At 46.6% G+C, this 70946-nt stretch overlaps 2 protein-coding genes across 7 annotated transcripts; both read right to left on the bottom strand.

The window, feature by feature from the left end:
- Positions 1-10737: 10737 nt before the first annotated feature.
- LOC110305009 (proton-coupled amino acid transporter 3) lies at positions 10738-37127 on the bottom strand. Of its 6 annotated transcripts, none has more exons than XM_021176747.2 (11): positions 37006-37127; positions 36617-36896; positions 34154-34244; positions 31747-31835; positions 28418-28513; positions 23260-23344; positions 21171-21389; positions 17401-17496; positions 15448-15614; positions 11513-11682; positions 10738-11055 (listed from the first exon to the last, which is right to left on the bottom strand). In XM_021176747.2, the coding sequence occupies exons 2-11, from the start codon at positions 36775-36777 to the stop codon at positions 10787-10789; spliced, it is 1443 nt and encodes a 480-aa protein (XP_021032406.1). In that variant the 5' UTR covers positions 36778-36896; positions 37006-37127; the 3' UTR covers positions 10738-10786. The 6 variants fall into 6 exon arrangements, with proteins under 6 accessions (XP_021032406.1, XP_021032405.1, XP_021032407.1 ...); XM_021176746.3 differs by having other exon boundaries at positions 37028-37127; XM_021176748.2 differs by having other exon boundaries at positions 36617-37127.
- An 8443-nt stretch (positions 37128-45570) lies between these two features.
- Positions 45571-69197, bottom strand: Slc36a2 (solute carrier family 36 member 2). Its single transcript, XM_021177055.2, has 10 exons — positions 68973-69197; positions 65275-65365; positions 64393-64481; positions 63026-63121; positions 58379-58463; positions 55998-56216; positions 54998-55096; positions 50585-50751; positions 48983-49152; positions 45571-46056 (listed from the first exon to the last, which is right to left on the bottom strand). The coding sequence occupies exons 1-10, from the start codon at positions 69119-69121 to the stop codon at positions 45785-45787; spliced, it is 1437 nt and encodes a 478-aa protein (XP_021032714.1). The 5' UTR covers positions 69122-69197; the 3' UTR covers positions 45571-45784.
- Positions 69198-70946: the final 1749 nt, after the last annotated feature.

Below are 70946 nucleotides of genomic sequence, written 5' to 3'. Positions count from 1 at the left end.
TTAAGCAGAGGTCAGTTGGGGCGGTAAGCACTTTTACCTACTTAGCCATCCCCATACCCATATCACTGAAAAATTATTTTTATTTAGCACACACTATTCACTTTCTGTTTTTCTTCTTTTTCTCTTCAAGACAGGGTTTCTCTGTGTTGCCCTGGCTGTCCTGTAACTTACTTTGTAGACCAGGTTGGCCATGAACTCACAGAAATCCACCTGCCTCTGCCTCCACAGTGCTGGGGTTAAAGAGAAGGAGTTCCATCACCTTCCTGCAATTATTCCATTACATTGTTGTATCTTCAAACACAATTGGTTGATTCTTCCCCCTTCCCCGCCCCTTCCCTTTCTGTGCCTTTCCGTGTTCACGTCACATGTAACTTCCTGCCCTCCCCCACAGCACCCAGTTCTCCATTCTACAGTCCCCTTTTCTGTTTCATTCTCTGTACCCGCAGGACACACACAGAACCTTCTCAAGAGGAAGAAAGGTCACAGAGCTGAGCCTGCTCTTAAGTCACTTCAGCCTGGGAAGGAGATAGTACACAGATCTGTTTGCAACACACAGGCCCTGGGGGAAGGAGGCAGCTCTGTCACAAGATCTGAAGGGCGACTGGTCCGAATGGAATGCAGAACTGTACTCTCAGCACTGAGGTGTGGGGCATTGGGCTATACACAGTCTGTTTCCAGTCAAGTAGAGGTCTGAACCCTGGGACCTGGTGGTGATAATTCACCTACATGGGATGGAAGGAATTCTCTCATGCTCCTGGAACCCTGGCTTCTGTCGAAGTTACTGCCCCCTCAGCATGCCCACCCCCCCCAAGAGAAGCATGGCTAGAAGTCACATAGGCAATGTCCCAAGCTTCTGACCTTCAGGCTAGACTCCTCCCCAGTTACCTAGCAACAGTAAAGATACAGCATACCATAAGAGGGGCTGCTTGGTCCCTCCTCACTCTCTTACTCCTCACTCCCCTCCCCTCCTCCCCTCTCCTCCCCTCCCCTCCTCTCCCCTCTCCTCAATTCCTCTCTCTCCCTCTTACTCACTAGCCTTCTCTCTCTCTTCTTTACCCCCTCTTTCCTCTTGGCCATGGCTGGCCTCTCTCTTTTACCTTCTCCCTTTCTCCCTGATCCTCTTGCTTCAGTTTCCTGAGTGCTGGGATTACAGCCATGTGCCACCATGCCTTAGAATGGTAACTAATCAAAAAAGTCTTTGTAATCTTTGTGTTTGTGTGCTATGTGTGCTAAGTATGGACACGTGCTACGGTGGATGTCTGGAGGTCAGAGGGCAACCTCAGGTGTTGGATGTCCTTGTCTTCCAGCTTGTTTGAGACAGAGTCTCTGTTGTTCAGCTCTGCATGTGCCAGACTAGCTGCCCCTGGACTTCCAGAATTCTGTCTCTGCTTTCCATCTGTCTGTAGGAGAATGGAGATTACAGACTCATGCGGTCATGCTTGGCTTTAATTCATACTAGGGATTTAAACTCAGGTTATCAGGCTTGTGTGGTTTTTCCCACTGAAGCTTCTTCTCAGCCCTCTAAATATTAAAAAAGAAAAATTTTAATTTAGTGTGTGCATGTGTGTGTGTGTGTGCGCGCGCTTGCGCATGCACCATGCATGCACACACATTCTTGAGTGTGCATGCCTGTGCCATAGGGGTTGTATGGAGGTCAGAGGACAACATCTGGAAATGGGTTCTCTCCTTCCACCATGTGAGTACTAGAGATTGAACTTGAGTCTTGAGTTGTCAGGTTTCGCAGCAGACCCTTTACCCACTGAACCATCTCCCTGCTCCCTCTCCCCTAGAACTTTAAAATATTTATTTTGAGATAGGCTCTTGCTAAGTTACCCAGGATGGCCTCGAACTCACACTGTAGTACACACACACACACACACACACACACACACACACACACACTGAATTTTTTCTATTTGTTTTTTAACAAATAACACTGGGTCTCTGTAGCCCTGGTTGATCTGGGAAACTGTAAATCAGGCTGTCCTTGGACTGACAGAGATTCCCCTGCCTCTGCTTCCTGAGTGCTGGGGTTAAAGACATGTACCATCACACCCAGTGTAAATTTTTAAGCCTTAATCTCTCGAGTAGCTGGGACTTTGAGCCCTACACCAGGCCCAGCTAGACAGAATATATAAAAAATTTCAACCAGAGAACTGGGTGTCTGGTTTACAGTTGAATTACCACCATTGGTGAATTGTGCCTTTTCTCTTAGCTTTGATCAACTATCTAGCAAAAAACAACTCAAGGACCGAGGAGTTTATTCTGGCTCACAGTTCAGATGAACAGGGTCCCTCATAGCCAGGCATGGCTGGGTTCATAATGTCTGCATTCCAAAGGCCATAAAATATGTTTTATTATTTTGTATTCCTTGTGTAAAGTTATGGTTTAATAACGACCTGTCATTTGAGATCTCATGTACTAGAGTATTCAGTGATACCCACTTCTGCTGCCTCCTCCTCTCTCTGTTTCTGCTTCTTCTCCCAAATGCCCTTTCATTTCTCTCTCTCTCTCTCTCTCTCTCTCTCTCTCTCTCTCTCTCTCTCTCTCTCTCTCCCTCTCTCTCTCTCTCTCTCTGAGTGTGTGGTGTGTGTAAATTCTAGATTCCACATACAAGAGAAACCATTTGGTATTTGTCCTTCTGAGTCTGTCTCCGTTTGCTCAGCAGCCTGATCTCCAGTCCCTGACGCTGTCTATCCACTGGTTCCTGCTGTTCTCCAGAGCCATCTTCACGTGGCCCACTTCCCTAGCATCCCACTCACAGGCTCATGATAGTCAACTATCTGTTTCCTTTTAGTCTGGGTGGCCTTGGTTAGATCCAGACTCAGCCCAGATGGAACATCATTCTTGTGACTCAGAGTTCAGCTCCGAACCAATGACATCACATTTGCCAGTAGAAAAATGCAAAGGGAATAATTTTGAAAGTCTTGGGGTCATGACCATGTCTCATCTTCTGTATTCCCAATACCTTAGTTTCAGTATCAGGTTACAGTTTTTTCCTAGAGAAGTACATGGTAGCAAGGAACAGAACCTGAACTGCTGCTTCTAGAAGGACCCATTGGTTCCATGGTGACCTCTGAGGCTGTGTGTTCTGTAGCAGTTTCTAATGGCTCACTTCCCTTATCTGCTCCTGTGGTGATTCATCTTCCATGCAAACCTTAGTGTGTATGTGTATGTGTGTGTGTGTGTGTGTGTGTGTGTGTGTGTGTGTGTGTGTGTGTGTGTGGGCAGATTGGGGAGGACAGTGAGAGGCCACGTTGAACCTTAGTGTGTATGTGTATGTGTGTGTGTGTGTGTGTGGGCAGATTGGGGAGGACAGCGAGAGGCCACATTGAAGGCTCTAAGTCCAGAGGCTTAAAAGTCATCTGGGGCCGGGCAGTGGTGGTGCATGCCTTTAATCCCAGCACTCAGGAGGCAGAAGCAGAGGACTCTCTGTCAGTCCAAGGACTGCTTCATAGAGAGTTTCCAGACCAGCCAGGGCTACATAGACACTGTGTTTAGAAATGAAACTCAACCTGGAGAGATGGCTCAGCAGTTAAGAGCACTGACTGCTCTTCCAGAGGTCCTGAGTTCAAATCCCAGCAACCACATGGTGGCTCACAACCATCTGTAATGGGATCAGATGCCCTCTTCTGGAGTGTCTGAAGACAGCTACAGTGTACTTACATATAATAATAAATAAATCTTTGTGCCAGGGTGAGCAGAGGTCCTGAGTTCCATTCCCAGCAACCACATGATGGCTCGCAACCATCTGTACAGCTTCAGTGTACTCATATACTTAAAATAAATAAATAAATCTTTAAAAACAAAACAAAAACAAAAAACCCCCAAAACTCTTGGGTTTCTTTTGCTAGAGGTTTCTTTGCCACCAAGCACCTGTTCACTCTGCGGGGTTGTGATGGCTCCTGAGCCTGCTTGTGGAGTCCACTGTGCATGTGAATTTTATACAAGGGGATTACAGCTCTCAAAACCTCAGGGAGGCCTATCGATATTTCCTGTCAGGTCATAAAGCCCTATCTTACTGTTACAGGACAGAAAGTCAAACCACTGATAGCCTTTTCAGTCAGAGGCTGCTTGCTTGCAGAAGTCTAGGCCCGGATGCTGCTAATCATGTGTTCCCCCATGGGACCGGTTCAAACTCACCCACAATTATTTTGTCATTCCAGATGACCTTGGGCTCATTACACTCTCATGATAATCTTTTCGAACTCAGAAATTCACCTGCCTCTGCCTCCCAAGTGCTGGGATTAAAGGCGTGTGCCACCACCGCCCGGCATCTCATGATAATCTTAACAGAGCCACACTCTCAGTGAAATAAATACCAGATCCTCTGAACATGAGCGGAGAGAAGAGTGGCACCCTGGATTCCTGGAAGTCTCCCCTTCTGGTGACATGCTCTGAGGATAGCACGCATTCCACACTCATAGCCCAGGCCTGGAAAAGCCCCAGACTCCTGGGGAGAAGGTGTTTTACAGTAAGAGTGATATTTCTCTCCTCTTAACTAATTAATTAATTAATTGATTAGTTAATTGACACACTGATTGACTCTGTAGCTCCAGCTGTCCCAGAACTCATTATATAGACCAACATGACCTCAAACTAACAGAGCTCTACCTGCCTCTGACTCCCCAGTATTGGGATTAAAGGCGTGCACCACTATGCCCAGCTTGTTTGTACTTCTTATGTTTTATTTGAGACTCTCATTTAGCTCAGGCTGGCCTGAAACTATGTATCCAGGGTTGACCTTGAACACCTGATCCTTTTGCTTCCACTTTCAGAACACATACGACCACACCTGCTATGTTTTGTATTTTTAAATTTTCAAAGTCTCATTATATCCTCCGGACTGGCTCTGGAATTAAAATCCTCCTGCTGCAGCCTCTCGAGTGTTCCAGGGACAGATGGGCAGTATCACACCTACATTTCCCTTCAGTCTTGAGTTACTGGCTATCATTCCTGTCTGCTCCTGGAACTGTTGTTTGTGGAAAGTCCCAAGACAAAATCTAAAGACAATCACATGCCCTTTGGCCACGTTTCAGGCTCATGGCATGGCCCAGGAAAGCAAATATTTTATTATTGACATCTAGCTCTTGCCCCACTGCCTAGGGTAGATCTGAGATACAGCCTCAGATAACCCGGTTGGGCCACAACTCTCTACGTAGCCAGTGATGGCCTTGAACTCCTAATCTCTCTGCCCCCTGACCATTTGTCTTTTTCTTGTTTTAAAAATAAGGCTTGACATTTGTTACAGTTATGTCTGTCTTCTGTCTTTTTCTCTCTCTCGCAAATTGGTGATAGGGATTGCGCTCAGCACGGCAAGCTCTGCAGCTTTATCTGTCGAGCCTTCTTGCTGGTCCAATCATTCTTTTCATTGTTCTTGGACAGGGCCTCATATAGTACAGGCTGGCCTGGAACTTGCTATGTAGTGGGTGACCTTGAACCTCACCCTCCACCTCTCTAGTGCTAGGATGACAGGCCCAGGCCACTGAGGTCACTGTGCCTGCTGCCTGTGAGCCTCTGTTTCTGTTGTGATTGTTTTAATTGTCCTTGATACTCATTCATTAATGAGTATGTTTTTCATCACTCTCCCTCAGTTCTCTTTTCTTTAATATACAAAGGTGTTATAATCGTGAGGACGTGAGTTCGAATCCCCAGAGTCCACATAAAGTTTATGCTGTAGCATACCATTGGCCTTCACACACACACACACACACACACCACACACACACTTGCCTAAAAAAATTGCTAGCTTGTCTTAGTCATTGTTCTATTGTTGTAAACAAACACCATGACCAAGGCTAATTTTATAAAAGAAAACATTTAACTGGGGGCTGGCTTACAGTTTTAGAGGCTTAGACTATTATCATTATGGCAGGGAACATGGTGGCAGGCAGGAAGACAAGGTGCTGGAGAAGTAACTGAAAGCTCTATATCCTTATCTGCAGGCAGTAGCGGGAAGAAGAGAGAGAGAGAGAGAGAGAGAGAGAGAGAGAGAGAGAGAGAGAGAGAGAGAGAGAGAATTTCATATTTCAGTCTGCTATGAGCTTTTGAAACATCAAAGCCCACTTCCAGTGATACTCTCCTCTTACGAGGCCACACCTCCTAATCCTTCTCAGATAGTTCCATTCTCTAACAATCAAGCATTGAAGTTAATGAGCCTCAGGGGCCCATTCTTATTCAAACTAGTACACAGCAGCTAATAACCACACAAAGATGTCTAAGTGTTTAAGCAAAAGGAAAGACTCACAGTCTCTCCCTTCAAATCTAGTCAGAAGTGGTTGCAGTTAGTGAGGAAGCACATCACAAGCAGAGACAGGCCAGACAGTAGGCCTCTTGCAACAGACACTTAGGTTAGGAATGCTGATATTCTTCCTGTGGGAAGACTCAAAATCGGGCTGGAGAAATAGCTCAGCCGTTAAAGGCTAGGCTCACAACCAAAAAATATAAGAGAAGACTCAAAATCTATCCCCCCGCCGCCATGTGAAAATAATTTCTCATCCACTAATCACCCCATTACCGCTGGAGATGTAAAGAGAGTCTGGGATAAAAGTTCATGTCTTCAGAATTTTTTTTTTTAATTAGGTATTTTCCTCAATTACATTTCCAATGCTATCCCAAAAGTCCCCCACATGCTCCCCCACCCACCCACTCCCTCTTCTTGGCCCTGGCATTCCCTTGTACTGAGGCATATAAAGTTTGCACGACCAATGGGCCTCTCTTTCCACTGATGGCTGACTAGGCCATCTTCTGATACATATGCAGCTAGAGACACAAGTTCCGGGGGGTACTGGTTAGTTCATATTGTTGTTCCACCTATAGGGTTGCTAATCCCATTAGCTCCTTGGTTACTTTCTCTAGCTCCTCCATTGTGGGTCCTGTGATCTATCCAGTAGCTTACTGTGAGCATCCACTTCTGTGTTTGCTAGGCCCCGGCATTGTCTCACAAGAGACAGCTATATCTGGGTCCTTTCAGCAAAATCTTGCTAGTGTATGCGATGGTGTCAGCGTTTGGAAGCTGATTATGGGATGGATCCCTGGATATGGCAGTCTTTAGATGGTCCATCCTTTCTTCACAGCTCCAAACATCTTCAGAATTTCTCTTTCAGAGAAGGTACACTCTTATTAATACAGTAAGAGCCGCTTTCACATCGATAAGGCTTCCTTCCTCTTTTCCTTTCTCTCCCTTCTCTTCCCTGTCTTCCCTTTTCTCTCTTCTTACCCCCTTTCTTCTCCCCTTCACCCCCTTCCTTTCCCTTTGCGCCCCCCTCCCAGTTCCCCTCTCCTCTCCCTCCTTCTGTGGAGAAAGAGATTTCATCCTCTGTGAGGATTATTGACCTACTTTTAAAATAACATCTAGCTGGGGGAAGGGTTCTCAAAAGACAGTCCTCTCTGCAAACAGAAAGCACACTGATACTGTGTTTCTTGTTCAAGGACAAATTTTGTAACGTGGAACTTTGGTCTCCAGTATCCCTTTGTGTTTGCAAAGAAGAACACAAAATAGAGGAAAATTAGAAATACACATCCCACATCAGTAAGGTCAATCTGGAAGAACCAGCATGCCTCCAGACTTAAAAGCACGCTTCAGGAGACCTGGAACTCACCAGTGAGCAAAAGCTGCTTTAAAACATATGAACCAGCCAGGCGTGGAGGTGCAGGCCTGTAGTCACAGCTACACGGGAGGCTGAGGCACCAGAGTGGCAGGTCCAGAGTGTACCTGGGCTAGCCAGGGTCTTCAAGGTCAGCCTAAGCAACAACTTAGTGAGACCCTGTCTAACAAATAGGAAATGGAGGCAAAGGAGCTGGGGCGTGGCTCAGGAGGAAAAGCTGTTGCCTGGCGTGTGGAAGACCCAAGGTTAAACCTCCAGTACAGCAAAACAAGCAAACTAACGGAATGATGTGGGCTGCAGTTAGATGAAGATTATTATGGGAAAATAACACTACAGAGCAAGCTCCTTTGCGAACATAGCCAAGCACTGGGCCTCGGGCCCAGAGCCTTGTGCATGCTAAGCAAACATTGTGCTAGCGCCGCCTGCCCCCCCTTCCCTTTAGAGCTTCTCCCCTGCATTCCTAACCTAAGTGTCTGTTGCAAGAGGCCTACTGTCTGGCCTGTCTCTGCTTGTGATGTGCTTCCTCACTAATTGCAACCACTTCTGACTAGATTTGAAGGGAGAGACTGTGCGTCTTTCCTTTTGCTTAAACATTTAGACATCTTTGTGTGGTTATTAGCTGCTGTGTACTAGTTTGAATAAGAATGGGCCCCTGAGGCTCATCAAAATGAAAACGCAGATCACATTAATAACAGCTCCAACTCTTCATTTCACAAACAGGACACTAAGACTGGAGGTGGGGAAGGGAGAATTTCCCAAGATTTGGTGTAAGATTAGAAACTGAGCCAGTGCCTGGGCAAAGTTAAGGCGACCGTTCTTCCTGAGACTCTTAGCTGAATAGAAATCCATTTTCGGGGCTGGAGAGATGGCTCAGTGGTTAAGAGAACTGACTGTTCTTAGTTCTTATAGAACAGTCAGTTCAAATCCCAGCAACCACATGGTGGCTTACAACCACCTGTAATGGGATCTGATGCCCTCTTCTGGTGTGTCTGAAGATAGCAATGGCATAAAATAAACAAATAAATCTTAAAAAAAAAAAAAGAAATCCATTTTCCCTCTGTGCACATTTTCTAAACCTGTTGCTTCAAGGACACCTTCTGAACATAGTGGGGGAAACACTCTTGGATTTATGTGATTTTTCAGGGCATTGAGGGATGTACCATGCATTAAAAAATATTTATTTGCCGGGCATGGTGGCGCATGCCTTTAATCCCAGCACTTGGGAGGCAGAGGCAGGCAAATTTCTGAGTTCGAGGCCAGCCTGGTCTACAAAGTGAGTTCCAGGAGAGCCAGGGCTATACAGAGAAACCCTGTCTCGAAAAAACAACAACAACAACAAAAAACAAAACAACAAAAAAAAATTATTTGCTTTTAATTTGTGTGTGTGTGTGTGTGTGTGTAACAGATGTGGCAGTGGACATGCTAGCGATACCCTTGGAGGCCATAAGAGATCACATGGAACTGGAGTTTCAGGCCACTATGAGCTATCTTGACATGGGAGCTGAGAGCTGAACTTGGGTCCCATGCAAGAGCCAGTGTGGTGGTTTGAATAAAAATGGTCCCCACAGGCTCACAGGGAGTGGCATTACTATTAGGAGGCCTAGAGAGGGCATTGTGTGAAGCTGTGAAGTGAACCCTGGATTGCCTTTTAGACCCCAAAATGTTGGAGATGCCAGCCCAAGAGAGAGAGAGAGAAGAGTGTTGCAAACAAAGCTGAAAGGAGCTGGAGATCTGAAGAGCACTTTGACAACAGACGTGGAGATGCAGAGTGGAGTTTGCCCAGCTGGTTTCAGCCTTGCTTTGGTCCAGTCTCTCCTCCCTCTGCTCCCTCCTCCCTTTTGGAAAGGTAATGTAGATCCTGTGCTGTTATATGTTGGAAGCATGTGATCTGCGTTTTCATTTTGCTTTTATGGGGGATTACAGTTAAGAAATTGTATGAGTCTCAGATGAGGCTTTCAACTTTGGACTTTTAAACAAGTCTGAGACTCTTATAGACTGTGGGGGGACTTTTGAAGTTGGATTAAATGTATTTTTCAGTATGATATGGCTACAAGCATATGGGGTCAAGGAGTAGAATGTGGTGGTTTGAATGCAAATGGCCCCGTAGTCTCAGGGAGTGACACTATTAGGAGGTATGTTCTTGTAGGAGTAGGTGTGTCCCTGTTGGAGGAAGTGTGTCACCAGGGCCAGGTTTTGAGGTTTCAGATGCGTAAGCCAGGCCCAGTGGTTTGTTCTTTTTCCTGCTGTCTTCAGATCAAGATGTAGTTACTTCTTCAGCACCATAACTTCATGCACGCGACCATGCTTCCCATCATGATGATAATAGATTTAAACCTCTGAACTGTAAGGCCAGCCCCAATGAAATGTTTTCCTTATAAGAGTTACAATGATCATGGTGTCTCTTCCCAGCAATAGAAACCCTAACTAAGGAGCAACAGTTGCTGTTAATGATGGGTCACCTTAGGGACTCATCCACTTTCTGTACAAGTAGTTATCAGTGTAAGTGTGTATATATGTGTGTGCATGTACACACATGTGCTTGTGGAGGCTGAGGTTGACATCAGGTGTCTTTTCTTTTTCTGTTTCCTTTTCTTTTTTTTTTTCGAGACAAGGTTTCTCTGTATAGCCCTGGCTGTCCTGGAACTCACTTTGTAGACCAGGCTAGCCTCGAACTCAGAAATCTGCCTGCCTTTGCCTCCCGAGTGCTGGGATCAAAGGCGTGCGCCACCACGCCCGGCCCAGGTGTCTTTTCTTGATTGCATTCTACCTTGTTTTTGAGAGACAGGGTCTCTCAGTGAACCTGAACTCACTGATTTGGCTGGGCTGGCTGGCCAGTGAGTTTCGGGCATTCACTTACCTCCTTTTTCCTCTATCGCTGGAACTACAGGCATGCATGGCCTCGCCTGGCCTTTTGAGGCTGATAGTATCAAAGATTTGACCTGCTTGTAGGTCCAAGGCACAAAAAACAAAACAAAACAAAACAAGCAAAAAAAAAAAAAAAAAAAAAAAAACCCAGGACCAATAGACCAGAGCTTCTCAGGAATCAGCACGCACCCATGTTCTTCTTAGAAGACAAAGAAGCCGCTAATTAAGAGAGATGCTGAATTTTGATGAACACATATAATGGGAATCCAATAGAGGGTGGAGAAAGGAAGAGCTATTCAAATAAAAATAGGTAATTATATGTGGACCCTTGTAGAGTTGGCCGTGTAAAAGTGGGTCTGCTGGGTCATCTCGTAGAGGGCTTGGTATGTCCCAAGTACACACCCTAAGAGGCCCAGGATGCTGATCATGATGTCCTTGACAATGGTGGCACAGCTTATGTTCTCAGAGTAAAACGTGGCGATCTCCAGCAGCGGCGGGATGATGATGGCCAGGGCGCTGCTGCTCACAGAGCCCACCAGGGAGATGACCAGGTCCAGGCGGGGGATGAGGACGGCTGAGAAACCTGCAGGGAGAGAGGAACATAGACTCACTGAGTGTGCCTCAAAGAGGGGATCCCCCAACAGCACGGCTTTGTAGTTCAATGATCCGGCCAGGCACCACAGCTCTGGACCCTGGCTCTCCCCCAGTGATCTTTAAAGAGATTCATTTGTGTGTGTGTGTGTGTGTGTGTGTGTGTGTGTGTGTGTATGTGTGTGTGTGTATGCACCCGTGTGAATGTAGAAGCCAGAGGAGGGAATCAAGTGTCCTGTTCTGTCATCTATCACTCTCTACATTATTCCCTTGAGACAGGGTCTCTCTGTAATAGTTTTCTGAACCAGTTTCAGGTGGAAACGTGAGAAGCAAGGAGTCAAGCATCTCATAGATCCCACAGGCAAGCGGCAGAGCCAAGGCTGCTGGGGCAGGGACTATTCTGAGGTATGACGTGCACCATAGAAGCCTATGACCACCTTTGTACTCACAGGTCAGGCAGACCAAGGCTGTGCGGACAGTCAGGTCTACGAACAGAGCCCAGTTCTCAGACACTCTTGAGACGACATAGGGGACGATGATCTCAGCTGGGACGTGGAACTGGAGGGCATAGGTGAAGAAGATGCCCACAGAGTACATCAGCTTGACTGACTGGTACAGCCTGCAAGCAGAGCATTGAAAGGAAGTGAAATGCCACAGGCTTCGGAGAAGGTGGCTCAAGACTCATCAGAACCCTCACAGGTCAGACTGCCTCAGAGGGGACATGGAGGGCCTATGGAAGCACACATTCCTGGAGGTTCCAAAGCCATAGGAACCTCCATGTTTTATTTAAAAATTATAAATGTCAGATCTGTGTATAGGACAGTCACAGTATAACAGCCATACAGGCAAGACCATTGTCCCCACCTGATTCCCACTGAAGTTTCCTCAGAGCTTTCTAGAAATAATCCGTGTACAGAGAATCTTTTTAAATTTCTTACAAATGTGTGTGCACATGTGTGCACATGTACGCCCATGTGTGCATGCCATAAATCACACGTGGGGGCTGAATGACAACCTCAAGCGTCTGTCCTAGCCTTCTACCGTATTTGCGATGACATCTCTCTCTTCTGTCACTGCTGCATTTGTCAGGCTAGCTGTGCCACACACTTCCACGGATTCTTCTGTCTCTGCCTATGCCGCTTAGGAACTTGGGGGTCACTGATGTGTGTCACTGCGCCCAGCTTTTATATGGGTTTTGAGGGTTCTAAGTTGGGTCTTCATGTTTGGGTGGCAAGCACTTTACTGACTGAGCCATCTCTCCAGCCCTGAGCCTGCAATCTTAAACAGAAAGTGGGGGAGCCACACCAATGCCCTCAGATAGTGGTGGCACGGCTCCATGAGTTGCTGACCTTTGTTATTTCATCAAACAGAAAGCTTGGGTGTGGTGGCACGTGCCTCTGATCCCAGCACCCGGGAGGCTCAGGCAGGGGGGTTGCCACAAGTTTGATGCATCTTGATATGCATCGTGAGTTCCAGGTCAAGAAGGCTTATATAGCAAGATCCTGTCTCCAGACAATAGATAAACAAATCCTTCTTGTAAGTTCTTCCCCGTGAGTACGCATGCCTGGTGCTCTTGTTTAACAGCACAGAGATTTTTTCAGTTTTTCAACTAGTCAACAGTTAATGGGAAACTTAGATTATTCTGTCTTTTGCCAAGAAACAATGCAGCAAAGACTATCTCTACCTATGTCTGCATGTCTCAGCACCCCTGATACACACCATGTATCTTATGTCTGCACATCTCAGCATATATGGCACACACCCACATATCTGCTTATCCTAACAGACACCACACACATCTACACAGGAATATGTACATTATCTACACATTAACCCCAGAAGTAAAAAATGATTTTTAAATTACTTTTTCTTGACACTGGGTCTCATCCTGTGTCCCATCCTTCAAGATTGATATTCAGCCAAGAATGACCTTGATCTCCAGATTTCAATTTTCAAATGTTGGAATTAGTGGCAGGGTTTATAAGCGCTGGGAATTGAACCCAGGACCTTGTGTATGCTAGGTAAGCACTCAGCTACCTATGACCTATACATACCACTGAGCTATGTATGCATCAGGTCCCAGCTATGATTTTAATTTTGATGCCTACTGACATACTGCCCTCTTAATGTTCTAGTACAGTGTGTGAATCATTTCAGTCTCTGACATTGTACTATGTATGTGTGTTCCTGTATGCGCATGTACACGTGTGCAGGCATGTAGGGGTGTCAAGCTTGTATTTGACGAGGGGTCTCTTAGTGTGCCCTGGGACTCTCACGTTTGGCTTGGCTGGCTGGCTGGCCAGCACATTCTATGAATCTACCTGTCTCCACCTCTCCAGTGCTAGGAGAGCAAGCATATGCCTCTAAACCCAGATTTTTATGTGAGCACTGAAGGTCAAACTCAAACCTCGTGTTTCTGTGGCAAGCACTTAACTGAATTATCCATTCAGCCACCAAATTGTATTTTTTTTTCTTTTTTTCTTGTTTTGTTTTTTCAAGACAGGGTTTCTCTGTGTAGCCCTGGCTGTCCTGGAACTCACTTTGTAGACCAGGCTGGCCTCGAACTCAGAAATCCACCTGCCTCTGCCTCCCGAGTGCTGGGATTAAAGGTGTGCGACACCACGCCCGGCCCAAATTGTATTTAAAAAACAAAACAAAAAACTGGCCTTTATTTGTTATGTTTTGAAGATCTTTTTTTTTTGCATATAAAATTGTGATTTTTATATACCCGTCGACCCCGTCCATTCAAGACTTCCCTCAAGAGTGAATTCCTTTCCTCTGATCACTCATACTCACTTACTCATACTGACAGGAGTTCACTGCCCATGTATTTAGCTGCCACCCACGGAATGAAAAGGCTCTGCCCAGGATAGCTAGACGAAGTGCAATCAGCCAAGAAGAGCAGCGTATTAAGATATCTTGATTGCATAAATTAAGGCACAACTTCAAAGAATTCCACATTCGTGATCTCATCTGGTTATTGGCAGAGCCCAGCGAGGAGGGTGGGGCTGGTGACATTGTCCTCTTTCTATTGCTCTGGCTTTGGGAAACCTGGATGCCACCATCACCCACCCACTTGAAAAAGCCCAAGGCTGTGATGACCCATAACCATGATAACTGTTGATAATCCACAGAGCTTGCTGTGTGCCCAGCAGTTTTCTAAGTATTTTCTGTATATTAAAGCAAACAATTGCTGCCAGAGAGTGCAGTCATTATTCATGTTGTCCATCAAAGGTTTCTAGGCCTTTCCTTGCCTGGGGTGGGAAGTGAGAGCCTTTTTAGCTGAAGTTTGACATTTAAGCTGTAGCACAGGATGCCTGGGAAGCGCAGGTGGCATTCAATGGCTCTGTCATGACAACCAGCAACACCCTAGTTGTGGCTGGCCTATTAAAAAGAGAGCCTGAACCACGGTGGTGTGAACCAAGAGTTAAGAGTGGCAGCATCATGAAGCTGTCCTGACTGATAGGAAGAGGCACGTGTGTAAGCCTTACTGTACAGAAGGGTGGGAGGCTTGCCCATGGCCATAGAGGAACCAGAATGTGGATCCTATTAATTAGCTTTAGAACATGTACTTAGTCAGTAGGAGTCCTACACCTCCTCTAAAGATGCCACCTACAGCTGTTTCCTGGGTGGATGGATGGGTGGGTGAGGGAATCCATGACTGGAGGCACGGACTCCAGGTGGAGTTCTATCTGGACATACTCTGGCCTAAGTAGCAGTCCATCTGTGGTACATGCCTACATTTATTTATTTATTTATTTATTTATTTATTTATTTATTTATTACCAGGTACTGCGGTGCATGCCTATAATCCCAGTACTTGGGAAGCAGAGGCAGGTTGGCTGAAGCATTCAAGGCTAGCTTTGGCTACAAAGGAAGTTTGAGGTTATTCTGGGATGCATGAGAACCTATCTCACACAAAACATTTATATTTATCATCATCCATCATTGTCGTCGTCGTCACCACCACCACCACCATCATCATCATCATCCAACCTAGGGCCTCAGACGATCTGCACGAATGCTCTACTGTGGGGTTTTCACTTTCTGTTTGCTCAGCAGCTCTACATCACTCATCTTAGGACCTTTGTCAAACTTGTGTGAGCTGGAAAGTCACTGAGACAGTGTGAGCTGGAAAGGTCACTGAGAGCCTCTAATGTCAACATTCTCCTTTGTTCCATGAGATCCTCAATGATAAAGCTTAAGGCTGCTGTTACTGAGAGGGAGCCAGTACTGGTCCTCAAACACACCCATTATCACAGTTAACATGGCCGCCAACGGTTCATTGCTTCTGCTAAAGGTTAACTGTTTTCACATGTGCCATGCTGTCTCCAAGGGTCACCTCGTATGCCTCCCTGTCCCACCTGAGGCATCAGCTTCCTACCAGCAAATGGGCAAGTTGAGGGTGATGCTGGCCTGAGTGTCTGTCCCAAACTTCATGTAGCCCAGAGTCCCCAGGCAGATGTAGAGGAAGATGACAAAGGACATCCCCAGATACAGCACAGCGGGGAACTGCTGCGGGCTCTTCATCTGGCTTTTGAGAGGCAGAACCTAGAAGCAAAAGGTTGGGAAAGACAAGGTGGAGAGAAGTGGCCATAGTGTGGGGATGTACAGGTTCCTGCCGGGGGCGGGGCTTCCTGGCATCCAGTTCCCTGAGAAAGGCAGTTGAGGAGGTATTGCATGGCTAAAAGCTGCTTACTTCTGGGCAATTTAACTCTTTCTGAAACTGTTTGCTATTCTGAATATTTCATTCTTTCTTTAACTCTTGCTATTCCATGCCCCAAAGCCTCTGGCTGCTGGCAACTTAACTCCTGCTGATAGCATCAAGGGAGTGAGGGAAAAGGATAGTTGTTTGAACTCTTTTCTCTCTGGCTCAAGGGCCCCTCACTGGCCAGGTGAGAGGCTCAGAGTTCATTAAATCTTTGTGAGCCAGAGAGAAAAGAAAAGGAAGAAAATTAAAATGTCAGGTGTGCGCGTGTGCACACACACACACACACACACACACACACACACAGCTCCAAAAGCCACACTTTATTTCTTATTTCTTCTCTCAGACTCTTTTATACCCTCTTAGACAGAAGTTCTTTATAAAATTACCTCATGGATGAAATGTTACACAAAAGGGGAGTTACAGAAGGATGTTGATAGCAAGTTCAAAGCAGTGGTTTATTCCATAAGATCCTTGTAAGTTCAGAGCAACAGTGTCACATGGCCTTGTTTTATCATAGTGCACCCCTGTGGCCTCATCCTTGGAGCTGACCTAGAACGTATGTTTTTCCTTGATCACAAATCTGTCCCAAGTCTATTTCTCTCCTTACTGTAACTTAGGAAAGCTCATTGCATTCCTTATTACATAGATTTTACTTACTATTCTATGAGGAGGGGGCACATTCTATTTTTGATTCTGATTTTATTACATCTTTCTGGTAAAACAACTGAAACCATTTCCTTAAACTTTTTTCTTAAAATTATTTGAATTAAACCAGGAATTCTATAAAGTCATTAATTCCTCTAAATAGCATTAATTCATGAAAATTCATCTTCATGGTGATCTGCAGGAAATTTGCCCAATAGGGTGGACCGATGACCAAGAATCATTAGGGTATGTAATAATGGCAAGAAAGGCATATCAGCAACGAGAAGGAACCCTGGGACCAAGTCTCTAGGGCTGTGCCTCTATGCAGAGTGGTGGGCCATCGCCAGGAAAAACACTTGCTTGCCATAGCCTTTCATAGATAGCTTCTGCTAGGTTCCCTTATGGGCACAGGTTTGTTCTAGTAGATAGTAGGGACCCCCTCCACAAGGCCACGCCCCTCCACAAGGCCACGCCCCTCCACAAGGCCACACCCATCCACAAGGCCACATAACCACACCCTCCACAGAGCCACACTTTCCATATTGCCATCTCACTCCAAATGGCCACGCCCCTCCACATCACCACCCACAGGGCCACACCTCTCTACAAGGCTAGATCAACCACATCACCACTCCACATAGCTACACTCTTCACACAGCCACACCTCCTGAAAGCCACACCAGGTGGCCACGCCCTGCACATCACATCAGCCTTATGACCACATTCCCTCCATATGCTAACTTCCCCCTTCATCTTGTCTTAGGCTTGCCATTGCACCAACACCCTTTTCAGTGTGAGCTGATTAGTAAATTCTCCATCTTTGCCTCGGTAGCTTGAGGTGTGGTCAGGGCTGGGAGGCGCCCTTGGCAGTGCAGATTTTCCTTTCACCCAGAGAGAATTGGGCTGCACTGCCCACAACACTGGTCGGGTGACATGGGGAATCACAGCTGGACATCCTGCGAGGCACCTTGTCCTTCTTACCATCCCCACGCCTTCAAAGGTGAAGATAGCCGTGCCAAAGAACAGCAAGAAAGTCTTCCAGTTTGCAACCAGGGGCAGGTTGCTGTGGTGTGGGGTCTGAAAAAGAGGAAGGGCATTGGCTTTTCATGAGGAGGTCACCTCGGGTTGTGTCTGCTGACAGAGACAGTGTAAAGCACCTTCCTACTGTCTTATCTTTTAAAAACTGTTTTAATTCGTCAATTTATTTTGAGACAAAATAAATTTGTCTCATGCAGCCCAGGTTATTCCTGAGGATGATCTTGGATTCCTAATCCTCCTGCCTCACCTGCACCACCCCCGCCCCCAGGGTGCTGGGATTATAGGTGTGCACTATCTGGTATGGTTTTATGCAATGTTATGCAATGTTGAAGATGGAACCCCAGTTTTCCAGCATGCTAAGGTGAGCACTCTACCCACTTGGCCACATCCTTAGTCTAATTTACTTACTAAGTTTAATTTAATTACTTAGTCTAATTTATTGTGGTAAGGTAACATCACATTTTCCATTTAGTTATTTTACATACTGAGTATATTCACTCAGACATTCATATCTCTACTGTTCATCACCAGAAATTTCTTACCAACTCAAACTGAAACTCTCATTCTTTGTTCTTTACCTCTTAGCAACCCATGTGTGTGTTCTGTTTATATGAACATGGCTGTTCTGATGCCTGTCAGTAGGAGCTTGTACCATTTGTCTTCTTTGTGTTTGGCTTATTTCAATACTTAAAATACTTAGTGTATTTTAAGGTTCATGCACATTATAGCATTTATTAGAATCTCATTCCTGGCCTTGGAGAGATGGCCCAGGGGTTAAGAGTACTTCCTGATCTTCTCGAGGACTAGAATTCAGGCAGCTCACAATGATCTATAACTAGCTCCAGGCACTCTAACACACACACACACACACACACACACACACAGAGAGAGAGAGAGAGAGAGAGAGAGAGAGAGAGAGAGATGCATACACACAAAAAATAAATCCTAAAAAACCCTCTCATTTTCTTTAATGCTAAGTAATATTCTATCCTTTCTCCCACTTCTCTATGTGGTTTGTTTGTCTACTTCTACTTCTTCTACCTGGGGCTATAGGAAGTCTTCTCATCTTAAATATGGAGTAGACAGAACAGTGGAAGAAGGAAGTTTCCCCAAGTTAATCTGCAATTTACTCCTCAGGCCAGGTAAGAGTGTCTGTCCTGTTCCTGCCCTTTAACACCTCTTCCCCATCATTCCCTTCAGGGCCATGCAGTCGATACAGTAGCCATCAAAGACACAGAGTGATAATTTATTTGTGTTATTGTATCAAGTAGCCCAAGCTGGCCTCAAACTTGGTCTATAGCCAAGTAAGAAGTGATTAATACTAGATCTCTGTGGTGGGTAGGATAAAGGCTTCTCAAAGATGTCCTCAGCCTAATCCCTATTATGCTACTTAAATCAATTTATTTGTTGGGATGGCCCAGGCTGCCCTGATAATGATTGATTGGTTGGCAGACATGTCTCCGTATATAGCCCTGGCTGCCCTAGAATTCACTGTGTAGACCAGGCTGGCCTCAAACTCACAGAGATTGGCTTGACTCTACTTTCCAATAACCGAGGTTAAAGGTGTGTGGTCCCCAAGTTAGTCAGATTATATTTTGTTTTGCTTTTGAATTAGGTTTTTGCTATGTAGACCAAGCTATCTTCCTGTCATAACTTTCCAAGTCCTAGGTTTATGGGTGCATGTTACCATTCTTGACTAGAGTACTGAGCTTTCAGAAGGAATTTAGGATGCTAAACTGATGACCTTACACAAGAAGATTAACCTGAATTATCTGCATCAGATAAGGGTCCTTAAAAGAGGAAGAGAGGAATGGAAGAGGACACAAGACTATAGCATGGGAAGACTTAGTCTAGTGTTGCTGACTTTAACCATGGAAGGACCACAGACCAAGGCTTGCTGGAAAAGGCGAGAAAGCAGACTCTCTCTTAGAACCTCTGGAAAAGGATATAGCCCTGCTGATCCCTGATTATCCGGCTCAGTGAAATCTCCAGCATCATAGAAGAAATCTTTATCATTTTAAGGCTGGGGAATGTAGTTTAGTTGGTAGACTGCTTGCCTAGAATGCATGAAGAATTGAGTTAGTCCTCAGTTCTGCATAAATCAAAATATGGTGGCCCATGCCTGTAAACTCAGCTCTTGAGAGGTGGAAGCAGCAAGACCAGAAGTTCAAGATCACCCTCCAACACTTAAAGAGTTTGAAGCCAGCCGGGCTTCATGAAACCCCGTTTCAAGAAAAATACCTTGAAACCAAAGAAAATAAAGGCAAAACAAAAACAATTAAAAAAGAATACCTTGACTTATACTTCAGTTGGTAGAATAATCTGCCTAACAGGCACAAAGCCCTCCCTGTGTTCAAGCTCCAGCACAGCATAAGTTGGGTGTCATGATACATGTCTATAAGTCTAGCACTTGGGAAATAGAAACAGGAGGACCAGAAACTCAAGGTCATCCTTAGCTACAAAGTCAATCTGGGCTACACGAGACTGTGTACAAAAAACAACACCCCCCCCCCACACACACACACTTCCAGATCTCTGATTGTTATAGCAGCAACAGGATACTAATATAATTCCAAAGACTTTCATGATCAAAGAAATGAAGCAACAATGGTGGGATGTTAGTGCCAGTGATGGGAGGTAAACCAGTTGGCCCAATCAGAAAGCTCTGCTTGCCTACTGCTCCTGCTCTTCAGTGTCCTTTTCTGGGAACTGGGATAGAGTTGGTATTTTTCGTTTGTTTTACTTCAAAGATCCAGAAATCATGCAACGTCCTTTGTACCAAGTAGATCAAATTCCTTCATCATATATATTCTCTTTTAAAACTTTTTAGATACATTTATTTTATTGTGGAGGGGCAGGGTGGGCTTATGCGCCATGGTATGCATGTGGAGATCAAAAGATAACTTGTGGGAGTCAGTCCTCCCCTACCTCTCTGTGGGGGCTGGGTATGGAACTCAGGGCCTCAGGCTTAGAGGCAAGGATCTGAGTCATCTAGCCAGCTGCTATATAGTTTCTGTCCACTAACCAGTGCTGTGTCTCTGTGTGTGTGTGTGTGCGCGCGTGTACACACGTGTGTGGGTGTGTATCCATGTCAGTGTGCATGGAGGCCAGAGGTCAATATCTGATGTCTCCCCTGTAGTTCTCCACCTTATTATTTTGAGTCTCTCATTGAACCTGGTGTTTGCCATTTCAGCTGGCCAGTGAACCCCCACCCACCTTGCTCTCACAGTTCTAGGGTTACATTGTGTGCTCCATTGTGCTAGGTTGTCATGTGGATACTGGGGGTGGGAACTCAGATCCTCACGCTAGGGCAGCAAACACTTTACCCACTGAGCCCTCTCCCCATCTCCCCGCTGTGGTAGTTCTTGTTATTTGTTGACCCAATGGAGAATGTGACATCCTTCTTTATCTCTTATTATTGAACCACAAAATCCCCAGCTTCTTGCACAACACTGGACCACAGAAAGCATTCAGCAACTAAAAGCATTCAGCAACTAAAAGCATTCAGCAACTAAATTCCCAGTGACTCACTGTTATTGGATATGACCATGATGCTGAAGATGAGGGTGTAGATGATAGTGAAGCCTAGCTTGTGGGACAGAAGTGTTTTTAGAATTCACCTAGGCTCAGAGCTGGGGACTGGCCCCTTCCTCATCTTCATTTTCCCACCTCAGAAACCCTGGACCCTGCCCCTCTTCTGTGTGGTTTCAGACCTGGATGAGATACTCGAAGATCAGAGCCAGGCTGCTCAGGGTGGTGATGGTGGCCAAGGTAGAGAAGATGGACAACACCTGTGGGTTCTGGATGAGCACCAGCAGGATGAGGAAGGGCAGGATGGTGAGCATATAGAAACGAGTGTCCAGGATGGAGGTCATCACCAGGCTCTGCCTCGGCTGGCAGACGTTGGAGGTGAAGTGGGCTTCTTCCATGATCTGCCAGAAGGACACAGTGAAAGGCAGGACGTCAGTCGTGAGTCACTGAGAGTCATTTCAATTAGGATTTCAGCTCATCGACTGAAAACTTACTGCCACAGTAGAAAAGACATTATTCATGATTTGTGTGACATTTTAGTATAGCCAGATATCTTTTTTTTTTTTTTTTTTTTCTGTGCTAGAGGGATGGCTCAGTGGCTAAAAAACACTGGTTGCTCTTACAGAGGACATGAGATTCATTCCCAGTACCCACACTGTGGCTCACGGTTCCAGGAATGCCAATACCTTCTTCTGACTCTCATGAGTCTGTAGTGCACATATATTTATGCAGGCAAAACATTCATGCACATAAAATAAGTGAATCCTTAAGACATTTTTAGATTTATTTAATTTTATTTGTACGAAATGTTTTGCCTATACATCATGTACATGCCCAGTCCTGGAAGAGGCCAAAAAAGGAAGTCAGGTCCCCTGGAGCTGGAGTTTCAGATGGCTTTGAGCCACCACATGGGTGCTGAGAACCGAACCCAGGTCTATATCCTCCAAAAGAGCAACAAGTGCTTTTAACTGCTGATCCATTGCTACAGCTGCATTGATACGTGTCTTCTGTGTGTCTCTGCACTCATGCGTGTGGTGCTGGGGACTCCAGAGGACAAAATCAGTAATGTTTCTCAGGTGTGGCCCTCCTTGCTTTTGAGAGAGGGTCTCTCATTAGCCTGGTACTGGGCAAGTTAGGCTAGGCTGGCCCTCCAGTGAGCTGCAGGTATCCGTCTGCTTCTGCCTCCTCAGCACTGAATTACAGCTGCAGGCCAGAAAGCCTAGTTTTTGTTTTTGTTTGTTTGTTTGTTTTTTATTTATGTATTTATTTTATGTATGTGAGTACACTGTATTCAGACACACCAGAAGAGGGCATCGAATCCCACTACAGATAAATAGTTGTGAACCACCATGTAGTTGGTGGAAATTGAACTTGGGACCCTTGGAAGAGCACTTGGTTCTCTTAACAGCTGAGCCATCTCTCTAGTCCAAACCTGGCTTTTTTTTTTTTTTTTTTTTTTTTTAATATGGGGATCCTGGGAGATGGTACCCAGGCCCTTGGGCTGGCAAGACAAGCACCTTACTGAAGGAGTCATCCCTTCACCCATGCTTTTGGAGACAGGGTCTCACGTATCCTTCAGAGTTGGCCTCAGCCTTGCCGCATAGCTGAGAATGACCTTGAACTTTTGATCATTCTGCTTCTGTTTTCCAAATGTTGGTGTTATGGATGTGAACCTCTGTGTCTGGTTTTGGGTGTCCTGCATTTTACTGGGCAAACCTAACTGCCTTAACTGTAGTGTGTGTGATTCTGATGATGGGAAACATTGAGCATCGTGAAGCCCAAAGGCACAAGGCTCTTTCTGTCTGATAGACAATGTCTTCTTCCCTGTGAAGTGGTGGTTTCCCCGCTCATGTGACTACAAAGGAGTTTCTGTTACATTAGCACATCCTTTTTAGACTTTGTGGGTGAAGCGGGGCGGGGCTGAGCATTGAGCATCCTCTGCTCAAACAGTCCCTCTGTTACAAGGCACACTGTTCTTCCTGTCTGGCTGGGTGTGCTCCTCTGTCTCACAAAGCCGTAGTAAAAGAAGGCTCTGTCTGACTTGCCTTCATTAGGAACGAGATGAGGGGAACGTGATCGCTCGTTAGATATCTTGGATGTGACAACCTGAGATGCTTTCCAGCCTGAAGGTTAGGGGCTTTGGCTTTGCTCTGGTCTCAACTGTGGTCTAATATGGGCAGACAGGCTCGATTGCTGTGGCGCCCCTAACAGCTCCAGCATCGGGAGGTCTGCTCTCCTCCCACCCACTCTGCCCAGAAGACCCCTCTTTACCTGTTGTAAGTTGTCCGCCAGAAACATGAAGTACACGCTGCAGAAGCCCAGCTGAGTGACAATCAGCAGGAAGCTCACGACGTACCTGGGAAGGAAGAGGAGGACGAGGGAAATAAGTTACTGTTTAGGATGGATCTCATTTTCTTTTCTTCTTTCTTTTAAAGATTTATTTATTTATTATATGTGAGTACACTGTAGCTGTCTTCAGACATCCCAGAAGAGGATGTCAGATCTCATTATGGATGGTTGTGAGCCACCATATGGTTGCTGGGATTTGAACTCAGGACCTTTGGAAGAGCAGTCAGTGCTCTTAACTGCTGAGCCATCTCTCCAGCCTTTTTTTTTTTTTTTTTGGATTTCCTTTTCAAAACAATTATTTCTGATGGTTTTATTTTGAGAAATGTCTGACCCTCAGAAAAAGTTGGTAGTAAAAGAGAAATTAACAGCCATAAACTCTGGCTTTGGAGAGTTAGTTTGTTTTTTGAGATAGGGCCTTGTGGTGCCCAGGCTGGCCTCTGACTAACCAGATAGCCAGTGTGACCTTGAAAACCTGATTTTCTTGCCTCTACTCTGATAGTGCTGGTGTTACCACAATCACCCACATCCATTCACTCTAATGAAATTCATTTGTAGGTAGTTACCTTTGGCCTTGAACTGCATTCTGGGTATTATATTCACAACACACACACACACACACACACACACACACACACCACACTCCCCAAAAGCACTCAGTTCAACTCAGTTTATTTCAATGATAATTTCCGAAGTCATGAAATATCTACTTGAAATACCTTAGGCAGATTTCTCTTAATTCTTAATAGTCAAAAATAAACTAACATCAAATATGTAATTTATATATTTTAATTATTTTACAAATATCTCTTTCTTTGAGGGGGGAGGGCATAGTCTCACATAGCCAAGGCTAGCTTTAAACTTCATATATAGCCCAGACTGCCCCTGAATTTCTGATTCTGCTGCCTCTACCTCCCAAGTGCTGGGATTGCAGGTTTGCCACTGTATCTGACTTAACTTTTATTTTTTTGTTAAAAAATTTCCAAAGCTTTATGTTGTGTTTGGTTGTACCTCTTTTGTCCTTTTTTTCCCCATGTGGAATATTTTTGCACATTTTTTGCATTTGTACTGGTTTTTCATCAGGTCATTTGGAGAGTTCAGGCTGGTCTTCTTATAAACTGTCAGTATGGTGTGTCTGTGTGACTTCTTCCTCCAGAAGAGAGTCATTGGGCAGAGGACAAAGGCAGTGACACTTTGTTTCTCTTTCAATACACTGGAAACAATGGTCTGTTGTCCTGGGGTTCAGGATGGCAAGCCTATGCATTGCACTCAATTACAGCTCTTAAATTTGAAAAATTACATCATTCTTCCTGCTGTGGGTTTTTGTTTGTTGTTTGTTTTCTGGTACCGGGAATTGAACCCAGAACTTCATGCATGCTAGGCAGGGGCTCTACCTTTGAGCTACATCCCAGCTCCATTTCCCTTGCAGCTTTTTACTTTTTGGAGGTAATGAGTTGCCAGACCATCTGTCCAGTTGTCCTATCCTATGTTCTGGGCTGGGCTGACTTTCTCGTGCATCGTTTATGTTGGTCTCCCATCCCTGAGTGTTTCTTGTGAGCCAATCTCAGGCCAAAAGGTCTGATTAGATGAAGTTTCTTCGCTGATTTTTCTGGTAGGAGAATTTCAGAGTGGATCTTTATGTCCTCCAGTGTATCACAAGACACCTGTGACCTGGGCTGCTAGGTGCTCAGCCTGACGCCCTGGGCAGGGGCACCAGGGCTCTCTACTTTATAAAGTTCAACACCGGTTTTCTATCTAAAGCCTGAGCATCAGGGATTGTTATTTATGTGGGGAAGTGGTTCTTATTCAAGCCTCTGAGAGCCTCTCAGTGCACTGAAAAAGAAGAATCTCGGGTGCAAGTGAGACTCCCTTCCCTAAATTTCTAAATTTCCACAGTTACTGATCTCCAAAGAAATGGAAAAATAGAATCCTAGTTGGGGGAAAGTAGACATTTCGAGTTCTAGTCTTCGCTCTGACAATAAATTCCTGTGTGGCTTTGAATGACTTGGTTGCCTTCTTTGAGCTGTTTAATTCTCCATCTCAATAGGCATGGATACAGTGACATCACGGGCTACTACTGGCCTACATATCTACTGAAGACATCATCAGACACAGATCCTGACCTCATCTGGCTGATATTGAGAGATACATGCCTACAGAGGAGTGTGAGGAGCCTGTGGAGACGAGGAGGCAGTGTTGGAAGGCACCGCAGCTGCTGAGGTGTTGACTCACTGCCTGAAGGACTGTCCGAGAAGGTTGCATGGAAGGTCTTGGGATGTCTTTGTTCCACCATTATCAATGCCTTTTGTACCTTTTATGTGTTATTTTATTGTGAGAGCTCTGGCCATCCTATCTTTCTAGGGCAGTGAAATCTCACCCTGGAGTCCTATTCAAGATTGATAAGATGATAAGAGATGATTAAACAGAAAATAATTTTGAACACCATCAGCTTGTGTATGTGTGTGTGTGTGTGTGTTTGTTGAAGATCTAACCCAGGGGCTCTGCCTAACTCTTAAAATCTTGGCACAGGGGTCTCCTCCCTACATCACTGTGTCTTGAATTCAGGCAGGCTTTGAGCTCTGTGTATCTCTTACAGCCTTTTAGAAAGGTGGCTGTCCTAGCTTCTTCTCTTGCTGTGACAAAATACTCTGACCAGAAGCAACATAGGAGAGGAAGGGGTTAATTCAGACTTACAGCCCCAGCTCTCACAGTCTTTCACTGAGGAAAGTCAGGACTGGAGCACAGAGTAAGGACTGGAAGCAGAACTCATGGGAGAATGCTTCCTTGCAAGCTCATAATTAACTAGCTTTCTTATATAAACCCAGAGAGTGGTGGTGTGGGCTGGGCTCTACTACATCAATTAACAGTCAAAACAATTACTCACAAACCAATCTGATCTGGACAGCTCCTCAATTTAGGCTTTCCTCTCAAGCCTGTGTCAAATTGACAATTAAAGCCATCTAGGACAGTGGCAGGACAGTCCTGTGCTACCAGGACTGGCTCACCATTAACTCCTGTAGCTTTTACGTGTTATTGTGAGAGCTCTGGTTATCCCATTTTTCTAGGACAGTGAAATCTCTTCCTGAAGTCCCAAACAAGGTGTAATGGGGCAAAGGTTTTTCCATCTAGTATCAGCCAAAGCCATCTTTGGTTTCTATACACTGCCCTGAAGTGTCCCACAGGAAAGCACTCAGCCCTGTTCTAGAAACTCAGGGTTCAAATACCCCAGCTAACTGCTTGTTCTTGGCTCTTGTTAAATGATTGCTTGCAACTATGTCTCTAGAAACTTGGTGTAGTATACATCCGGGGCTGCTCTGTGAGAAGTGTCTCTCTCTGGGCAGTCGCCAGCAGGTTTAATACAGACTCTTGTGCTGAGTGGTTTCTAGGTTTTTGCCCCCACAACAAAGGGAGCAAGCTTAATGTCCATCACGAGGGGACTGGTTATCTAAAACAAGGTAAACATTCCCATCAGAGAACACTGAACCTTCAAGTGATGAGATGTGCTTGTGTGTCCCAAGATGGGAAAAATAAGAGGAATATTGTCCATGATGATTGATGTCTACTGTTAAATTGACAGGATAGAATCACAAGGAAAACAAATTTGGGCATGTCTGTGAGAGACATGCTAGAATAAGTTGACTGGCCAGGCATGGTGGCACATGTCTTTCATCCCAGCACTCAGAAGGCAGAGGCAGTTGTATCTCTTCAAGTTTGAGGCCAGCCTGGTCTATATAGTGAGTTCTAGAACAGTGAGGGCTGTGCTGGATAGAGAGATTCTGTCTCAAAAAATAAAACAAAGACCAAAAAGAAAAAAAAAATAGACTAGGTTGATTGAGGTGGGAATACCCACCCAGGAAGTGGGCAGTACCATTCTTTGAGCTGGAGCCGGGGCTGAATAAAAAGGAGAAAGTCAGTTGAGCAGCTGCGTGGTCTCTCTCTGCTTCCTGACTGTGGACACAGTGTAACCAGCTGCCTGTTGTCTTATTTGCCATGCCTTTCCTAATACTGTTATAGACGCCCCTAGAACAATGAGCTGAGATAAACCCTTTCTTCCTCAAGTTGCTTTCCTCAGATACTCTGTTGCAGCATCAGGACCGTGACTGATAAACTGTTAGATTAAAAAAAAAAAAAAAAGAAAGAAAATCTAATTTCAGGCTAGTTGTGGAGGTGCACGCCAGGCACTTGGGAAGAAGGAGGAGGCTACAGAACATGTTTGAAGCCAGCCTGGCAAGTAGAAAACACTATCTCAAACAAACAAATAAGCAAAATGAATTTCAAGATTACACATATAATTCTAAGTAACATACAAGAAACCATTAAATGAACTAGGGCTCAAGCTGGAGCCCAGCTGGTAGAGTTCTAGCCTGGTTTATGAAGCTTCAATTTGTGCATTAAACCAGTGTATTTGAGAAGTTCAACACCATCCTTGGCACCTTAGGTAGTTCAAGGTCATCCTTGCTACATGTGTTCTTGTCTTTCTTTTCTTTCAAAAAAAAAAAAAAGACAGACAGACAGAAAGAAAGAAAGAAAGAAAGAAAGAAAGAAAGAAAGAAAGAAAGAAAGAAAGAAAGAGAAAAAAAAGCAATTAACACAAGCCCTTTCCTGTTCACATATATCTTGGTGTACTAAGGTGAAGAAGGAGGTAGGGCTGGGGTAGTGAGGAGATACTCTATCTTGCTTTATAGTTGCCAAAATAGCCCTATTTACTTAAAAACAAAAACAAAAACAAACAAAACACTGTGAAAGCAGGGGCTGGAGAGATGGCTCAGTGGCTACGAACACATTATGCTCTTGCAGAGGACCTGGGTTCAGTTCCCAGCACCTACCTCAGGGGACTTACAGCCACCTGTTAACTCCTTCTCCAGTGGATCCGATGCTCTCTTCTGGCCTCCTAGGGGAACTTGCAGTCATATGTGCATACTCACATAGAGACACACCATAGATATCATTAAATATAAAATAAAAACGACGACGAAAAACCCTTGTGTGAGCAGACATACATAAAGGCAGGGCGGTCGGGGGATTCTCTGAGTTTCATCACTCGGGGTTTCATCACTGTGAGTATTACACGCGTGACCAGTACCTGCCCCACACTGAGTGCGTCCTCAGCCAAGGACTTGGACACGTTTCCAGGCTGTACATTGTGGTCTCTTCATAGTTCACAAAACTCCTCTGTAGTCTAGGGTGAAGGGACAAAGGATGCTTAAGTTAAAACACTTTTGCTGAAGGTACAGTATGTGCCTAAGCTGGGGACTGTTGTGTGTTTGTGTGTTAGTGAGGAGTGTTCTGTGCACTCTCTAATAAGGACACCACGTATGCAACTTTCATGAGTTTGCTTATTTGTTTGTACAATTTTTATGCATTTATGCTTTTTTTTTGGTTGGTGGTGGGTTTTTTGGGGTGGGTGGGGGGGGCACAGGGTCTCATGTAGCCCAGGATGGCCTGGAACTTGTACAGCTGGAAATGCTCTGACCTCCTTACAGGCAGCATGCTTTAAACACAATGTTTTCCTTGGTTTTGTCCTTTGGAATAAGCAGTACCTGTGCTTTGGGTTAAATAAGCAAAGCAGGAGAGGAGATGGAGGAAGAGGCAGAGTGGGCATGGCCAGCCAGGATGGGAGCCCTGGCAAAGGTGAAAGCGATCTCTTCTCTTCTAAGGGGAGCAGGTGGCTCTGTAGTAGGACCCTCCTGGTTCTGGGTGGGAACTGCGAGGAGCAGCTGCTGGCCAGATAACACATGCACAGAGCTAACTGCAGGACTGGGGGGCACTGAGAGGAGGGGTTTAGGACTTAGTGTGCCTGCCACCCCAGGACTCTGGAGATAGATGTAGGAGATCCAGAGATCCAGTCCATTCTGGACTACATAAAGAGTTAAAGACAGTTTGGGAAGTTACCAAAACAAAAATGGAAGAAGTGCCCAGTCGGATAAAAGACCATTGTCCTTAAATGTTTATGTCAGAGAAAAACAAAAGAGACTTCAGTCAGAGGAAAAAGCCAGACTGATACAACAAGCAGGTTGGTGCTTGCAGGAGGTGTGAGGACCTGAGGCTCAGGAAGAGGACAGTCAGAGAGTCACTGGAGGTTAAGAGTGGCTTGATAATGGAAGGAAGGAAGGAAGGAAGGAAGGAAGGAAGGAAGGAAGGAAGGAAGGAAGGAAGGAAGGAAAAAAGGAAGGAAGGAAAGGAGTTGGGAGGGTAGGGAAGAGAGTAGATCTGGAAGGAATTGGGGAAGGAAGGAGAATATTACATTTCACACAAATTACTTTGTATGAACTTTTAAAAGAACTAATTAAAAAAAAAAGTCAGGCAGGTCATTAAAGACCACTCTGCCATTTCCCATGTGTGTGACTCAGGGCAAAGTATCTGTAAAATAGAAATAAAAACAGTTTCTATTCCAGGACGTTCCTGGAAGGAGTACAGAAATCTTGCAAAGCCCATGGCTCAACAGAGTTAAACCGTTTACATCACTGCTGAATGAGCAAAACCCTGCTGCGTGACAGGTTGTACGAGGTGAAAAGGTGCTCTGACCAGCACACGCTCCAGGCACATCCATTATTTAGCTTCTTTTTATTTGGCTTTTAATGAGACTTGGAGACTGAACATGCATGCCAAGCAAGTACCCTACTACGGAGCTATATCCCCAGTCCATGCAAACCCTTACTTTATATCCTTGCTTCAAGAATGCTCATGATATCGCCCAGGCTGGCCTGGAACTGGCAATTCTCCTGTCTCAGCCTCTGGGTTACCCTGCCTTGACTTCTGTATAAGGCCTTTGCTCACTTTCGAGGACAGACTTGGACCTGAATGTAATGGGGGTGACTGGGTCCTGAGGAACTCATTATTCTGCACTGTCAGCGAGAAAGAAACCACTGAGACACCTCTCAGGCTCTTAGTGGTTTTTATGTTAAGATCTCAGATGTATATACCTGTGTCTGGGTGAGAGGATGCGCATGTGAGTTTAGGTGCCAAAGGAAGCCAGAAGAGAGCATTGGATCCCCTGAAATTGGAGTTGCAGGCAGTTGTGTGCTAACTATGCGGGTGCTGGAACTGAACCTGGGTCCTTTTGAAGAGCAGGATGCTCTTCCAACCGCTGAACCATCGTTCCAGCCCACTAGATGTGCATTTAATGACTGAAGCAATTACAAACTGCTCATATCATTGCTGTCTTTTCTATTTTTATTAACTTGCTTTGAAAAAGTTTTTGTTTTTGTTGTTGTTGTTGTTTTTGTGGGGGAGGAACAAGTGGCCCTGACAAAGTACCTGTATTGCAGTAGGGAGAGGAAAAGAAAAAGAAGGGCATGGGACTGTAGCTCATTTGGTGGAGTGCTTGTCTAGCAGACATCAGGTCCTGGGTTCGATCCCCAGCACTGCATTACAGGGGGATGGAATCACATGACTTTGTTACTAGAACTTGGGAGGTGGAGTCAGGAAGATCAGGAATTCAAAGTCATCTTCAGCTATATAGTGACTTAGAGGCCAACCTGGGCTACATGAGACCCTGATTCAAAAAAGGGGGGTGGGCTGAAGAGATAGCTTAGTGGTTAAGAACACTTACTGCTTTTATAGAGGACTTAGAACCCACATGGTGGCTCATAACAATCAGGGGATCTCATGCTTTCTTTGGGCTTCGAGGGGCTCCTGCACACCCATGGTACACATTAACTCATGAAGGTGCACACATATATACAGAGTAAAAAAAGACCCAAAAGCCCATAATCCCGAACGAACCAAGAGGATGTCTGAGGATCCTACACATACTCAGTAGTCCACAGGGCACTTTTACATATTTTGCTACATTTGGTGCCTCTAGGTGAGGGGGGGGGGCCCAGTGTGCTGTGGGAGCCAGAGTGGCTTCTAATTCACTAGCTGCAAAATTGGATCTACACCAAGACACCATCTTAGCTTCTTTTGGAGGTGATGGGTACAGAACCCAGGGGCTCATACATACTAGGAAAGCCTCTACCACAGATCTACAGGCCTGCCTGATTTCTGCTGCACCCAAATATCTGACAGGAAGCAATGTCAGGGAGGAAGAGTTTATTCTGTCTCTGTCTGAGGAGATACAGTCTACTTCGATAAGAAAGCCATGGTAGAGTTTATGCGGTAGCAGTGTGAACCTGGCGCTCCTCCCACCAGCAAACCAGAAAACAGAGTGGAGAGGAAGCATAAGGCCCACTTCTTCCCACAAGCTCCACCCCCTAACTTTCCATAGCCTTCTCAAACAGTGCCACAGAGCTGGACCAAACATTCAAACACAAAAGCCTATGTGATGCCTCAAAGTAGAAGACAGTTTCTGTCCAAGACTCTTCCAAAATCCCTTTGCCAACCTTTGGGAAAACCTAGAGAAGTAGTGGTGCTAGTCCAGAGAAGTGGCCCTGGGATGGGGCCCATGGGGTGATAGCTGTGGGCTCTGACCTCTGAGTGAGATGGCAGGCACAGTTCAGCAGGATATCCATACAGTGCACTGTGAGCGCCCCGATGGCCAAGAGGCTGACAGGCCCCACCTGGAGGAACAGGACAGGAAAACAGTGAGATGGAAGCTGGCCACATCCACAGCCCTTGCTCATGCAATCTGCACACTAGGGCTCTTAGAATTAAGAATCTCTAGCTGGGTGTGTAGCTCATTGGTGAGGGCTTGGTAAACATGGGTACCATCCTGGATCCCATCCTGGCACTGACCCAAGCAGATAGAAAACTCTGTATATGGAGGGGCATGCCAATAATGCCAGCACTTAGGCTGAGACAGGAGGATCATTGTGAGTTTGAGGCCAGTTTGAGCTACAATCAACTAACCAGTCAACTAACCAGCCAGTCATCCAACCAATCAGATAATTAACCAACTACATAACCATCCAGCCAATCATCTAACCAGCCAGCCAACCAACCAATGAGTATATCAAGCAAGCAAGCAAGCATGCATCCATCCAACCAACCAACCAACCATCCAACCAACTGGCTAACTTACCTACTAACTGGAAGTTATTCATGATGAACTGTCAGCTCAATGTCCTCTGCCTCAGGATCCTATATAGTGTCACTGCTGAGGGGCTGCCCCACACTGGCTAGAATTCTTCCAGGAACAAAGAGACACCATCCAATATAACCCAGACCTTTTTTTCATCTACCTCCAAATATATTCTTCCAGAACCCCCCATGGTAAATCTAACTCCTTTACACACCTTAGTCCCCACTCTCCTAAGATCTTTAAAGACCAAAGTATTTTTTTGTGATGCAGTGGCCTTCTCTGATGATGGTTAACCAGCAGGCCTCAGGGATACTTGGCAGGTGAGTCTGTTGAGGCCCGTTTGAACCACTCTGTGCAATGCAGAATGCAGGATGTGGTTTCACCCCTGGGCAGGGACCTTAACTGTTCCTGGATATTGCAGACAATGGGGAAGAGGTGGAAGCTGGTTTAGAACACTCTTCCCAGTTGAGCATCACTGCTCCCAGAGAGTCTGCTTGTCTCTTTGAAGATGCAAAGTTGATTTGAACCACAGTCCTTTGGATATGACTGGAAGGGCACAATGTGACTTTATAGATGTGTCCTGGGTGACATTATTTTGTCACAAAGAAACACATGTTTGGTCAAGAGTGTTAAGTAAGTCCCACTAGGAGGCAGCCTCCACATGGCAGAACCTCTTGTCTTGTTTACAACCTTTAATCCTTGGGGCCAGGCACACTCCTACGAGACAAAGAGGACAGTCTAAAGAACTAGCAGGGAATCACAGAGCACACTGACAGAGACAATCTGGCCAAGGCTACAGAGGTTTAAGGCTCTTTTGCAGATATCTATCTAGAACCTAGAGAACTCCGAAGGAGAGGTCCTCCCTCTGGCTGGAACTATTAGTCATCAGAAGTCAGATGGAAGGAAACAAGAGGCCGCTTACAAAACCTGGAGAAGACGAGCTGACTGAAAAGAAATCTTCCTAACCCTATGGGCACTACTGGGGTTTTCTGTGTGCAGATTTCCAGAGCAGGACTGTGGGGGAGGAAGGGGAGTCATGTGGTTCGATATTGCAGACTCAGAGCAAGTGTGTCAGACTTTTGCAAGCTCCCTAAGGACTCCAGGATGTGTGCATGTAAACTGCAGTCTTTATGGTTGTAAAACACAGTACAGATTCTGAAAGGAGGCCTAAGCCAGGAGGTAGCAGGGTGTAGGGGCCATGAGCACTGGTGGGGACATTCTCCTTCCCATGCCTAGCTCCTGTCTCACACACCATCTGATGCTGTTATCCTTATTGTTATTTCTCAGTGCATAGAATAGAACCCAGGGCTTTATGCAACCAGTCTTTGGCTAAGCCACATCGTCGGCCCTTGTGGGTTTTGCCTTTCTTCTCGAGACAGTCTTGCTAGGTAGCTCAGGCTTACTTGAAACTCACTTCACAGTCTAGGTTGGCCTTGACCTGGAGAGCCCCTTCCCCCCTGCTTGGTGCCTTGTCAGGTGACTTGAAACAGGAGTCACTCACATACAAGTTTACAGGACAAGGCTAGTGTGTGTGAGTGAGTGTGTGAGTGTGTATGTGTGTGAGTGTGCGAGCATGTGTGTGTGAGTGAGTGTGTGTAAAAGGGGAGGTGGGTGACATGAAACCCCAGGGACTAGAGAGGAGGGTGGCGAATGGGATTCTGCAGGTGTAGCTCAATATTGGGCATTGGCTGCCCTCTCCAGGAGTGCTCAGTGTGCTTCCTGGTTGGTTCTAAGAAATTGATGGGCACGTTTGCTATTGCAGAGCTCGGTCCCCGAGAGTCACCCATCACAGAGGTCTATAGACTTATCTCCTCGCCACCTGGATGAACCTGGATTCTAGCCCATGGTGCCCCTTACCAACAATCCAGCGTTTTTCACAGCTAGGGGAAGTCCCAGGAAGCCTGTGCCAATGTTGCTTTTCAACAGGTGGATAAAGATCTGTATAAACCTGTGGAGGGGAAGTGAGAGAAGAGGATACTGTGGGGGAAGGGAAGAGGGGAGGCGAGGGCAGGCGAAAGGAGGGGAGGGGAGGAAGAAGAGAGGAAACCAGAAAGCTGCCTCTCAGCTTTCCCCAGCATTTCTGTGTGTGTGTGTGAGTGAGTGAGCGTGTGTGTGTGTGAGTGAGCGTGTGTGTGAGTGTGTGTGTGTGTGTATGCGTGTACACTTGTTGGGGAGAGAGAACCAGCTCTGTGACTCTGGTGTGACTCTAGTGTGACTCTCAGCTCCAGGTTACTGTCCCAGAACATGTGATCCAGGGCTGGGGTCAACTCAGGAGGCTCTACAAACAGGAAGCTCTGAAGGTGAAGGAAATAGAAATTGCCACCATTTGGAAGACTACTTGGGATTTATTCTCCCAAATAATAATGGCTGAGGCCTGCTACACTTCTAAAGTTTAGAAAGACAGTGAGGAACTTAGTAACCACTGTTCCAATCCCATAGAATATTTATTGGCAGGTCATTTAATTTAATTTAAAAGTTTAAAGATATTTTTGTTTTGTTTTGTCCTTTGAGACAATCTTATGTAACTCAGGATGGTCTCAAATTTGCTATGTATCCCAGGATGACCTTGAACTCCTGATGTTCCTGCTTCCACCCCTGAAAGCTGGGATACTGCCATGCCTGCTTACTAGGTCATTAACTTACTGGAGAACGTAGAGTGATTATGTAGAATATATGAATTATTTGCTGATACTCTTCATTTCTTCATACATTGACGGAACCAATATTCATTTGAGTGAATACATACAGATCTCCACAAATAGATACACAGTGCAGACTCATGCTAATGCCCTGGATAAAACACAGAGCTTAAGAGCCATTGCTACTGTGCACAGCACTATGAGTACTGAGTACTGTGTGCTCAGAGAGTGCTAGGTGCCAGGGTTCCGAGTGCTCTTCACACTTATGTGGGCAACTGCTGGCCAGGCTGGGAAGGATGGGGGAGACAACAGCATGAGTCGAGGGTTACTAGCAAACTTCCTTGGTGGAGCAAGCAGGGGCTGGATTAAACGGGTAGTGGCACCCCTTCCAGCTGGAAAGATGGGGTTCCTAGAGGAGGCTTCTGAAGAGTGCCAAGCATCAGGTGGAGACCCCCTCTGCTGCCATAGGGCTTCCCTTGAAGAAGACAAAAGGTTGCATAAGCCACACAGTAAATCCGACAGATAGAATGCTCACAGATAGCACTGGCCTCACTTGTACCTGACCTTCTGGGAACAATGAGGCATTATGGGAAACCATTGCATCTTGGGTAACAGCATGTTGCCTTAGGTCACAGGGCCTTAGCACACATAGGCTGGAGGCTACGCTGAGACATTTAGAAAAGTAAGCTTTCTAATTTTTCTTTAAAAAACAATACATTGCTGTAAAGGAAGTGCCCATGACCTATCCATGACAAATAAGCACATTTGTGTCCATTGGGTGGCCATTCCTATTTGTGTCTAAGTGCCCAGGGTTTTTACAAAAGCGCCTGGAGCACTTGCAGGGTCCTGAATAAGTTCCCTCATGAATGATGGATACTCTGTACTTCTTAGTGGCTTTGGAGTCCCTCCATATTATATATATGAGCTATGCTAGAAACTAGACAGTAACACTTATAAGAGATTCAGAAGTTGCTGTTTGGCGTGTGTGTGTGTGTGTGTGTGTGTGTGTGTGTGTGTGTACTGTTCAGTTCTCCATTTCTCTCTGTCTTCCCCACACCACCCCTCCCTCTCTGGAACCCAGGTCCTGTGCATCCTGGGCAAGGTCTGTATCCCTGAGCTATACCTTGAGTTTGTGTCATGTACTTTCAAAGACACACCAAATAAGTAGCTGTAAGTTTTACGTAAATGGCATTGTTAGGATTGGATATAAGATATCACCATTGTTTGTCAGGGTTGAGGCATTCCCATAATCCTAGCATTCAGAAGGCTGAAGCAGGAGAATTGCAAATTTGAGACCAGTCTGGATTCCAGAATGAGGCTTTGACTAGGGAAAATCTATAAGTCTGAGTTTGGGGCAGTAAAAATGGAACACGGAGTAATCAGGTGTTTACAGGAAGATCTATGTCTGTATGGGGAGATGGACTGAGAGACAGAGGAGCATCCATCCTCCTGGGGTCAGGGGTGTGCTCTCTGTGTTCAGCAGCTCAGGCTGGGGACACCTGCTCTAGCTGGGTTCTTTGCATGAACTGGAAAACATAGTTTTCTCCCTAGACAACTCTCCAGAACTACAGTCAACACTCTTAGGTTCCAGAGCTTTGCTGTGTCAACAGGGAACATGAGGAGGACCTTAGGAGCTGGGGTTCGGATACATTTACCCTGGAATGGCGATGGGGCCACTTACATTAGTGCATCAGCTTCCCTGCGAGGGCCCTTCTTTGGGGAGGCACTGCTGCTGCTGCTGCTGCTGCTGCTGTTGCTGCTGCCTTTTGAGGAGGCCTTAGACTGACCGAACATATTCCGATCACACTTGCCAACTTCTTTAAGCAGCGGCGTCTTCCCCATGATGGACAGGCAGCAGAGGTATAGCACTCAGCTGCCGCAGGCTCTCAGTGGGCCTTCATCAGGAGAAGCCATACAGCAGGTTTCAGGTGCTGGCTCCTGACTCCTGGGTATGCCTGGCCCTAGAGTATGTGAATCAGAGGACAGTGGTGGCTGGAGACACTGGGGTTATAGGTGCCTCACCAGGCTCTTAGGCACCCAGGAAAGTGTCACAGATCCTTCCAGGACTACCTTAACATCTGTCAGGACTCACACAGACTTTCAGCCTCTCCCAGATCAGTCCTTGATGCTGTGGTCCACGGGGAACACTGACCAAGGAGGAGGAAGGTATCATTAGACCGGAAGTTCTGGTGCCTAGCTGTGGGCTCAGGCTCAGGGTTTGTTGCCTCTGGTAAGGAACAAGCCACAGCTACCTCACAATGGAGGCTACCCAGGATGCAGATGTCACCCAGACCAGCATCTCTAGCTGGAGGTAAACAATGGCTTGTGCCAGCTCAAATGCCAACCTCCCAGATCCTCTGCGCAGGAGGACTGTGTGGACCACCACTTAGTTATGAAGGGAGTGGAAGTACACCTTTAAAAGGCCATTTGTGGGCTGGAGAGAGGACTTCGTTGGTAAAGCACTTGCCAGACAAGCATGAGAACCGGAATTCAGTCCCCAGGACCTATGTAAAAAAGCTGGGTTGGTGGTGCAGGCTTGTGATCCCAGGGCTAGGAAGTGAAGACTAGAGGAGTCTTAGGGCTCACTTGCCAGCCCAGTCTGCATGGGAAGCTTCAGGCCAGGGGGAGCTTTTGTCTAAATTAACCAACCAAACAACCAACCAACCAACCAACCAACCAACCAAACATTAAAAAGTTGGCTGAGGCATAGCAGCCCATGTTTTTCACCCCAACTCTCCGTAGGCAGAGACAGGCAGATCTCTGTGAGTTTGAGACCAGTCTAGTCTACACTGTGCGGCCCAGGCTAGCCAGGTCCACATAGTAGACCCTGTCTCAACAGCCACAATTCCCACCAGGATAGACTGAAATTCCTCTGGAACCATAAACCAAAATAATGGTTTTCCACCATAGACTACTGTCAGTTGCTTTTTGTTTAGACAAGGAAAAGGTAACCAATGACACTCAGAAAGCTCTGCCCAGGGGACATCGAGCAGCAGTTTAAAGCAGGATGGAGGGAGCCTGGGGGAATTCATTTTTTTTAAACATTTTAACATTTTAAACATTTTTTTAAAAATTCAACTATTTTTTTCTGTTTGTTAAAAGGTGTACTTATTATTTGAGGGACATGCCACTCTATGCTTGAGGTCAGAGGATAACTTCTGAAAGTCAGTTCTCTTCTTTCAGCATGTGGACCCCACAGTTCAAACTCAGATTGTTAAGTCTTTTTTTTTTTTAAAGATTTATTTATTTATTTTATGTATGTGAGTACACTGTAGCTGTACAGATGGTTGTGAGTCTACATGTAGTTGGATATTGAATTTTAGAACCCCTGCTCGCTCCAGTTGGCCCTGCTTGCTCAGACCCAAAGTTTTATTTATTACTATAAGTACACTGTAGCTGTCTTCAGATGCACCAGAAGAGGGCATTAGATCTCATTATGGGTGGTTGTGAACCATCATGTGGTTGCTGGAATTTGAATTCAGGACCTTTGGAAGAACAGTCAGTGCTCTTACCCAGTGAGCCATCTCACCAGCCCCAGATTGTTAAGTCTTGACAGCAAGTGCCTTTACCTCGTGAGCCATCTTTTATTTGATTTATTTATCTATTGTGTGTGTGTGTGTGTGTGTGTTGCAGGATATTTGATCACACTGTGAACCCTGAAAACCAAAACTGTTTCTAGTTGTTGTGTGACTCAGTCCTTAGCAAATACCTTTAATCCCTCTGGCTGGAATTCAGACATGCCCTTAGTACACACATTTAATCCCAAACAGTGAAGGTAAAGTTAGTTTGAAGAAGGAAGCACCCATGTTTGAAAGTGATGTCTAGTTGAGTGGCAGACAAAGTGATGAGTCAGAGAAAGATTTAACAGACTAGGATATGCCCAACTTTCATGAGAACAGAGAGGAAAGGGGAACTATTTAAGGACCAGGGTAGAAAAAGAGGAGAGAGGGAGGGAAGGGGGCAGTTTTACTGGGACAGTTATAATGAGACAGATAGAAATAGTGAGACAGAGAGATAACAAAGTAGACACAGGTGAAGACAGAATGAGCCAGAGAATGAGAAAGAGAAGACTAGAACAGATTGGCAGAGTTAGATTGAGGCCAGGCAGAACAATTCAGGAGAAACTAGAAGCCAGACTGAGTCAATTAGAGTGGAGCTTGTGGAGGAGTTTGAGTCAGAACAGCTGAGTTGAACCAGCCAGGCAGAGATCAGAAAGAACAAGAAAGTTGAGTTTATTCAGCAGTAAGCCTCAGTGGCTGAAAACATTCCAGGCCTAGATTATATGGAGGCTAGAAGCTTCCAGGAGTAGGCCTAGGTTAGCAGATGGAGGCAGTAAGTCTCAGACACAACAAATACTTCAGGAAAATAAAACTTACATTTTACAAGTGCATGGGTGCAGAGAAAGAGAAAGAGATAGAGATAGAGATAGAGATAGAGAGAGAGAGAGAGAGAGAGAGAGAGAGAGAGAGAGAGAGAGAGAGAGAGATGTCAGCCTTGGCTATTTTCCTTGGTTGCTCTGCATCTTACTTTTAGAGACTGGGTCTCTTGTCTCTAATTCAACCCAGAGTTCATCATTCAGCTCTTCTGGCTGACCAATGAGTTCCTGACTAGGCATCCTCCTGTGTCTACCTCCCAGTGCTAAATCATAGGCATGCCACCCTGCCTGGATATTAATGTGGGTGCTGGGATCTGAACTCAAGTCTTCATGATTACACAGTAGACACTTTACCACTGAGTCCTGTCCTCATCCCCTCTGGATGCTATATTATTACTGTTATTCTTATGTTTGTTTGTTTGTTTGTTTGTTTTTGTTTTTTTGAGACAGGGTTTCTCTGTGTAGCCCTGGCTGTCCTGGAACTCACTTTGTAGACCAGGCTAGCCTCGAACTCAGAAATCCGCCTGCCTCTGCCTCCCAAGTGCTGGGATTAAAGGCATGTGCCACCACTGCCTGGCTATTCTTATGTTTTAAGAGTCTCTAGGGCTGGTGAGATGGCTCAGTGGGTAAGAGCACCCAACTGCTCTTCCAAAAGTCCGGAGTTCAAATCCCAGCAACCACATGGTGGCTCACAACCATCCGTAACAAGACCTGACTCCCTCTTCTGGAGTGTCTGAAGACAACTACAGTGTACTTACATATAGTAAATAAATAAATCTAAAAAAAAAAAAAAAAAAAAAAAGTCTCTCTAGTAGCCTTCCTGGTCCAGAACTCTTTTTTTATACTAAGCTGGCCTCGAACTCACAGAAATCCATGTGCACCTCCCTCACGAGTGCTGAGATCACCTGGCTGGTGAGTTTGAAACGTCTCACAGCCTGAGAATGCGCTGATGGACTTCATATGTGGTATAAAATAAAGGGGATCGTCAAGGAACACCCCAGTATTTGGAGGCTGAGGAAGAGGAGGAATGGGCGGGGCATGATCACAGTCTGGAAGGTGCCTTTCTTGAGCTGGTGTGCTGTGCTTTCACTGTGTGGTCTGCACGCTCTGCTTACAATGACGCCTCTGTCACCTTCAGTTGTATCCTTACTATGACAAGCTTTTTTTTTTTTTTTTTTTTTTTTTTTTTGAGACAGGGTTTCTCTGTGTAGCCCTGACTGTCCTGGAACTCACTCTGTAAACCAGGCTGGCCTTCAACTCAGAAATCTGCCTGCCTCTGCCTCCCAAGTGCTGGAATTAAAGGGGTGTGCCACCACTGCCCGGTGCTATGGCAACCTTGAGGAGCCATTTGTCCCATGGAACCTTTAATTCTGCCACAAAAGGCAACTGTGTGCCTTTTACTCCTCAGTGACAAAGGAAGTTTCTCTCTCTCTCTCTCTCTCTCTCTCTCTCTCTCTCTCACACACACACACACACACACACACACCCTCACCCCTAGCTGAGGAGCCCTGGCAGTTGATGGCTTCTGAGGGAGGAAAACCCAGTTTTAAGACTGTGACCTTAACCTTAACAGGATGAACAGACTCGGACCCAGGAGTGTATGGTTGGCTCAAAGTAGACTCAGCGGGTAGTGAAGGAGGAGGAGGAGGAGGAGGAGGCGGAAAAGAGAGAAAGACAGAGAGAGAGAGAGAGACTGGGAGGAAGTGGAGCGTGAGGGTGGATACTTTAATGTTAACTTGACACAAGCTATAGTCATTTGAGAAGGGGAACCTTAGTTAAGAAAACGTCTCCACCAGATTGGGTTGTAGACAAGCTTGTAAGGCATTTTTTTTAGTAATTGATGGGGAGGGCCCAGCCCATTGTGGGTGGTACTATCCCTGGGCTGGTGGTCCTGAATTCTTTAAGAAAGCAGGCTGAGCAAGCCATGTGTAGCAAGCCAGTAAGCAGCACCCCTCCTTGGCCTCTGCATCAGCTCCTGCCTCCATGTTCTTGTCCTGTTTGAGTTCCTGTTCCGGCTTCCTCTAATGAACCACTATGATGTGGAAGTGTAAGTCAAAGAAACCCTTTCCTCTCCAGCTTGCTTTTTGGCCGTGGTTTCTTGCAGCAATAAGACCCTAACTAAGTCTTGAGGGGAGAGGAGAATATGATCAAAATACATTGAATGCATGTGTGAAGTTCTCAAGGAATCAATACAAAAAATATATATTGAAAAAAAAATAGTCTGGCAGTGTCGTATGGTAGTTCTGTCGCTTCTGTTTTGAGGAACCAAAACACGCCCACTTCTGCTGTGGTAGCTGCAGTTGACATTCCCACCAGCGCTGAATAAGGGTTCCTCTTTCCTGTGGTCCCCTGTGAAGGAAGGAGTCCGCGCTTGAGCAGGGTGTGGGAGGACACAATGAACACAGGGTCACAGGTCTCAAATGCTGTGCTCAGGTTACAGAAATGCAAAACTCAGATGGAAAAGAAGGTGGTAGCAATCACGCACCAGAGTCAACACTCTTCTCAGGATTTCTGAGAGCCAGCAGGTGTCCCCCGCAGACAGCCACCAATACCATGTGGCAATTCTGCTTTTGGAAAAGATGGTGGTGATAATGTCTAGGGGAGAACATTTACCCTCATCACCTTGGGTCACTGCGACTAAGCACTTTTCAGTGTGCATTTGCAAGGCCGTGCAGTCTCCAGGACTTGTCCAGAACCTTCTTTTAGGATGGATGGATGTGGCAATGGGGGACAGAGGCAACCAGATCTTTGTGAGTTTGAGGCCAGCCTGATCTGCACAGGAAGTTTCAGGTTAGCCAGTGCTATAAAGCAAGACTCTTTCTCCAAAAGAGAAAAAAAAATTTTTTTAGGGCTAGTGAAATGGATGGATCTGTGGGGGAAAAAATGCCATCAAGCCTGGTGACCTGGGTTCAATCCTTGGGACTCACAGAGAAGGAGTCTTTCTCTCTCTGTCTCTCTCTCTGTCTCTGTCTCTCTGTCTCTCTGTCTCTTTCTCTCTCTCTCACACACATACACACAGACACCATTATACAGTTGTATACGTACATAGACACACAAACACAACAAATACATATGAAACAATATAATTTTATGAAACTCTTTTTTTCCTACCTTGCCCTTTGACCTTCCTCTTTTATTTGCTCAAAGACCTTTCAGGCCTTGCAGAGCAGCAGGAAGCTGTGATGCTAAATGCCTGGGTTCTGCACCCTCTTGTCCCTATCTTGATCTTCAGCAGACTAATATGTCTGAAAATGGCAATATATATGGACCTCAGGAACCATTCTCATTACGGCCATAAAGGTAACTCAAGGAAGGAAGGGTTTAAGTTGGTTCCCAGTTCGAGGACACAAACCATCATGGTGGGGACAGCATGGTGCCAGAATGTGACTCACCCGCAGTCAGGAAGCAGAGGGAGGGAGGGAGGGAGGGAGGGAGAGAGAGAGAGAGAGAGAGAGAGAGAGAGAGAGAGAGAGAGAGAGAGAGAGAGAGAGGAATGGCCACACTTAGCTTGTTTCTTCCCTTGTATTCAGTTCACAACCCAGTCCATGAGATGGTCCTGCCCATATCTAAGTCTTTGTTTCTCAGCCAACCCTCTCTGGAAGCACAGCTCACCTGTGAGTGTGTCTTCAAGGTGATTTTCTGTACTCTCTGATTCAACAGAAAGCCCAAAGAAGTCAAAGAGAGATGAGCTGGGTGTGGTAGCCATCCCAGGTCTGGGAGGCAGGAGGCACCCAAGGATAGCCTCAGCTATACAAGGCAGCCAGGCCTCAGAGGAGGAAGGGGAAGAGGAAGAGGAGGAGGAAGAATTCTTTAATGGAGACAGGGGAAAGGTATGTATACATACTTGTATATGTCTCAATAAATAGACAATAATAACATCTTATCACTCAGCTATGCTAACCGGCAGTTTTAGATGATGCAGATAATTGCTAATGAGCCCTAGCTTGCACCTGCCCCTTACGTCAGTGATTCTCATTTTCTGCACTCAGAAGATCTCAGCAATAAGATTAGGGCCTGGAAAGATGGCTCCATGACTAAGATTGCTTGGTGCTCTTACAGAGGACCTGAGTTCATACACAGCCACCCGTAACTCCAGCTCCAGGAGTTTCTCTGTGGCCTTTGAGGGATCCGTGCATATAACACACACGGCACACACACCACAAATAAAAACGAATCTTTAAAAACAAGATTAACTCGATTATCTTATACCTATTGTCTGTGGAGACCAAGTGCGAGCAGGGGGAGGAAGGCCACTCTTCTGGGGCTCCATTAGGTCTGTCACAGAGTCAAGGATGGGGATGATAGATGGCCCATCCCTGGAAAGCCAGACTGCTGAGCACTGCCCAGGCTTGGAGTCTCATCTCCCAGCGGGGACTCTGAGGGGTTTGGGGTTTCCATGCAGACAGCCAACCCTGCCCCCGTCTGAGTGGGAATGTGGAAATACCTCACAGAGGTTCAATGCGTGGAAAGTAAAACACAGAAGAAGCAGACCAGGCCTCGGGAATCGGGATGATCCCAAATGTCCCCTCTACATATTCTGAATGTCACACAAATATGGAAGGGTGGGGACATACAGGAGCCGGTTCAATCAGGCAGGTGTCATTTGCTAAGCTGACCTCTTTCCCAGTGGCACAATTAACTGTCAACTAAACAGAATCTAGAGCCGCCCAGGAGGCAAGCGTGTGGGCAAGCCTGTGACCAGACTAGGATAATGATGTGGGCAGCACCATTCCGTGTGCTGGGGTCCTGGGCTAAATGAAAAGAGAGAGAACTGAGAGCGTTGGCGATTCTGTTCCTTGACCGTGTCTGTCACGTGACAGGCTGCCCGGGTGCCATTCTCCATCAGCATGGACTGGAGCCTCAAACTGTGAGCCAAGGCACAGCTTTCCTGCTTCAAGTTGCCTCTCTCAAGCAATGAGATAGGTAACTGACAGTGCCTGAGAGAGAGTCACCAGAACCTATGAAACCGCACACCAAAAGGACGGAAACTACATGTGTATTCTGTTTCTCACTCTTTGGCTCATGGGCACTAGCTCACATTGGTCATCTTGGTCCCATGGTCCCATCTTCTTGGCACACACACACACACACAGTGCTGGGGATGAGACCCAGAGTCTCAGGTAGCCAAGCACATGCCCTATCATTGAGCTACATCCATGACTCTCATGTACACAGTTCTTATGATCTGGTCAACTTTACTGCAGACGTTGTCCAAATGGCTTCACACGTGTGTCTAGAAACAGGCTGGTTGATCTTGGTGTGGCATTCGATCGGGATGAGTCGTTTCTATTCCATATGGTCCCCTATCCTCCAGGAGACTGGGCACGATGTCACACACTCCATTTCACTTGGTGTTCTCAGATCTGTAATGCAGAAAGCAGGGCTGGAGAGATGCCCCAGTGGTTAAGAGTGCTTGCTGAGGACCTAAGTGTTTTACAACTGCCTGTAACTCCAGCTCCAGGGGACTTAACATTCTCTCTGGCATGCATACATGCATGCGCGCGTGCGTGCGTGCGCGCGCACACACACACACACACTTTAAAGAAAAATCAGCTTCACAAAGCAGAAAGAGAAGGCAGTCTCAGGGTGGAAGCCATCATCGAATTTCCATTTGTAACACTTTTACTGTTGACCATGGCAAGTTACAAGGTCAAGACTCAGGAGATGACCCGTAGACTCTACTGTTGGGTACACAAAGCTACAATGTTATATTAGCTCTTGTTTTTATAACACCTTTACCCAAACTATTATATAAGAACCCTGTATTATGCTTGGTGCCCAACAGGTAACAGAAGATGTTCATTGCAAGAATTCAGAAGTAAAAAAACAACTCCAATGATGTCCCTGTCTGCTGCCCCTGGCCCATAGGCGTGACCCTATGTTGGTTTTGTTCACCGCTGGATTTCTGAGTTGGGCTAAGACTCAGTGGTTTAGAAAGTTCAACACACTTATCTGTAACATAGATGGTGACATTTTACCTAAGCATTGTAACTGGCCCTGGCCCCCTCCATCTTGATGCTGCCGTGAGCACAGTGTTCCCCATCATGGTCAGGAAAAGGAAATGACCAAAGCTTGAGAGGGCAGGTACTATCTTCTGCCAAAAGCTGGCTCTTGCTGCCACCTAATGGCTGCTTTTTGCATAGCTCCACTCAAGGCAGGAAATTATCAGATAAATGACAAAAACAAGATGGCGGTTTCCACAGGCGAGGTCTCCACAGTGTGGAAAACTAGAGAATGACCAACATTTTTTTTGTTTGTTTGTTTTTAATGACCATCTATCTACACCTTGTATGTGGTGTCGATGGCCGCCATCTCCTTTGCACACACACATATGGTACTGGGGATAGCTACACCTGTTTCTTGTTTTGTTTTGTTTTGTTTTGTTTTGTTTTGTTTCGTGTCTTGGACCAGAGAAAAGGCGAAGTGAAAAGATTCATAGACAACATAAGTCACCGTGGGCGAGGAGAGGCTCTGTCACTGAATAAACATGGTGGAGTTGGACAGGGCGGGAGAGTTCCCGGACTTGATCAGCTCATCCAGGGCCTGGTAGGTCCCCACCACAAAGCCCATGAAGCCCAGGATGCTGATGAGGGCGTCCTTGGTGACGGTCAGGGGGCTAATGCCCTCTCCATAGTAGGTGACCACCTCCAGCAGGGGCGGGATGATGAGGGCCAGGGCACTGCTGCTCACAGAGCCCACCAGGGAGAGGACCAGGTCCAGGCGTGGGATGAGGATGGCCAGCATGCCTGTGGGAGATGAAGGGAGACAGATGGAGAGTCCCAGGTTTACTTTAAAGGCTGTTATTGAAGTTGTCTTTAAAAGAAACCAAACCTCCCTCAGAAATTCAGCTTTGCACATAAAAATTGAGGGCTGCGGATGTAGCTCAGTTGGTAGAATGCCTGCCCAGAATGTGTGAAGCCCTGATTCTATCCCTGGCACCATGAAAACTGGGCACGGCAACACACACCTATAACCCCAGCGACTTGGAGGTCCAGCCTGGAGCATCCAGAGCTCAAGGATTTCTTTGGCTACATAGACTAGTTTGAGGCTAACCTGCGATATGTGAGACTGTATAAAAAGGAAATAAATAAATGTAGAAAAAGAAAGAAAGAAAGAAAGAGGGAGGGAGGAGGGAGGAAGAGAGAGAGAGAGAGACAGAGAGAAGGCAGGGCATAGTAAAAGAAGAGGACTGACTCCTGCAAGTTGTCTTCTGACCTATACACATGTGTCAACATGTACATATGAATAACAAACAAATGTAAAAAAATAAATAAAAAAGAAAGAAAAGAAAAAGCAGAGAGTTCCCAGGGTGCCAGTCCTCTCCAGGAGGGCTCATTCGTGGTTGGTGTTGCCTATTCCTGTTGTTCAGCTCTGCCGTGACAGGGCAAAGCAATGCAGAGGTTCCTCCATCTTGTATTTTTGCTGAGGCCATTTTGGGTTTAACTAGACTTTGATCTCTTTGATGGAGAATTCCATGAAAAGTCACTCAGTTCTATTCCGGGAACCTGGAGGCCAGGATGTCTCAGTTTATTTATCTTAGTTTCTGTTAAATTGCCTGTTTGTGCAAACCCCAGCCTCAACCTCCTTGCCCCGCTTCAGCTGCTGTGTGAGACACCAGGATGTAGATTTTGCCTTTAAAGCCACTTGCTCTAAATGTTTGAGGCTACACTTGAGTCCCCAAATACCCAAGTATAGTCCCAGCCTGCTGGAATAAAGACTTTCACCTGGCTATAAATGGTGGTCATCTTTGGAGGGTTCCCCACAACACTATGTGTTCCTATTGTCGTGTTGTTGGCGGGGTTCTCTAACCCCTTCGGTTCAGTGCTTGGGGTTTTGGAGATGGAGAGACTGTTAAGAAAACCCAGTGTTCATTTGTGAGCTACAGCTAGGAGATCCAAAGGGGTAGCTCTCTATAACCAGGGAATGAAGGAAGCAGATTTGCCCCATATGGGGTCCCAGCAAAGCCCACCAACCCCCAAGCCCAAAGGGAGTGGGAGTTTCAGATGGTCCCTTAATTCCAATGACAACGGCTGGCTTCCTTGCAGCTAGCCTTGCTGATGGGGATTAGAGAGGCTGTGTTTCCAGAATTCCCTATTTAGTCAGCAAAACCGGTTTGGATCATGCCTTTTTGCTTAACCACTGTTTAGATATCAATAGCTTTGAATGATCTTTTGCTATTATTATTTCATGCATACATGCGTGTTCTGAACGCTCTCCACATCAAATGCTTTCTGCCTGTATTTTCATTTTCCAACCTTTGACAATGTCCTGTGGGTATGTACTATATGTTGACTGTGTCCCTTCCACTGCCTTCTCTCACCCCCACCCCTGTCTTTCATGTCTAAATAACCGGCAGGATTTAATTAGAGTTGCCTACATAACATTGGTGGGGGGTTCGGGGAAGGGAAGCCTTGTTTATAATGTTGGCCTAAATGTATACAAAATCATGAGGGACAGATAGCACCTGTTGTTTGAGCTTTTTCCCTGGCTCCCCTCCTTCAATGTCAGCCTTGGACGTGAAAGGTGCTTGCTCTGGAATTTGGTGACTTGGGTTCGAATTCTGATTATTTTTCTTCACTATTATTATTTATTTTAAAGTTTAATTACATTTACTTATTGATCATATGTGTGCGGAGTATGTGTCTCAGCACATATGTAGAAGTCTGAGGGAAACCTGCCATTGTGGGTTCTGGAACTAAACTCAGGTTGTAAGCCTTGGCAGCAAGTGTCCTTCCTAACTGAGCCATCTCATTGGCCCTTGGTTACTACTGCTGCTGCTGCTATTGAGACAGTGCCTCTTGTAGCTCAGGCTGACTTCAAAGTTGCTATGTAACCAAGAGAGTGACTTTGAACTTTTAGTCCTCCTGCCTGTACCTCCTGAGTGCTGGGATCACAAACGTGAATCACGGTTCTCTACCTCTGAGGTTCTGGGGATTGAAGCAAAGGCTTCACGCATGCCAGAAAATGCTCCACCAACTGAGTGACACCCTCAGCTCCAGTGCTCACTGGTCAATTATTTGGCAGTGTCCTGCTTCCTTATCATTCTCATGAGAGCTGAATAAAATGCCAAGAAATACAGCCTAGGACGAGTTTACCGCACACTGTGCCCCCCACAGTTTCTCTATCATGTGATAGTTATTTATTACGCTGGGTAGCAATGAATCTGTCCTTGGACTGGGCATCTGCATGCCTTTCTAATCAGGGAATGTGTAAGAATGGCCTAAATAGAGGTTGGGAGATTGGCTCAGTTAGCCAAGTGTCCTGGCAAGCACAAGGACCTGAGTTTGATTTCTAGAACTTAAAAAAGAATGAGGCATGGTGGGGTACACTTGTAACCCCAGCACTGGGGAGGCAGAGTCAGGAGGCTGATCTCTGGAGGTAGCCTCGCCTAACTGCTGAGTTCTAGGCTAATGAGAGACCATATTAAAAAGAAAAAAGGTGGTGGTGCCTGAAGAATGTCACCTAAGTTGTCCTCTGGTTTCTACATGGATGCACACCTCTGAGTGAATACACACAGACACACAGACACATAGACACACACACACACACACAGACACACACACACAGACACACACAGTCTCTGTCTTTGTGTCTGCCTGCCTGCCTGACTGTCTGTCTGTCTGTCTCTCCCCTAGAAATGGTCCGGAGACTCCCGGCCTCTGTTCTACTCACATGTGAGGCAGACCAGGGCGAGCCGAATAGACAGGTCCACGGGCAGCGCCCAGCGTTTTGACACCTGGGAGACAGCAAGGGGGATGATGATTTCCGCAGGGACATAGAACTGCAGGGCATAGGTACACAGGATGCCGACGACATACAGGAGCTTGACTGACTGGTACAGCCTGCAAGACACACAGCCATGTTCTCCATGGCCCAGCACTTCCACGCCTGGCCTCCTGGGGGCAGCAGACTCTGATGTTGGGACAATCCCTTGGGTCTTTGTTTCCTTATCTGAAAATGAAAGTGTGGTGCCTTCTCTGAATGCAGAGGAGTCTCACCAGTGTAGAGGGAAGAGAAGCATCAGGGATTCAGGCTCTGATGCTTTTCAGGGAAGGCCTGAGGACAGGAGCGGAGAATACGTACTTCTCCCAGAAACCCTTGGCTTAGGTAAGGTGCCAGGGTCCTAAGTGGAGGGTCTAAAGTCCTGTGTGACTAGAGTTCATAGGAATTGTTCGTGTCCCCTAAATCCTAAGTACATCAGGAGCCCCCAACACATGTCCCATCTAGTTGAGAGGACTGCGGAATCCCTGATAATGGAGAGGGAAAGACATTATCAGTGGGATTGTGTGAGGGGATGAAAGAAGAAACGGGGTCGTGAGTGGGCTTGAAGCTGAGGCCCAGATGAAGGGTGAGGTTTCAAGGGAGCTGGACTTGTGTGTGTGTATATACATGCTTGTGTGTATGTGAGTGCATGTGCGTGCATGTGTGTTGCATGCATGTGTGCATGTGCATGCATGTGAGTGTCTATGCATGCTATGCATGTATATGTGCATGTGTGCATATGCATTGCACATGTGTGCACGTGTGTATGCATGTGTATGTGCATGTACATGTGTGTTGCATGCATGCATATGTGTGTATGTTGTATGTGAGCATGTTCATGTGTATTCCACATGCATGTAGAGGCCAGAGGTTGATATCAGTGTCTCCCTCAGTTACTCTGCACTTTTTTTTTTTTTTTTTTGAGACAAGGTCTCTCACTGAACCTGGAACTCACTAATTCAGACTGACCAGCTGGGCAGTGAACCTCAGGGGTACTCCTGTCTCTACCTTCCCAGTGTTAGAATTACAGGCACATGCCTGGCTTTCTGTGGGGGTGTTGAGATCAGACTAAAAGTACTCACACGTGTGTGTCAAATTCTCTTACCCACTGAACCATCTCAAAGCTCTGTTCATGTTTTCAATGCTAGATCCCCTGGTTTGGGGGACCCCAGCAGCAGCAGAGCCTGGGAATGGGAACCAAAGGGTTCAACCCACAGATAGAAGCCCTTTGACCTCGTCTAGAACTCCTGTGCTCTCTCTTAGGTGACCAAGGATTCTTGTTTCCGTCCTTTCCTCTTAGTTATGCCCCCTTTGCACTGAGATACCTAGACCCGACTCAGTCTGGAAGCAGCTCTTGGTGGGATCTCTGTAGTCCACGGGACCAATGGTGGCTCCATCTCTCCCAGAGGGAGTGTCTCTATGCCTGGTTTCCTTGCTCCAACAGGGAGAGGAAGAGAGCTACACAGTTCTACACATCTCTCACTCCCTACCGCCCAAGAGCCATGAAGGTACCAGCAGTTGGGCAGGTTAAGAGTGATGCTGGCTTTGATGTCATCTCCAAACCGCAGGTAGCCCAGAGCCCCGATAGCAATGTACAGGGTGGTGATGATGGACATCCCCAATGACAGAATGGTTGGGAAGCCGCGGGCATCCTTCATCTTGTTTTCCAGAGGCAGGACCTGCAGGAGCATCCCACTGTAAGGAGGAGGAAAACAACAGCAACAACAATAACAGTAACAACCAGGAGCATAAAGAAGAGAAAGCCTTGCTGCCTCTGGAATGTGCCCAAATGAATCAAAAGAAGGGACCTTAAAAGACATTTGTATGCTCTTGTTCATGTCACCATCATTCATGATCAAGAGGTGGGAGGCAGACAAACATCATAAAATGGGTAAACAAAATGTGATACATACCTGAAATGGAATATTATACAGCCTTTAAAAAGAAGGAAATTCTGGGGCTGGAGAGGTGGCTCAGCAGTTAAGAGCCCTGATGGCTGCTCTTATAGAAGACACTGATTCAGTCAGTTCCCACCACCCACACCAGGCAGCTCACAACTACCTGTAACTCCAGCTCCAGGTGACTCAGCACGCTCCTCTGGCCTCTTCGGGCACCAGACACACAGGCAAAAGACTCATACACAGAGCATAAAAATAAATACATCTATTTTAAGGAGTCTGACACACATTGCAGTGCCTGTTAAGGCCAGAAGAGGGCGGTAGATCTCCTGGAGCTTGAGTTACAACTTGATAACCCTGGTTCTCCACCAGAGCAGCCAGCGCTCCTAACTGCAGAGCCATCTTTGTGCTTTGGACACACTAGTCATTTGAACAGAGGGAGGAGATATCTCACTGTGACTTGGATTTGTGTTTCCCCAATGGCTAACGAGAAGGTGCATATTTTTCATGTATTTGTTGGCGATTTGTAGTTCTTCTCGAAGAAGTCTCCACCGCGGTCATTCACCCATTTGGCAGCTGGATTACTTTGCTGTTGTCTGCAGGGTTCCTTATACACCCTGGTGTCAGCCCTGTCAGGTGATCGTGTGGCTCCTGTCCTGAAGGCCACCTCTCCCACGTTTTTCCTTTGCTGTCCAGATGCTCTTTAGTTAGATGCAACCCCATTTGTCGGTTTACTTCTGTCCTGTGTGCCTTTGGAGTTCTATCCAGGGAATCATTTCCTGGACCTCCACTGTGTTTGACTTATTCGACCCCCCCCCCAATATTCCCTTCTAGAAGTTTTAGAGTTTTGAGTCTTCCATTAATGTCTCTGATCCACTTGAGTTGATTTTTTTAAGAAAGATTTCTAAAATTACATGTCTTTGTGTGTGTGTGTATGTGTGTGTGTGCGTGCAGAGGTCAAAGGACAGACTAGTGGGGGTTGGTTTTCTCCTGCCATGTGAGTCTCAGGGGATTGAATTTAGGTCAGCAGGCTTGGAAGCAAGCACCTTTGCTAGGCCTTGGGTTGATTTTTATGCTATGTGAAGTCCCTCCCTGTTCCCCCAACCCGGGATAAACGTTATAATGTTGAGTATCAGGATGCTTTTCTTCCTGTCTCTATGAGTTTAAACTCAAGGGAGGCCCAAATTCTGGAATGATTCAGTGGTTGATGGAAAACAATCCATCGAACATCTTTTCTATTTTTTTTTTAAGCGGGGGACGTGAAGAGGAACCCTTGAAGGACAGATAGTGTTGCAGGAACCCCACTTTCCTGTTTCTCTGTCTCTGCCAGGCCACATCCCCAAAGGCAGGTCCCAGCCACAGAGCCACAGTCTGGTGTACTAGTGACACAGAGATTTTGCCCACATCTGAAGTAGCTGAGAACCAACTGGGAAAGGAAACTCCGGGGAACCTCAAGGGTGAGTGGGATTCGGGATTGACTTCACAACTCACGGTGCCTTGTGCAAAGTCAGGATGGGTAGAATGTGGGGGGTGTGATGCTTTTAAAGATCGGCCCTGTGAGGGTGAACAGGCTGTGCACCCGCCAAGCCTGGCCTGGGGAAAGACAGCTGATGCTTTTCTTGTCCTCCTGCCCTATTATGTGGTGTGTGTGTGTGTGTGTGTGTGTGTGTGTGTGTGTGTGTGTGTGTTTAAGCCATTGAGAAACACATGGAAGTCACAAGAAGCATAGGAAGACAGAAGCCAGGCTTTCCGCTCAGAGGAGAATCAAGAGGAGACTGGCTAGAAGCTGTTGAACTCAGATAAAGAAGTACTAATAAAAGATTTGTACAGACTGGGCATGGTGGCACACACCCAGCTTGGGGAGGTAGAGGCAAGAGCATTGCCATCACTACAAGGCCAGTCAGGAAAACTGCAAAAACCGTGCCACCACCCCCCCCCCCAAGATCTGAATACCTCCACCAAAGAAGACATGCAAATGCCAACTAAACATGGTAAAGAAAGGCCAGCTCGGTGGCTCAGCCGGGGAAAGCACTTGCCCACGCAAGCTGGATGTGGTGACATACTTTTGTAATCCTGGCACTATGAAGGTAAGGTGGGAGACAGAGTCAGGAGAATTGACATGGGGCAACTAGCCTGAGGGCCTAAGAGCAGTCAACACAGCCAAAGAGAACACCTCAAGAAGGTGAAGGAGAGAACTGACCCCTGACCTCCGCAGGCACACCTTCGCTCTCCCACACACGCTACTAATAATTAATAAAAAACAATTAAAGATGCATAAAAGTAAACGTGAAACTCATAACCAATTATCACTAGCTGTAAAATACAAATTAAAACATAATCAAATACCACTAAACACCTATCAGAATGGTTAGATTAAAAATATTTTGGGGCAGGGCTGGTGAGATGGCTCAGCTCACCGACTGCTCTTCCAAAGGTCCTGAGTTCAAATCCCAGCAACCACATGGTGGCTCACAACCATCCGTAACAAAAATCTGATGCCCTCTTCTGGAGTGTCTGAAGACAGCTACAGTGTACACACATATAGTAAATAAATAAATAAATCTTTAAAAAATATCTTGGGGCTGGGGCACAGTTCAATTACGCATGCTTAGCCTATGTGAGGTCCTAGGTCCAATTCCCTGCACGCTCTGAACTGACAATTCAAACAAGGGCTAACCCAGATACAGAAGGGAGCTTACACGTTCTGGTCTTTTGAAAAGTGCCAGTCAAGGCTGGGCGTGGAGTTCAGTGGTAGGATCATTTGCCTAAAGGGCTGGACTCTGGTTTCAGTCCCCAGCACTCAGAGCAATGACAAACAATATCCAGACAGAATGACTGTCATTCTGAAAACCATTGGGCAGTTCCTTATAGACATCTATAAATATGAGTTCCAGAAGCCTATTCCTAGGGAAAAAAAGTTAAATCCACAGAGATCTGTATACAAGTGCTTAGAGTAAATAGCTGTTAAAGACTAGAGACAATTCAGGGACTCTTCAGTGGGTGAGTGATGTGGGGGGCACCCCTGAGTGGCTGCTCTGCAGTGTGCTGAGCTTGGGATGCAGGATTAGAGTGACGTCATTGGGCTGAGAAGATGCTCATCTTGATGATATTGTCGTGTGTTCTCCACTTCAATATCAGAGGAAAGAAATTGCCTCTTTTTTTTTCCTTTTTTCCCCTTTTTCTTTTTTCTTTCTTTCTCTTTTTCTTTTTTAGAGACAGGGTTTCAGGTAGTTCAGACTAGCTGTGACTATGCTGTGGAGCTGAGGATGACCTTGAACTCCTGATTCTCCCACTTCCCCCTCCTGAGGGCTGGGATTACAGGCTTGCTCCATCAAACCAGTTAATGGGGTGCTGAGGATGGAAGTTAGGTCTTTGTATATGCTGAGTGAGCGCTCTACCAACTGAGCTATATCCCCAGCTCATAATTCATTGTAAATGTACAGCTCTTTTCCGTTAAAACGCCCATATCTTGCCAGGCAGTGGTAACATACACCTTTAGTTCCAGTAGTTGGGAGACAGAGGCAGGGGCAGGCAGATCTCTGGGCTGGAGGCTAGCCTGGTGAATATAGAGAGTTCCAGGATAGCCAGGATTACACAGAGAAACTCTGTTTCAACAAAACAACCCCTACCTCCAAACAAGCAAAACACCACTACAATAAAACCAAAACCAAACAAACAGCCCCTTCCAAACCCTCACCTATATTGCTTATGAACTCTTTTCACTTGAATTATGTACAACCACTAGTCTTGATTTTACAAAGGTTAGGAACCTCATATTGCTAGGAAGATAAACATTAAAGAGACACTCTGAGACAAAATAGCCTCTCGATTGCCTCTCTGTTGTAACCTACTCTTTGTTTGCTGGAGACAAGTCATCCAAATGAGAGCAGAGGTTGCTTTTATCCCATGTGTAATTCCCACAGACCTGAGCCAATGGCCAAGAGCACACAGAAAGTCTGAGCTCATAGCTCTTTCCCAGAGGCTGGTTCACAGGCCCCGGGAAAGGCCACCTTCATTCAAACCTTACCACACCGATGCTTTCAAATGAAAAAATGGCTGTTCCAAAGAAGAGCGGGTAGGTCTTCCAGCTTGCTACCAGTGGCAACTGGCTGGCATCTGGAATTTCCTACAGGGGAGAAAAATACATGATTGTCACTCTGTGGGCATGCTCGAGCTCCTCCGGGCAGGAGGGACTCTGGGAGGAGAGCTGGATTTGAGAAAATGGAATGCCAAAAAGTTCAGCAAGCCTTTTAGAATGAGGTAAAACTGATAAATATTGACTTTAATAGTGCACAGTACCAAAGAGCCAGAGGGCAGGAACATGCAGGCATTGTCAAAGCACCGAAGGTCAGTTTCTTATGAAGGGAGCAGGTTTACCAGAAGTCTCTAAAAGAACACTATCTATAGCATATATACACAGTGGTGACACAGGCTTGTGCCACCTAGCAGCACCCAAGAACATTATGAATGAATAGTGGGCATGAGTGTTAGAAGTCCTTGTGCGTGTGTGTGCATGTGTGTGTGTGTACAGGTGTAAGTGTACATATTTGGGTGCATGTGGAGGCCAGATGTCAATTTAAGTGTCTTTATTTATCCCTCTCTGCTTTATTTTTTGTTAGGGTCTCTCACTAAACTGGATCCTATCAACTTGACTAGACTGACAGGAATCACTCTATCTCTGCTCTGCTCACTCTAACTCCCCCACCCCAGTGCTGGAATTATAAGCATGTGCCACAGCACAGGTACAGGCAAACAGTTTACTAATGGAGTTGCCTCCCCAACTCCACAGACAGAGCCTTTTTAAGAGCTGAATTTGGTATTAAAAAGTGTCATTTGGAGACACAGCAGGAAGGAGATAGCTCAAAAGAGGAGACAGTACAAAGAGGGGAGGTTACAGCGAGAGGGGGAGATGGGTCCTAGGCTCAAGGGCGAGGAACATACCCACCCACTTAGGACTTGGCCCCTGCTGTCTATTATTGATACAAGGGTCCTGTCTCCTGGGGAGTCAGTGGGTGGTGTGTGCCCACCTGGATGATGTACTGGGCAATGATGACCAGGCTGACCAGCATGCTGATGTTGGCCAACAGGGAGAAGATGGTGAGGACACGGAGGTTCCTGATGAACACCAGAAGGCCCAGAATGGGCAGGAAGGAGAGCATGTAGAGCCGAGAGTCCATGGTGGGCGTCAGAACTACCGTCTCGTTCTTGTGGCAGCTGATGGTTGTGCTGTTAACAGCTTCTACTACCTGAGGAAGGAATGGGAAAAGATGAGGTGGAAAAAACATCCGGGCACATGGTGGATGTAGGGCTTTCCCCAGAACCAGACTCTCTTACAAAGAGTTGGGGGAGCTCGAGCAAGTACAGGGTACTTGAGAACTTCTTTTTGGTTTTAATTTTAAAAGACATTTAAATTACATATGCACACACAAAAACATGTATGTGCTCACATGACCCACATGTGTATGCATATGTGCTCACATGACCCACATGAGGAAGTCAGAAAGACAGCTTAGAGGAGTTGGTTCTCTTCTTCCACTATGTGGGCCCTGGGGCTGGAACTCAGGTCATCAGGCTTGGCTGTCAGTGCCATCTCTCCAGCCCATGAAATGCCTTATTCTAAATCCTCTTCACCAGACTTCCTCAAAGGAGGCCACCAATACAGTGAATTTAGCGATGTACAACTGCATTTATAGTGGGGTCTGCTGCCTTGGCTCCCGGCACCCATTCTTCTGGATTGATTATTCGTAGTGAATTCTTTTTTTGTTGCTAAATGCGGCTTTGGGGAAACTGAAGATTACAGAGCTGGAGGGCTGGCCTGTGAGTCAGGCTCTGCGATCAGAAAGACAGGCCAAGTGACACAAAGACCAACTAAAACTGGTGAAAGTGACCCTGACAGTGAGGTCCCAAGGGGTGACTCACTCACTCTACTGTTTACACACAGACGTACACACACAGACACACGCAAATACACAGACACACATAGATACACAGACACACACAGAGATACAGACACAGACAGACACAGACAGACACAGACAGACACACACAGACACACACAGACACACACACACACACACACACTGCTCTGGCCTTTTCAGACACCCACCTTTTAGCTTTCTCTTCCATTTTATAAGTCAGCTTCCATCATTCCAGTACATTTATTTTCACCCTAAAATTTTCCCAGAGTTCCTTTCTTTCACTTATAACCCCTAAGTTCCATCAGTTATTGCAGTGTAACTGGCCTAGAGAGTTGTTACCTCTTTTTAAAAACAAAAATATTAGATTATTTACATTATCATTTTGTGTGTATAAGTGTTTTGCCTACTTGTATGTTTGTGTTCCAACGTCTGGTGCCTGGTGAGGTCAGCAGTCAGTCCCGGGGACTGGAATTAACAGACACAGGCAGCTACTGAGCTGTCATGTGAGTGGTAGGAATGGAACCTAGGTCCTCTGCAGGAGCATCAAGTGCTCTCAACCAACTCAGCACCTCTCTAGCCCCAGTTATTCTTTCTTTGGCTGAACTAGTACTGGCATTTAGAATCTCAGCTCTCTCCCTCCCTCCCTCTCTCTCTCCCTCCCTCTCTCTCTTCCTCTCTTCCCTTCTCTTTCTTTCCCTCCCCCTCCCCCTTTCTCTCCCTCCCCCCTGTGTATTGGAACACTTACAGAACACTGGACATCCTTAACCCCTACTTAGTGAAGTAGAGGAAGAGGAGGAGGAAGAAGAAAAGGAAGAGGAGGAGGAAGGCGGGAGGAGGAAGAGGAAGAAGAGGAAGAAAATGAAGGAGAAGAGGAGGAAGAGGAAGAAGAAGCAGTGATGAAAATATTTGGCAACAATACAGATCACAGATCATGCTATGACCACTCTTTTTTTTTTAAAGATTTATTTATTTATTTATTTATTTATTTATTTATTTATTTATTATATGTAAGTACACTGTAGCTGTCCTCAGACACTCCAGAAGAGGGAGTCAGATCTCGTTACAGATGGTTGTGAGCCATCATGTGGTTGCTGGGATTTGAACTCCTGACCTTCGGAAGAGCAGTCGAGTGCTCTTACCCACTGAGCCATCTCACCAGCCCCACTATGATCACTCTTAGTGATTGACTGCTTCAAACTGAATCAATTACAATAGTCAGCCCTCCATTGCTGTAATAAAACACCTGAGATACTAAGATGGCATGAGCATGTACACGCACACACAGACACACACACACACACACACACGCACACAAACACACTCAGAAATCTGTAGATACACGGACGGTGGGGGAGGCCAAGCTACCTGATAGCAGCATGGCTTTCCCTTCCCATGATGAATTTCTGAGGACTCAGATGAAGTAAGGTGCCAGGCAAACAACTGGCAGAGAAGCTTCCTTCTGTGTCCTCCCCCTACCTTGGCTTGCTTACCTGTTTTAAATTGTCCGCCAGAAACACAATGTACACACAGCAGAAACCCAGCTGGGTGACGATAAGGAAGAAGCTCACGACACGCCTGCAGGGAGGAGGAGAGAAGCTTGATAGAAAAGAAGCTGACTTTTCTGATCCATTCTAGTCACTCTGCCCTCCGACCCCAATGGATAGTGACCCTGCACGAATACCTCCATCCTTCTACTACAATCGAGAGGGCAGAGGAGGGAGGTAACGGCGGCTGTTTGGGAACAGCCATCACACGCTCACAGCCGGCTAAGTGATCAAGTTCCGAGGCATGGGAGCCTGTGTCCCACCTAGCTCCATGGCACTCTTCAACACAGCCTTTCACTGTGACTGACAGCAAGCGCATATCAATTATTAGCTGCCTGGAACACAGAAAATGCTTTTCCCAGCATGGGTCAGACATTTCATTGGGTATTGAAAAAACATAGATAACACAGAACCTCTTGCTCTGGTAGGTTATAACAGAGTGTTTTGTAACATGAGAAGAAATTAGCATCTCAGGGGCAGAAGAAATGCTGCACTTTCGTGCTTGCTCCAAAGCTTGAAGGAAGACCTGCATTTAGATTCCTAGTATGCATGTAAAAAGCCAGGCATGGTGGCCCGCACTTGTCCCCCAAGAGCTGGGAAAGTAGAGACAGAGGTATCCCTGGAACTTGTAGCCAAATCAGTCAGTTTTAGGTTCAGCAAGAGTGTTATAATGAAACCTATTGTTATGGATAACTATGATTCAAAATGTATCCCCAGCAAAGGTTGGCTGGTGGGAAAAGTCTTAACAATTTATCTTTGCTCTCAGTCACTTAATATAGTGACCTTTAATCCTAAAGGGGAGAGAATAAGGGAGAGAGGGAGAGAGGGAGAGAGGGAGAGAGGGAGAGAGAGAGAGGGAGAGAGAGAGAGAAAGAGAGAGAGAGAGAGAGAGAGTTATGAATTGTAGAGACAGAAAGAAAGAGACATTCTTAGGCAGACCACTATGGCTGGAGAGACGGCTCAGTAGTCAATGTGCAATCCATGGCCCAACCCAGGGCCCCAGAACCACAACAACATCAGGTGTGTATGCTGTTCTTCCAGGACTTCCAGCCTTGGAAGATGGAGATAGGATCTCTACAGCAAGATGGCTAATGAAATTAGCCACATCAGCAAGCTCTGGATTCCACTGAGAGACCTTGCCTTACTGAGTAAGGGGGAAGAGTGAGGAAGGATGATTTCAGACATCAACCTCAAGCCTTCACGTGCGTGCGCGCACACACACACACACACTCACACATGGAACCGAGTGTGCTCCTACAGATGCAGAAGGATGCACATCACACATACATATGAAACTGGAAAAACCAGTACACGAGAAAAGTACCTTTGGAAAATGAGAAATTAGAGGGGGAGGGGAAGGAGGAAGAAAGAAGAGGAGATAGAAGAAGAGAGTGGAGGAAGAAATGGAAAGATAGGAGAGATGGTGGAGATGGAGGAATGAGGAAGCAGTGGTGTAGAGGGAGCAGGTGGGTTTCCATGCCTTCCTAGTGCACGGTTCACTGATGGAGCCAGAGGGGATCCTGACCGTGGACCACTGGGTGGGGGGGGATAGATAATCTTATGTGATAGACCTGATTTTGACTTGGACCACGGGCCTTTGGAGAAGGGGACAGGACATGTTCATTTGGTATCTGAAGCTTAATGCTGTACAGGACACAACTGAGCCTCAGCAGCTGGGATGCTGAGTTGTGCTCATGTACAAAGCCTTGAGGGGGCAAATCAAGTCTGAGGAGGTCCCAACTGTCAGATCCAAAGGAAACTCCAGTTCTCCAAACTCCAAAAGACATAGAGCTAGAAGTGTGCGCAGGATGGACTATAGAATTTCTGGTGGTTAGATAAAAGCCAGCATTCCCCAATGACTTATTAAATCTTTCCCATCGGCCAAAAGGAGTAATTATCCTTATCTGGCAGAAGGGACATATGGCTCTCTATTGACACATACCGGTGGTTGCATATCAAAGTGCATGCTGGCTTCTGGGCTCACTCAGTATCACAAATACCTGATAAGTTTTCAAAATCCATGCTCCCATCCTAGCCTTTCTCACCTCCTCCTCTACCCTAAACTCCTCAGGCCCCGCCCAGCTACTCATCCTGTTTATGACCCAGCTGTCCTCACTGTTCCCGGATCTTGCTATCCTCACTGCTCTCTCTCTATTCCCTATCTCTGGATATTCTTCCTTTTCTAGCAGACAGCTCCAGGCTATGTCCAGCCTGCTGGCCATGGCCATGCAGTCTACTTCTTTCTCTCTCTGCTCTGGACTCTTCCACATGCTTCTAGCTGTTCTCTCTCTCTCTCTCTCTCTCTCTCTCTCTCTCTCTCTCTCTCTCCTACAATAAAACCTTCCTCTCAAGTATTCCATGGAGCAGTGATGCTGGCAGTTTCTTTATTGCATCCCTCTCACATTCATCAAAACCCTCACAAATACTAACCCTGCAGAACACCACTTGATAGACACAGAGAACAGCAGTGGATCTGATAGAGAATAGGGAAGGAAGCTGGGGATAGGCCAACAGCTAAGAGAAAAAGAAGAAATGATTGTCCCTACATCTGCTGAGATGCTTTTAGGGTAGGGAAGGCTCAACCAGAAGGGTCTTTTAGGACCATGGTGAAAGACATGAAAAGACAGTAGAGACAAGGGTGAGTGCAATGCCAGGAAGTAATTAGAAGGCACTCTCCCTCCCTCTCTCTCTCCCTCCCTCCCTCCCTCCCTCCTTCTGTCCGTCCTCTCTTTTTGGCTTCTGTGTGTTTACTGACATATGCATGTTTACTGTATGTGTGAATGCATGGTCATTGTGTATGTATGCATATTCACTGTGTGTGTGTGTGTATATGTTCATTCTATGTATGTTGTCCAAAATAGAAGGGGGCAGAGGTCTGAGTGAAGCTGGTTCTTCTTTCCTGGTTTTGTTTGTTTGTTTTTATTATCCATTTGTGTGTGTGTGTGCGAGTGAGTGTGCACGTGTGTGCATGTTTTACACCTGTTCACACATGTGTGTGCATGCCTATGGAGGCCTGAGGTTGATGTGAGAATCATTCTCCATTGCTCGTCCATCTAGTTCATTATTGAGGTAGGGTCTCTCAGTCAAACCCAGAGCCCCCTTAATGGCTAGCCTTGCCAGCCAGCTTGCTCTCGGGACTCCCCTGTCTCTTCTTTCTGAGTTTGGATTTGCAGTTGGACCACCACCCTCATCGATATTTATGTGGGTTCTGGAGATCTGGACTCTGCTTCTCAGGCTTGCACAACAAATGCTTTGACCAATAACAAGCCATCTCCCCAGCCCCAATGCTTTCCTTTTCTTTCAGCTAATCCCTTACCAAGACAACTTACTTCATTCCCAGGACAACAGCTTAGTCTTGGTCTCCATCACCATCAGAATGGACATTGCCTACACTAAAGCCTCCCTGTCTGTCCAAGTCTGCCCTGTGCTCCCTTATAATCTCTTCCCCTCACGGACGCTAAATGAACCTTTCAAGAATTCAAGCTTGCTTAGTCCCGTGATTAAAAGCTCTCTTGGTTTTCTGCTGGTCTTCAGAAAGGGGCTGGAGAGACAATTCAGTGGTTGAGAGTGGGCACTGCCTTTGCAGAGGATTTAGTTGGGTTCCCAGCCCCTACATCACAACCACCTGTTAACTCTAACCCCACAGGATCCAGTGCTTCCGGTATTTGGAGGCATTTGTACCCACATGCACACAACTCACCCCCAACACACATAATTAAAAGTAATAAGAATAAATCTTTTTTTAAAAAAGAAAATAACAAAATCTTAGAGAGGGTCTAAAATATACAATATGGGCCAGTGAGATGGCTCAGCAAATAACAGAGCTTGCTGCCAAACCTAATGACCTGAGAGTTCCATCCTTGGGACCCACGTGGTAGGAGGAGAGGACAGTGTTCGGAGCCCCTCCCCTAAACAAATAAGTACATATTAAACCATTAAAAAAATAGAACGCGCAATGTGACTGAGCGTCTAGTTCCTTCCTTAGTCTATCTCGCCACCCGGACTCCGCCTTCATGCTGCTTAGTCTTTCTGTAGCATGAACCTGTCACATAGCCCCAACATGGCTTGCACCAATCCCTCAGCTCTGCCCGGGTCCTGAAGGATCCTTCAAGCCCCGCCTTCGACATCCCTAAGTAACTCCTCATCCTTCGAGGTTACTTAAAGCAGAAGCCATCTCAGTCTGTCCAGCGTAGCCACCCTGGCCCGACACATCCCCCTACCCTTGGCCCTGACACTCCTCTATCCAGTTGGTAGTAGCCAGAACCTCTTTCATGTGTATCCCAGTGGGTATTGCATAATCGAGCGCTAGGCTGTCTTTCCCAATGGACCATGGGTAATGCAAGAGCAAAGCCGCGCAGTCTCTCTCTTTCCCTGTGGTGTTTGCCGGGTAAGTGTGGTTTCCTAAGAGTGTATGGTAAATGACCATTTGTCACCAGAGATACCTGAGAACTGGATAGGTGATGTTGGCAGTGACCTGCCTCCCGGGGTGGACAGTCTGACCTCTGAGCCACCTTGTCAGAGAAGAAGACCTTCCCGGACAGTATGGTTTTCTCCATACCCAAAGCCGCTGGGAACAAAGCAAGAGCAAAGTACCTCCCCCAGTGGGCGTGGTTTTGCAGCCAGGCATTGGGACTGGAAGCCAGTCCGTGCATCACTGTGTCCCCATAGTCCATGAAAGGCTTGTTCAGTCTGTTGGACAAAACACATATGGTATTTTAAAAAACAGATGAACCTAAGATTATGTTTTTAAAGAGCAAAGGGGCCAAGCTGGGGAGATGCCATGTAAACACAAGGACCTGAGTTCAAATCCCAGAACGCATATAAAAAGCCAGGCATAGTAGCACTGGTCTGAAGTCCACACACTGTTATATCAAGATGAAAGACAGAAACAGGAGACTTCCTGCATCCCTGGCATCCTGTTGTATCCTTGGCATGCACAGTGAACAAGAGACTTCAAACAAGGTAGATGGCCAGGACAGACAGCTGAGGCTGCCCTCTGACTTCCACACTGTGTTGTGGCATGTGTCTACACATATGAACACATACGCACACTTCCTGACATGCTCTGCACCCCTCCAGGGACTGACCTAACTGGGGTAATGAAGGACTGAAGAAAGGAAAAAGACAGACACACGTCCAGGAAAACTGGGATCCAGTGGGGCCATGCTTGCTCTGAAGCAGGGCAGCCCAGTCCCCATGTACCTGACTTGAGGAGGAAGGCTCAGCATACACAGCTGAACCAGGAGGCAGGTCTACCTAGCAGGGGTAGGAGGGCTCTGTAGGGAGAAGCCTCAGGCTGCAGCCATCCCAGAAGAGGAAGCTGTGGCTGACAGTTGCTGCATGCACTGCCCACATTCACCCTAGTTGCAGAGGAAAGCACTGCCATCTCTTTGATGGAAAGGCTTTGGGGGCATTGGGATTCTTGACCGGACTGTGCTCATGGCAAAAAATATACAATTGCTCAGGGTTCCTCCACTCCTCACACATCCACTTAGGGAACCCCACAACTCATGGTCCAGAGATCCAGACCAAGGCCACACAGATAGAAGGTGGAAAAGGCAAGAAGCCAGCACAGCCAGGTTCTAATTGGGGCTGTAATTCCACAGGGCTTTTTCTCACCTGTGGTTCCAGCAGTTACCACACAGCATGAGTAATAGCACAGGTCTGGTGTGGGTGTAGTAGTGCCTAGACCCATGGCTCTCACTAAACTGGGAATAACCCTTAGAGGCAGGGATGGGCAAGAGTTATTTACACCCACTATACAGGCAGGCTGACCAGAAGAGCTCAAAGGCCTGGTTGAGGTCATTTAAGCAGCGGTGTTTCCAGGCCTCCCCTGAGGTCTTCCCCACTCCTGAAGCTCTTTTTCTTGGCAATCATGGGGACCACAAAGAAGAAAGCTCTTCTAATGTGTAGAGTGTTTGCGGGCTGTCCTCAAGACCCACACAGGGGACCTTCCTCACCTGTGACAGAAGCGCTGGGCACATCTGACTAGGATGTGCATACAGTGGCAGGCGATGAGGCCCATTACCAGCAAGCTGAGTGGGCCCATCTGCAGGCAGGACAGACAGACAGACAGGAGTAAGTGGGGGAGAAGACAACTTAGAGGAACAGATACTGCTGAGGACTCAAAGGTCTCTGTCTCTGTCTCTCTCTGTCTGTCTCTGTTTCTCTCTGTCTGTCTCTGTCTCTTTCTGTCTGTCTCTGTCTCTCTGTCTCTCTGTCTCTCTGTCTCTCTGTCTGTCTGTCTCTCTCTCTCTGTGTGTGTGTGTGTGTGTGTGTGTTTGGGAACAGCAGGGGAGCAGTTCTCCAGCTTTTCAGGTCATCGGACTTGGTAGCCAGTGCCTTTATCTCGTGAGCCATTTGCTAGCCCTGAAAGAACTTTCTAGAAAACCAAGTTGAAAGAGACTTGGCTACTCTTTCCAAAAGTTAACCTCAAGTCATGTCCAAAAAGTATACATAGCAAGCATGGTGACATTTGTGAGGGAGCAGGAGACTCAGAGTCCTGACCCACATGTCCCATTGGTGGTCTCTGAGATGTCCCCAAGGGCATCTGTAAAGGGAGACTGGGTAACTGGTCCTCCTCCAATCCTTACATTCTACAAAAGGAGGGATCTGAGGCCTGAGGGTGGATAAAAGGTGTTGACTTGACTCCTAGTGCCAGAGGCCAAGCCAAAGCACAACTCAGACTCGATGTTCAGATTCTATGTCTGGGTCAGATACCCCTCCCCCACTCCCCCCCCCCGCCCCCAAGCACTGACTGCTACAGGGTATTTTAAACCATTATGTCTTCTTCCCCATCCCACAGCTTCTTCATAGTGCCCCCACTTAGCCATGCCTCTTACCAAGATGCCTGCATTCTTCACAGCCAGGGGGAGTCCCAGGATCCCTGTGCCCATGTTGCCTTTGACCAGATGAACCAATGTCTGGAACCCGCTACAGGAAAGGAAGGCAGTCAGAGGACATGGAAGTGGAGCTGGGAAAGGACCTAGCAGCCATCCCCTCATAGCGTGCCAGCACTTCAATTAAACTGGGCAGGTAAAGTCATGGCCATCTCGATTTTCCTGTATCCTTGCTTTGGCACATCTGGGTCTCCTGGAAGGTGACCACCCATCCCAAGATATCCAGAATTGTTCCTGCATTAGCGGCTTGGGCCCTGTCTGTGCCCCGAAGCACTAATTGTATGAGACCCTGTATGGGAGGAGTCTTTAAATATAACATCTCATTTAATCGTCTTGGCAGGACTGTCTTAGTCAGGGTTTCTATTCCTGCACAAACATCATGACCAAGAAGCAAGTTGGGGAGGAAAGGGTTTATTCAGCTTACACTTCCATACTGCTGATCATCACCAAGGAAGTTCAGGACTGGAACTCAAGCAGGTCAGAAAGCAGGAGCTGATGCAGAGGCCACGGAGGGATGTTCTTTACTGGCTTGCCTCCCCTGGCTTGCTCAGCCTACTCTCTTATAGAACCCAAGACTACCAGTCCAGGGATGGTCCCACCCACAAGGGGCCTTTCCCCCTTGATCACTAATTGAGAAAATGCCTTACAGTTGGATCTCATGGAGGCATTTCCTCAACTGAAGCTCCTTTCTCTGTGATAACTCCAGCTGTGTCAAGTTGACACAAAAATAGCCAGTACACAGGACAATAAAGTAGGCAATGGTTGGGGTTTGGTCTGTAGATGGGAAATGGAGGCCCCAAAATACTTAGATAATTTGTCTACGAGTGCACAGTGGAGTCGTGGCTGGAAGCCAAGCTGCTTTGTAGCTCTGCCCTTCTGCAGGACCCTGGGAGGCAGTCCCAGGACAGGGAGGAAAGGGGCAGCCCCACATCATCACAGAGGAAACTGAGGCCCGGAGACCAGTTTGACTTCCTGAACTGTGGCAGAGACAGGACTGCACTCCCAGAATAGAGGAAAAGGCAGACTGGAGACAAGCCCCAGGGACTTCTCAGCAGTAGGTCAGGTGATGTCAGTCATCTGGGGATTGATCTCCAGAGATCTTTTTTTCTTTTCTTCTTAGCCCAAGACATTAAGTCTGGAGAATGGCATGACCTCTAACCCAATAAAACCCAAGTTAAAGCAAAGGACTCCCACTCTTTCTGTTGCTGTTGGCTTATGGTGCTCGGGGTCACAGCCGGGACCTTGTACATGCTAGGCAAGAGCTCTACCGCTGAGCGGTGCCCTCAACACTCACGATTTCTTCACTCTCTTTCTCTTCCATCCTCCCCTACTTCTCTCTTATTGTTCTCTGGATCTCCTATAGCACAGGCTAGCCTCAAACTCACTATACAGCCAACGGTTACCTTCAATTTCTGATTGTTCCACCTCCACAACCCCAGTGTTGAGACTACAGCTATGTCACCATGCCCAGTTTATGCGGTGCTGGGGATCAAACCCAGGGCCGTGTACCATCCAGACAGGCGCTTTACCAACTGTGCTATATTCCCAGCCTCAATTTACTATTTAGTTAAGACAGATGTGAAGTTGATCCAGAGGACAAGGTCATTAGGGGAGAACAATTCCAAGTTGGGACTTTCTCTCCCAATGAATCTCAACTATCCCAGCTCTCTTCTAGATGTTTCTGTATTCCAACCTTGTGATACACAGTACTAAGCTTTTATCCAAACCCCCAGAAACCTTAGAAATTCCCCCAAAAAACCCTTGCAGCCAAGAGATCGTCTGGAAGCAGGGACAGGAGTCTGGCAGGAGCCTAGATTTTGGAATCAGACGAACCCAGGATTACAACCCAAGGCTGCTACTTATCCGGCTCTGTAATTTTGTGGGGGCACATGTTTGGCTCTGTAGCGCCTCTGCAAATGTTAAGAATAACAAAAAAATTTGAAAAAGCTGACTCAACTCCCGGTCTCTATTTTAACCCCCAAGTCCTCCAGCATTGGAGGACCTGCCCATGGATTGGCGGGAGTTAAAGAACAATCGGAAGAGGGGTGGTGGTAGAGAGTCCTGCGTGCTTGTCTCTCTCCCTGTGGGTGTCAACATTGCTGACAGAGAACTACACCCTCAGCCCCCAGCGATGGGCTTGTTTTGCAACTGGGAAGGGGTCAATGGGTCACTTAGGAAATTTCTAACTAAAGGACTTAGGAAATCAGAATTAGCTTGTAGCTGTTTGTTCGGTCAGCTTGCAGTGTGTCGAGCCATGCAAAAATTTGGACCAGGAGCTAGGAGGCCGGGGTCCTTTGGTGACATGGAGCCACCATCACAAGTACTTTTTAAGCAGCTAAGAGTACACAAGCACTCAGCTCGCGCTCACATAGAAGGTGCAGCCATCCTGGGAGGAGCAAGCCATCATTTCTAGACTTTCTTGGGCTGGCAAGTGGGAACTGAACCCAGACAGCCAGACTCCATCCCCTGCCTGCTTTCCCAGCCTGGACTCCCTGTCTCCAAGTCCCACAGGCTCCGCTCTGACTCTCTCTTGTTTTATTCCTTTGATTTTTAAGGAGTTGAAATTGCCACCTCGACCATCCAGGACACAAGAGTCAGCTGGTTCTCTCAAAGTTGAAAAATACCCTGCTCTGCTGTGGGTGGTCCAGGGGCCTCAGCAGCTCACTCAGTGACCTCTAGCACTTAGGAAGCCCAGGACCAGACCCAAGGACAAAGGAGCCATTGAGGCCATTCCTGCAGTGTCTTGTATGCAGTGTGGAGAGAGACTGTACCCATTCCTTCAGTACCTTCTCCCTCTCTGCCACACACTCCCCCTCTCTGTCTGTCCATCCTTTAATGTACTAGGTCATATCTGCTCCTCCCTGCTTTCCATATGAGGAAACTTGCTTCAGGGGGGAGAAGGACAGGGCTTCCACCTGAACCCAGACCTTCTGGTCCTCTGTTAAGTACACTCCCTACTACCTTGATGACATCAAACTTGCTCCTTAAAGCACGAGCCTGGGATGGCTAGACTGCTATGTTGGTGAAGTCAAGTAGGGAGGAGGAAGAAGAAGAAGAGGAGGAGGAAGAGGAGGAGGAGGGTGTTGGAGCCCTGTAGCTTGTCGTGTTCTGAAAACCTTTGCGAATGTCTCCTTCTCCAGAATCCATCTTCTGGGAAATGGAAGACACTAGAAGCTTCCACATGCTGTTCTTTGAGTAGTACCATGGCAGCCCCAGCGGCAGCAGGAGCCAGGCTTGCTACAGGGAGAGGCTTGCTTGTTGCTTGTGGCTGAGGCCACTGTGGTTTTCATACTGACCCCAGCTTCCCTCCAAGTTCTGCCTCTTTCCTAGACACTGAGAGCCCCAAACCGACTTTAACAAAAGTGCTTAACCCCCTTCCTTCCAATAAATCTTTTTTTTTTTTTTTTTTTTTTTTTTTTTTTTTTTTTAAAGCTGTTGGGTCTCAGTTCCCTCTCAGGACTTTTCAGATTCTAATCGTGCCCCTTGCTAGAACGTCCTATTTGACACAAACCCTGACTGCACTTTTTCCTCTTTGGTGTTCCCGAGGCTGCACAGTGGGTTGAGGGTCAGACACGCCCACCTCGAGATCCGGACTGGAAGGTGATGGAGGCAGACGTGGGGTGGGAGGGAGCTGCACTCACGTTATGCCCTTGGTCTTCTTTGATGACTCTGAAGAGCTCCCATTTGCTGGACTGGGATCCTGGCTCTGCACCTTCTTGGCACTCTCAGGAAGGTCCAGATTGAGAGTGGTGGCTACCTGCGGACTCCCGGCACTCTTGGTCACAGACATGATGGCTTCAGAAAGGGAAAGCTCAAGGTAGGGAGAGGGCAATCAAGGAGGTGTATGTGCAGGTGCAAGTTGGGCCCAGTAGATCTGGCCGGAGAGCTTGCTCTGGCCAGGCTGGAATGAGACCACGCCCACCTGCATGGATACCCCGCCTCCTCTTGCTTAAAGAAACCCAGCAGGAGGAAGAGAGGAAGGAGGGATTTGGGGAGAGAGCCATAAGCTTTATTGGTATTACCCAATCAACCACAGTGCAGTTAACTTTTTCTTTTCTTTTCTTTTCTTTTCTTTTCTTTTCTTTTCTTTTCTTTTCTTTTCTTTTCTTTTCTTTTCCTTTCCTTTCCTTTCCTTTCCTTTTCTTTTTCTTTTCCCTTTCCTTTCCCTTTCTTTTCTTTCTTTCTTTTCTTCCTTCCTTCCTTTCTTTCTTTCTTTCTTTCTTTCTTTCTTTCTTTCTTTCTTTCTTTCTTTCCTTCCTTCCTTTTTTCCTTCCTTCCTTCCTTCTTTCTTCCTTCCTTCCTTCCTTCCTTCCTTCCTTTCTTTCGAGTGTGACAGGATCTCCTGTAGCCCAAAGTGGCCTGTAATTCAATTCATTAGATAACTAAGGATCACCCGGGACTTTTGAGTCACCTGCCTCTACCTCCTGAGTGCCGGGTTTACAGATGTGTCCACCACCGCATCTGTTTTTATATACAACTGGGGGCAGGACCTAGGCCTTTAAGCATACTAGGCAAGCAGTCCACATCTGAGCTTTATTTCCCATCTATCCTGATAATTTTAATGACGAGAGCCGAACTATTTATTACACACTCCGCTAAGGGGGTACCCATTTCTGCCTCTGAAAAAAAAATGCCTTCCTGTCTCCATCTCAGGGCAGGCTTCCCAGGTCCTACCAGCCTGCAGTCAGCTCTAAGAAGATGGGAGGGGCAGCTGGCACCTCACCTAGAGCAGGGCTCTTTCTAAGGTCCCACGTGTAATTCTGAACTCGTGGCCTGTCTGTGTGTTTGTATGCATGCGTGCATGCTGTGTATATGTGGAGGTAAGAGCTGGATTTGAGGTGTCTTCCTCAAACGTAGAGCTGACTTAATACAGTGACTCACGTTGTGGTGACCCCCAGCCATAACACTGTTTCATAGCTACTTCATAAACTGTACTCTTGCCAGTTATGAATCGGAATGTAAATATCTGATATGCAAGAGAGCTGATATGTGGCACCCCCGCCCCCCCCCCAGGGGTCGCCACCCACAGGTTGAGAACTGCTGAAGAGGCATCTTTGCTTTCTCCATGGAGGGAGAAGGAAAGGAACGAATTCTGCATGAGTCCCAGACGCATTTTCCTGGGCAGGCCACGGTTCAGGGGCTTCAGGGGCGACCGGGTGTGATCTGCTTAAGGTTACAATGTGGCTTCCGGGTTGGAGCTCTGGACCGGAAGATGGTCTCGGGAGCTTCTTGGGATTCTGCTCTCTGCCATTATCTCTGCTCAGTGTAGATGAACCAGTCAAACTCTCCTCTTCTACAAATTATAGCATTTTTCTCTAGTTGTACAAGTCTCCCCGCCACCATCTCCTCCTCAGAAAGCAACATTTACCGAGGCTGTACTGTGTGCCAACAGTGTAGCTTAAAACACCCCCATGGTAACAGGAACACCTAAGACAGACTCTGAAGGACCTGTTCCTTACCAGGGTTCTTTCTAGGGTCCCACGTGCAATTCTGAACTTGTGGCGCATCTGTGTGTCCTATGCATACGTGCATAGTGTGTACATGCGGAGGTTTACAGATACTATGTAGCCCATGGCTGTCCTGAAACTCACTCTGTAGACCAGGCTGGCCTTGAG

The sequence above is a fragment of the Mus caroli genome, unplaced genomic scaffold (assembly GCF_978045245.1).
Source record: "Mus caroli unplaced genomic scaffold, Mus_caroli_1 scaffold_13, whole genome shotgun sequence".
NCBI classification, from domain to species: domain Eukaryota; kingdom Metazoa; phylum Chordata; class Mammalia; order Rodentia; family Muridae; genus Mus; species Mus caroli.
The sequence above is the reverse complement of the archived record's forward strand: the minus strand, read 5'-3'. Positions and strand labels throughout refer to the sequence as shown.

Coding starts and splice junctions, on each gene's coding strand:
- LOC110305009 (XM_021176748.2), bottom strand. CDS start 36,777: ATGGGGAAGACGCCGCTGCTTAAAGAAGTTGGCAAGTGTGATCGGAAT. Junction 31,836..34,153: donor TGAAAAACGCTGGATTGTTG/GTAAGGGGCACC, acceptor CTGTTCCTCCAG/GTGGGGCCTGTCAGCCTCTT. Junction 23,345..28,417: donor ACGCACTCAGTGTGGGGCAG/GTACTGGTCACG, acceptor CTTCCTTCCCAG/GTACGTCGTGAGCTTCCTGC.
- Slc36a2 (XM_021177055.2), bottom strand. CDS start 69,121: ATGTCTGTGACCAAGAGTGCCGGGAGTCCGCAGGTAGCCACCACTCTC. Junction 63,122..64,392: donor GCCCAGCGCTTCTGTCACAG/GTGAGGAAGGTC, acceptor TTTGTCCAACAG/ACTGAACAAGCCTTTCATGG. Junction 49,153..50,584: donor CTTAACCTGCCCAACTGCTG/GTACCTTCATGG, acceptor TGTGTCTTGCAG/GCTGTACCAGTCAGTCAAGC.